This window comes from Ylistrum balloti, unplaced genomic scaffold (genome assembly GCF_031769215.1).
Source record: "Ylistrum balloti isolate Yb309-2 unplaced genomic scaffold, AGI_CSIRO_Ybal_v1 Utg370158, whole genome shotgun sequence".
Lineage (NCBI taxonomy): Eukaryota > Metazoa > Mollusca > Bivalvia > Pectinida > Pectinidae > Ylistrum > Ylistrum balloti.
In genome coordinates this window covers 327900-399988 of record NW_026782155.1, presented here as the reverse complement: position 1 = coordinate 399988, position 72089 = coordinate 327900, and the positions used below count along the sequence as shown (strand labels likewise).

The following is a 72089-nucleotide window of genomic DNA, read 5'->3' as shown; positions in this document are numbered from 1 at the left end:
CAGTATCTAAAACATAGATGATAAGAAAAAACTATGGAGAATATATTTATGTAACGTTATTTCTTGGCGTCCATTTTCATTTGCCTTATATTTCTAATTGTCTGCATTCTACGTCTCACAGCTAAAGTGTTGTTGTCATTTGCAAAGTACATGGATGTACTTAAAAAACAATTACCAGGAACGCTGCTAGTGTTTTACACGTGAGGGACCACCCACAGCTTTTTTTGCTTTTTGTCTTCCTCGCATGTGTCACGTCAACGACAATAAATGTGTTTATAGCTTTGGTATTTGCAGAAAATATGTATCAAAATTAGGTGACCTTTGTTAGTCCAGTCTTTTGCAGCCTTCCTTGTCTTCTTCTTCTTGTCCCTCCTGAACATGAAACATATCCCTGTATTCTGAAAGTTCTAGGTTTTGTAATTTATAAGAAGAACTGATTGGTTTCATATTAGGATACATATGGAATGTGAAGTTTTACAACATTGTGGATATATATATTTTTACTAATTGTGAACTAAGAACGTTGCAATACGACTTGTGTAAGACAGAATTATACGCAATAAATAATAAGGATGTCTTGAATATTTTCTTGATTCCGTTCTACGGTATTCAAAACCACCTTAACCTTTCAATAAGTATTTCTACCGAATTCAATGTATGAAATGATTTATGGAAATCGGCCTCACAAAACGAATATAGCTATATTCAGTATATTTGGAAAGTATTGTCGTAGATAGTAGCTGGGGGAGAACACAGATTACAAAAGACACCAACTCAACCATGGTTGAAATATCAAGCTAACGAAAATTTATTTTGAAACAGACATTCAACAACTGTGTTTGCGACCTAAAACCCCGTATAAGTGGGTCTACAGACCAACATCTGACACCTTACGCGGCGACAGGGTATTCGAAAGTAGCCTCTATTTATGACATTAACTTCGACAAACTTAATGATTGGTTTGTCTAAATAAAAGTGATTGTAACCACTGTATACCAGGGAATTTTTGCTCCCGTTTTCGCCCTTTTCGTCTATGAACAGTGAGGGTGAATTAAGAATGGGAGGCGAAAACTTGCTACAGATTTGAAATCCTTCTATATACATGTATTCCAAAAATGGCGAAATGACCAAAAGGCGAATTCGTGGTAAAAGGGCGAAAACAACCTAGGGCGAAAATATTTCCCGTTATATAGCATCAAAAAAAGAGAGTTGCGCTGTCGTTCCTCATATGGCTTATTGGCAGGCTGTAACGATCCACCTTGAGGTAAGCGGCAGAAGTTGAAAATACGCGGTAATGTTTTTAATCTCTGATTTGGTCGACGCTGTCGATACATAAGTTGTTATCTGATGTCGATGGAATCGTGAATGACTTTGTTACATTTGTACTAAATATCATATGTTTAAGGCAAAGGCACGGAACATGCATCAGTGTCGTGATGCTGGTATGTTGGATTAAGAACAAATCTTGTATCACCTGATCGGTGTGCGATGGCGATGCCGCAGTATGATCACCTCACCTCTTCAGAACATTGAGCGCATGCGTAATTGATAGAACGACAAGGTCAGGTAGACAATTAATGATGATCCCCACATGGCGCCGAAAAACTCATCCAAAGTGTCTAGCTGTGAGGTGTGACATAATTACCAGCTACATTGGATGGCAACTATTGTAAAATTAGTCTGATAATAAAACATTTCTATGTACCATCACCGTACTAAGCAGTAGTATCATTGTTCATTCCTGTGTGAACGCAATACTACCCTCTACCCTTTAAGATACTACAATAAAACTGAGAAAAATGTATTATTGTTTCTTATTTACGTGCCATAGGAGATGGGAAGTGTCGACTCATGTGGGTTTTATGTATGAGCAGCGCCCAAAGCGGCAAGAGGTAATTGTGGAAATAATTTAATCAAGGTGAAACCCTTGTGCTTTTGATGTATAGAACTTGTAAAACAAGACACACAGGGTCAAGGCTACGTCCGTTTGTGTTATGCATTCATTAACTCGACAATTGCAGGAACTAAATAATTTCCCGCAAGGAATCAAAATTACGAGGAATCCTTAAAAAAAAGTTCCCTGTTGCACTCTCGCCATGCGATGAACTTTTTTGTAAAGAAACTTGCAACACATAGTGTCGGAAACAATGTGAAACACACTGGTGGCAATACATTGAAATGCTTCTTAATGAAAACTTCGAGAATAAAAAAATAAATAAAAATCGAATGTATTTTTCTTTTTTTCTTTATAAAATCTAATATTAAAAGCACATTTTGCCCTTTGTGACAAGATCATAAAATACAACGAACGGTACACTGAAAGAGATATAGGCAAACACAGAACTCGGTTTTAACCTGCTCTAATTTGTAAGCACGTCAAAATCAAAACTTATAAATAACTTTTTTGTGATGTATGAAGTTATTTAAACTGTCCTATTCCTAATCAGTATAATTAACATTAATTATTAAAATTAATTTAAGATTTTTAACATTTGTCTTTTAACTTTTGGTCTGTTTAATGTTATTTCCTTTTGCATCGCTGTGTGTTTTACCGTTTGATGGCCCTAATGACTTTTTATGTGTTGACGGGCCGTTAAGAATGTAATAATAACGATAATCAGTATAAATGTATGTGTGCATTATAATTTTGTGTATGTGATGTGAGAGTTACCTCCCTGTAAGTTTAAAGCATGCCTTACCTCCCTTTTTGTGTTATTGTGATTTATCTATGATTGTTTTATTTTAGATTTATTCAAATTAAAAATATTGATTAAATAACTAATAATGTAGTTCACTTATAGTCATTCATAAGTTGGTAAAACTTACATATATGTGTTTGTCAATAAAATATGTTTAAACAACAAAAAATAAACAACTTATATGTGTGTTACCTACAAGTTCTTGTCAACAGCATTTGTTGAACTGAAATGAGAAAGAAGAAGCGAACACAGTACAACGTGTTTATGTTTTCTAACTTATGTAACGTTAACATGTCTATCGTGTTACATAATGGATGTCCATGTGATTACACGAGATATGCTAGGACACTTACTTAATCTAGATGGTGACTTCAGTATAGAAAACGTGGTCAAATATGTTAACGTATCGAATGTTTAATATTCAGCTTGTTCAAATAAACGCCATGTTCTTGTTTATATTCTGAAATGTGTCACTATCCATACGAACAAAAACGTGCCGTGCACAACAAAATTGATTGAAGTCTATTAATTAAATTCATGCTAGTGAGTTGATCATTAACAAGCCCTGTAAGACGAAAACATATATATCAAGTCATAGTTCCATTACAATGAAACGTTTCAAAATATGATAAAATATAGTGAACTTTTTAATGCATTCAAAGCAATGTTTATTCGCTGAAAATATTAAACAAAGCGTGGAACCCCAACAGTTCTATACAAAATGATTTTTCCCGGTAAGGTTTATTGAGAACAGTTTAGCATACATTCCTGTGGTCTCGTGTTATCCTACTTTTTGCGTCTCCCTCTTAGAGAGTTCTTTAAAGACAACAGCTGCAAGATTCTTTAACCTCTACTGGTTGTTATAGTACTGCGTCATGTACGTTAAGCGCCTCGGCGAATGAGACGCAATAAAATATGAAAGACATATTGTTTTTGTTAATTTGTTTCGAATGGTTGTTGGCCCTTCCCACTATAAGGTCCTAAGTGCCTTCGAAGTATTTTTATGTGTCATAGTATCTAACGAGAAGGTTAATCCGTCTACATTCAATACATACTATATATGAATATGTAGCATTAACTCTACATTAAGTACAGAATTTATTTTGCAATAGACATTCAACAACAGTGTTTGAGACCACAAAATTGTCTTCGTCAACATACATATCTCGAAACCTTATAAAGACAGGTCTGCAGACCCATTGTTGACATTTAATGTAGAAACAGGGGTATTCGAAAGTAGCCCTTAATAATGATATGAACTTCGATTTGCTTATGGTTCTAATATATATATGAAATTATATTTGAAATATACTCTTTAAATATCCATAAACTTCCGTATGTATAGACGTAAAATAAATCAGAAACATCCAGAAACCGTTTAGTTTTATATGGTATTTCAGATTTTCAAACCAAATACTACAAGCTACATATTTGATGAATTACATAAAAATGAAATATATATATGTGATCAATGAATTAATAGCAACAGTACGGACGAGCGAATTGTAAAATTTTCGAGGAAATCTGCTTTTTTATCACGACACAAATATTATATAAATTTACATCATATACATAGAACATAAAACAAATACAAAGTTATAAATCTACTCGAGAGCGGTGGTGTAAATTTAGGTGTCTCGATAATCCCTTCGGCCGATGGATGCCGAAGGCCCTTTATAACGGACAAAAAACCGTCCCAAGTTGTTGTATGTAAGATGGTGATTAGAATATCAAAAAAGATTTATATCAATCTCGGTATGTTTTGCACTTTAAGCACTGAGCGTATATGTGATCGCAACGAAAACAACTGTACGTCACACTCCGAGGAAAATAGTCTAACGGTACATCTCGACCACATACTAAATCAGGAATTATATATATATATATATATATTAAGTTTCGATATAATGGTTAGTTATTGCTTGTTTGTGTTTATAAATCTTGGAAATATACGCTTTCATACAACTTATTACAACCGTTAGTAAGTTTTAAAAATGTACACACGTTTTGTTTATTAGTCTCAATCAAATACATGCATATGGTATAGATGATATTAACAAGAATCCTGGGAAGTACATTAGAGAATACATTACTACACACGCCCCTCTATTCACCACCCACTGTGCTTGGTAAAATAAATTAAAATCCCCCGATATAAGATGTTAGAGTTACAAAGAAAAGTATACGGATTACCTTTATACCAAGCTTTTAGTGATGAAATTCTCAATTACCTCCAACTTTAGTTCACAGCGCCAATTGACGTCACGTTGTGGAAGATGTTCGCGGTGGCAGAGGAGGCCTTCGACTCGAAGAAAATAGATAAAGGTCGTTTGATATCACGAATTGAAGACGATATACAGTTTCATTTCACAGACATGGCTAAGAAGATTGTACAAAAGACACACAACAGATTAGCATTTTTTAAATACAAGTTTAGAGTTAGGCAGATTACAACCTAATATTGAACTATACGACATCATACAGCTGTTTCGTCCTTCTTGGACCCGTACTCAGCTGTTTCGTCCTTCTTGGACCCGTACACAGCTGTTTCGTCCTTCTTGGACCCATACACAGCTGTTTCGTCCTTCTTGGACCCATACACAGCTGTTTCGTCCTTCTTGGACCCGTACACAGATGTTTCGTTCTTCTTGGACCCATACAAAGCTGTTTCGTCCTTCTTGGACCCGTACACAGATGTTTCGTTCTTCTTGGACCCATACAAAGCTGTTTCGTCCTTCTTGGACCCATACACAGCTGTTTCGTCCTTCTTGGACCCGTCATTGATGTCAAGGGATCAAAAATTTGAAGTTCAGGAGGCGACTGAGGGAAATCCAGTGATCGAAAGATATGGCGGCAAAATATTGATTGGGAAGGTGTACTAGCCCCGTAATGCAATCAACTCTGCAATTTTCATATCTTCGATAATTCTGAAAGAACGATCTGTACATGTGTATATTCTGAAACCGTGCCACTATTAGAATGAATTAACACCTAGAATACATGTTACTTACCTTGTATTAAATCCATGCTTATACTTTGGAACAAGGATGCAAATTTTGAAGAGAGGAAACAAACAGAAATGTCCTTTCTGTCGATCATCCTCCATAGTAAATCTTTTAAATGCGTTCTAAATGTACTTTTGATTGTGTTCCCAACTTAACTAGACTGTGTTAGTAGTGTTAGAGTGTAGGTCTACGTAGCCCCGAAGTGGTTCGACGGCCCCTTTCCATACAGAATTATTTCTCATAAAGCTGAGAAATGAAACGATTTATACTTTCGTGGTTTGTGCCCTTGAGCAAGACACATTACCTGAATTGCTCTTAATGGCATGCGGCAAGCATCCTGTATTTTGTTCAGTAAGGTAATCGCCAGCTTTCACAAGGAGATCCTGTTGCAAAATAATCATGGCTTTTCACGTTCGATAAACCCACCAAACAGACCGATTGTGGAGCTGGTAAAGGGTAATTCCTACTTTTGCAATAGGAGTTTTATAGAAAACAACCATTGGTTTGTTTATTTGTGGTAGGGTAAGTAAGATTTTCTTCCCCAAAATAACTGAAAAATCAGCATATAAAAGTACATAGTACCGAAAGTGACATCAGGTGTAGCAGAAAAAACAGATTTGTCCACTAAGTAAGTAAATACAAGCTGCTAGTACTGATCGTTGGTGAGAATGTATATAGTGTTACGTATTGCATCAGATGACGGATTTGACAAATTTCTCAAAAACTTCTGATTGATTTACATTCTACGGAAACCTATAAAGACCTAACACTAACCTATTACTGTATATATCTACTTGAACGATTTGAAACAAGTGCTCACCACGAGCAGTCGACATGATATGACAAGAAATGTAATTCGAAAGCAAATTGTCAGTATTGCCTTGTAATTGAGTATTACTCAAAGACATGCGCAATCCACTCTACCGACCGAAACCGCTAAGTTAAGATTAAAGCTACGGAAATTCATGTTCTCAAAGAGAGAACCGAGGTAATATCAACATAATCTTAAGGAACATTGATGTGATCGTATGTGAGTTAAGTATGTGGTGGCACGCATTGAAACTGTTGATCATTGGTAATCTAGCTTATAGATATTTGATCGTCTCAATACCCTGTAATTAATATGGAAATATTTTTTACATTCCAAGCTTAAATTCAATAAAACTAGGGGCAAAATATGAACTAAAGAACGATTTACACAGCAAAAGTACAAAAAGAAGACGACCAGGTGTTTCAGAAAAGTAAGCTTCTTCTGTAACATCGACAACAAACGCCATGGAAATCTTGGTCAATCCAGATAAATAGTGTCTCGTTCTCAAATGAGAAAAGGGTATACGACAACGGCACATCGAGTGGCAAACACTAACGAGCAACAAACACGTCCAGCTTCATATTATACAAAGAAATTTAATATGTTTCAATAAGATCTTTATTTTGACCGTAAAACATTCCATAACTTCAAGCAATCTGCATCTCTCAAAACTCTGTGTTTTGAGTTTGTCAGTTGACGACATCTTCCGCGAAAATCGTGATTGTGGTAACAAGCCCGTGGATATCGAATTAACAGAGGTATGAAAATGCCCTAAGCAGTTGAAACATGGGTGTTGCTATCCAGAAACGTAAAATTCATGGTAGTTAAATTGAAATCATCACGTTATCAATATACCTGAAAGGGACAATGAAGTATTGTCAAGTTTCTGTGACCTGTTTTGATAAGCTGTTCAATAAATTTAGTCTGGTATGAAAACAACAAGTCATCCAACAGAGAGGCACATTTTGTTTCCATTGGTATGCTAAAAGTCTGCCTGAAGGTCTTACCACTGACAAAGATACCGTGTCTCTCTCCATATCATAGAACAGATTGTTATAGAAGCTCTACAAAAACACAAAATCAGCAACCATTTTCAACCGGACTGAACTGCAGAATCTATTCCTAGATGTATGATGTAATATCACTGACGAGTCCTCGAAGGACGAAACGACTGTATGATGTAGCATCACTGACGAGGCCTAGAAGGACGAAACGACTGTATGATGCGGTTTGATTCATTGGTTGCATGTAGCTAAGTCATAATTTGTATTTAAGGTATTATTCACTTGTTTTGTCTTTTGAACAATCTCCATAAATATTGGCAGCTTAATTAAGCCTGTTGGCCTCTGATAGATCAATATGGCATCAAAGCCTGATACCAGTATTCCTGTGAGGATGAGATTAAAACGAGCGAATGTCTCAATTTCCATTGTAGATTTAGACGAGTAAAAAAAACTATGATGAAGTAGTCTCGCCTGTCATAACTTCTCCAGAGACTAACTAAGCTAGTTTATTTGAGTGTTACCTTCTCGACATTTGCTATCAGATAACATTAACAGATTATGATAGGATTTCCCATCTCCATTCGTCGAGTGTTAAAACTACTCACAAGTCATTAGCTACCACACACATGAAGTGACACACAAGAGTCGCTTGTTCCTTATGATTCACCAACCAACTCTCCATTTACCGTAAGAGTGAAAGGCAATGGAATCTACAGGTGGATAAGAATAACACCCCGCCGACAACAATCCTGCCTTGTGTTCGTCTATTGTTAATTTGGAAGACGAAATGAGATATCCATTCGTCTGTCTAACAACACACCACTCATAAAGGTATTCGGTATCAGAATGTTCCTTAATATAAAACAACAGTATATTGCCATGTCAACACGGACGAAAATGAATAAATCAATGGCAACTAGGTTGAAGTGTGTTGTTCCAGGCCTAAAGACTATTTTCATGACAAATCATCGCTCAGTATTATCACTACATGGGCAATTCTGTAAGATTCTCTACATCGTCTATTTTATTTTTTTTTTTTTTTGGGGGGGGGGGGTATGGTGTTCGTTTTGCGTTTATAAGACAAAAGACTCCCGTACACAACGGTACAAATATATATTTTGATATAGTAAAGCCAAATAAGGCAACATACAGCTGTTTCGTCTTTCTAGGACTCGTCAGTGATGCAAAGAGTCTGAATTTGAAACCTAGGAAGTAACATAGAAAAACCAAAATTGTCCCAAAAGACTAGATAAGGAGGAAGTGCCATACTTTAATAAGATTCGATAATTTCATATACACTTTCTTTGAATTTGAATTTGATTTTTTTTTTCAAAAAAGTCAAGTACACATGTATACCCTCAACCGAATGAATTAAAACCTGGTATGCAGGTTACGGCAAACATCAAGGACAAATACTCTGTCAGAAGAGTCTACCACCTGCAATCTCACACGTTTTATAACATTGATTGTGTGTTTGTTTATATTTTTAGATCATCCAATGGAAACTAAAACAAGAATTTACAGCTCGAAGGTAAGAGGGAAACAAACCAAATCTCGATATATATGTTAAACTACAAAATTACGTCATTTCATTGTAGAGGGATGTCGATCCTGTTTCTAAAACCTCTGTTTGTAATAAAATATCCTTGTAATGTCTCTCGCAAGTGCTTCTAAGCAGCTATGTGCCACTAAATATATCATAATTTCTGACATCGTTCAAACAAACTCATAACACCTGCAATAGTTACTTTAATATAATTACTCTGGGTTGGAACTACAACCTTACTAGTATTCGTCAATGGCCTGGGTTTTTGAAGACACACAGTTGGTCCATTGTTCGATGGTCGTCTGTTTTAGTAACGTAAAACCGCTTAACTTAGTATAAAAAAAATCATAGATAAATGTATTACCAACCTTCCACCTGTTGTGGTATTAAATTGTAAATATATTGCCGGTAAGAATTTTCATTAACCCAAGACTATTTTGTGAATGCTGACAAGGATAAACCATTTCCATGACTAAGAATTTTGCGAAGTCTTATAAAACTGCAATAGAATAGATATAATTTGATAGCTAGGTGTATGCTAATTAATCTCGGTTAATTAAAAAATTAATACTCTCATCGATAACTATTTATATCGGATCGTTTTTACGCAAAAATATGCTTTGTTCTGATATATAGTTATGTAATGTAAATGATAAGCAAGGGTAATATTAGGCGCTGTTCCAATAGGGTCTTCAAGATCGGTGATTTATTGACTCGTCGGTTTCAGATATATACAATGTAAGTTTTTTCAAATACCATTTATAAAACATTCATCACAGTACGTTGTATTAAGATATTGCGGAGTGATCAACTAGAGTGTATAAATATTTGGTAAGTATAGACACCATGTCTATACTTAAGTATATGTATGTGTTTTGAATATAAAAGCTTACAAACTGTGCTTTCCCGTGGATTTGTACTTCTCTGTTTGTATTTTTGATACATTATAGAAATGTTTCAATTCTATCAGCATTTTGAAAGTTTACCACTGGTTGCAGGGAGGGAGGGAGGGAAGGAAGGCGGGCGGGCGGGCGGGCGGATGAGTGGTAAGAAATACAATGAATATATATGGTCTTCTGCCAGCACGAGAATGCTATAAGAGTTGTTTCCCTTTGTATATAAAGTTAATGTACATATATCAATAGAACAATTAACTTTGTGTATGTTTCATTGTTTTTGGCGTGTTCATTTGTAAACGAAAACAGGTTATTTTCATTTCGAATAGCGATATGTTATAATAAACTTTCGACAGCTAAGAACGTTCACAGGCACTCGAGGCCAGGATATTATTTTTTAAACATTGATTTTTGTTTTAGCACTCATGACTGACGTTATTTAAACGAAATATCAGCAGAATTCAAGTTTATGTGCCGGTTGACAAATCCGAGGTCCACGGTCATTAAAAATACACAAGGCAAGCAACTCCAGATTTTAAAAAATCGACCCCTCGCTTGGAAACTGGCTCAAAAAAAGTAGTTATGATAAGTTCCTTGTAAAACAATATGTATCCGTAGGTAGTGTGTATATTTACCTTTTATTTGGTGCATAACATTAAAGGCAACGAGAAATTCACAATACGTACATGAGATTAACATCTCAATAACCGGAGATTTTATCGTCCATGTAATTATCTTTGACGGAAGTAACATGCCATTTCAAGGGCGGTCACTCCGACTTTTTGGGAGAGGAGTTCCGGATAGCACTATACCAGTGAACAGGTAAGAAAGGTTCCGATGTCATTACGCGCGTAACTTCAAAATAGATATTTTTATTTCTACAAATACATTTGCGGGGATGGAAAAATAATGGCTGGGCAAAGAAAGTCCACATTTGCCAACTCGGATACAATATCATGGTAAGGGATTATACAGAATGCATCAACTTTCAATCAAGCTGGCGGTAATGAGAATTTTTTTTCAAAAAAAAATAGAAAAAAATCATGCAGATAATGAAAAAAGGGCGCAATTTATGAAAAATATCTTGGGGGAATATATTAACTTAGAAATTGGAAATTAAATGATTTTTTCCATAGTGATTTTCTTTGCCCAGCCATTATTTTTCCATCCCCGCAAATGTATTTCTGAATTTTTTTTTTGAATTCTGCTGATATTTCGTTTAAATAACGTCAGTTATGAGTGCTAAAACAAAAATCAATGTTTAAAAAATAATATCCTGGCCTCGAGTGCCTGTGAGAACGTTTGCATGTTTCGTGTTATAAAAAATCTGACATTTCCCTGATATTTACATTTTTGTGACGAGGTTTTGCTTATTTGTTGTTTAAATTGTAACCGAGGCAAATAGGTATATGTCTTTGACAGATATATTGATGGGATAAGTGTATATAATATAAGCTCAACTTATTTCAACAAAAATCAACATCAGATAATTCAATATGAATTGAGAAAAAGTGGATATTGTTAACAGATGTAACAGCAACAAACGGTTTAAATAATCGTCTGTCTACTGTCAGAATAACGCTTGTGGTGTAGTAATCTGTCACAATATTATCCACCATGTTTACTGTAGTTTTGACAGATGTGTACAACTGTACGTTGGCGGCTATTCGTGTGCGAGTTGTTACATATGTTTACGGTTTACACAGTAGGGCCTTAGAGATAGGGTCATTATTCCATCACATATGGTGTGAATAAAACAATCATCTTCTGTAACGTCGCCGACGTCTGAACACAGATGGTATAACGTCAGATGTTCTGATTTACAGTTATTGACCGCTGCTACGTAATCGCATGAGGTCATTCATGGGGTCATTCATGAGGCCATGAATCTGTGGTTTTCCCCCTGGATGACGTCGATGCGTTAATGATAATAAGATATTGAGTCTGAACTGATTTACACCATAACTAATCACACAAACATGCTAGTTCCTGGTTTTGTGTGAGGATGTTTTATTTTTTGTTTGTTTGTTTGTTTTTGTATATCTTTACATCGTTTATATGAAGATAGGCGTTGCTAGGAATTCTTACATTTTTGAAATTACTCAGAATGTGTGACATCACTTTCACAATGTATAACAATCAGGTGTCATTCTTGAAACGAAATAGGGATAGTAAGAGACAAAATTTCCAGGACTTAAAAAGACTGAATTTCCACCAAGAGGTTACTTTTTGGAAATATAGATTATTTCAAAGTATCATAAATGATTAAAAACTTATTGTGCGTGTCACTCATGGCAACAGAAAATACGGTTAGTAGCACAGGGGCCTGATAATTATTACAACCTTTGTGAACACATAACTAGAAGAGGGCATTATTATATGTTAATGGCTTAGGTTACTATCCTGTCAAAATGATACCTTTTATAATTCAATGGTCAGCTGCAGATTAATATCGAGAGAAAATAGCTTTAACTTATTTTATTTTCTTTATTATTTCATTTTGTCGTTTGGGAAATATTTGATAAGTTGCTATAGAAATTATGTTTCCTTCCAAAGGGTGTTACACTGATAAACAATATCAAGTTCCAGAATAGGATCAAATAGCATTTTATTTTCTTTCTTTCTTTCTTCGTGTGAGTGTTGTTGGCATTTTTTTATTTATCAATTGGTTTACTTGTTTATTTATCTATTCATTAAGTATGTAATATACAAAAATTGTATACAGGAATGTATGTATTCAGAATTTCAACATCAAATGTTAAATGAAAAAAAATATTACTCTACGCTAGCATTATGAAATGTGCAAGACAGTAACCTCTAGTCACATCACTATAGTACTAAATTCAGTTTCTATGACGTCAGTTGTCACTGGTCAACCAGAAAATTACACATTGTTTATCATTCCCCGTCGAATTCAATCGAAAATGTCTGGCGGTTGCGTTCCCGTTGCCTCTGTAACAGGATGACAGGCAGGTAATATGGACGTTTCAGGTACGTGCTCCGATATTTTCTGGTATTAATTGTATTCTTTGGATCCCTATTATGTGACATTTGGACAGAACATGCTTAATACCTCTCTAAACATCCTAGAGAAGGGAAATCTAGAGTTATTATGGGAAACAAACGCAAAGGTAAAAACTCATCCCCAGGTGTAACTCCACCCGAGAAAGTACACGTTCAACAGATGGCCATGTACCCCTACTCCTACCCCTATGTCGGCAGAAAGTACACGTTGGTCAACAGATTTCAAGTAATTCAAATGCTACGTATGTACCCGTAAATGTACCCGTATCGAGACTTGTAATGTCGCCCAGCACGTGCACTGTGTCTCAGAGTGAGCTGTATACACCAATAAGCCGTGACGGCCCACTACTATACGGACAACACACAAGTATGTCCCCTACACAACCTCCTCATCCTTTGCCGCCGCCTCCTCCGTATCCCCCGTCAATGATGCACCTATTCAATGACCTACAGGGAAGGCTGGCACAGCTAGACCAAATCCTACCGAAACTGGGCCTACTTGACCAGATAAACGAAAAAATGAACAGTTTTGACATTTGTATCAGGAAACTTCAAAATGAAATAACTGAAGTAAAACAAATTGCGGAGCAAAACAAAAGTATTAACATCAAGCAAGAGGACCACCATCATAATTTAGAAGCACGTGTCTCTAAATTAGAGAAAAAAATGAACATCTTATCAAAGAAAATTATGATCTCAATGAAAACTTTCTGAAGCTACAAACACATACGATGAAATATAACTTGTTATTCTGGGGAATTCCTGATAATGGCCATGCAGAAAACACCGAAAATACTCTTAAGGACTTCATACGTGATACGCTTGAGGTTGCTGATGCTGGGAATATCCCGTTTGACAATGTGCACCGTCTGAAACCTAGAAATTATGGGAAACCACGTGGTATCATTGCCAAGTTCGGTCATTATAGTGATCTGGAGCGAGTCTTGAAATCGGTACCTGTGAAACTGCGTGATAAACCGGACATTACCGTACAGAGACAATTCCCTCCGGAAATAGCGCGCCGGCGGGGGGCCCTGTATCCGATTATGAGAGAACAGAAACGTCACCACAACAAAGCTGTAATAAACTATGACACGTTATATGTCAATGGGGAACCCTATAGAGGCAATCCTCCCATATATCCGTCAAACGGGGCACCTCCTGATCAGAGGGATCGTATCTAGGACCACGCGACAAGAGGTACGTCAGTACCGGACCTGAAAGTTACCTTCTTCAATGTATGTGGCCTAAGATCCAAACTTCTTCTACCTGAATTTAATGACATCATAGCGTCACATGACGTCACTGTGTTAGTCGAAACAAAGACTGACGATTTTGACATTGTCGATTTACCACCAGGGTATGACTACGTAATCAAGAAAAGGTCAAACATAAGTCGGGAGGAATAATTATTATCTATAAAGACAAGTATAAGTCATTACTAATATTTCCCCAAACGTTATCTGAGTTTGTTCAGTGGGTAGAGATACGGGTATGTCGTAATTCTCCCGCCTTACTGCTAGGCTGTATTTATATCCCACCGGAAGCATCTAAATATGCCTCTGATGAAGCATTTTCAGAAATTCAAGATGAAATGATTAGTTTGATGAAGAATGATACAAAGATTATGCTTGTAGGTGATTTTAATGCCAGGACAAATTGTTATGATGATTATGTTGTACCAGATGATAATCTGGCGGAATTGATGAATTTAATAGATACTGATGAGTTATATAATGAACTATATGACTATAAGGTACTTTCTCACATAGGGGGTCCCATTGCAAAGGGCCAGTCAGGATATAGCAAGGCCAAATACATATGGCCTTAAGTTGTTAGAATTCTGTAAAAATAGTAATCTATATATCGCCAATGGCAGAGTTGGTAATGACAGATATATCGGAAAGAATACGTGTAAAAATGTAAATCTCGTTGACTATTTGATTGTATCTTCAAATGTTTTCTCCTTCTTGAGTCACTTTGATGTACTTGACTTTGACCCTTTAATTTCAGACGTACATAACAGAATAATATTTTCTATAAATATGTCTGAAAATGTTACAGAGAAACCACTTGTAATTACAGAGAAAACTGGAAAATGGGTGAACGATAAAAAGGGTGATTTTATAGCGGATCTTAGATCTGATAACGAAGGGAAGCTACAAGCGATAAACACGATTATTGATGCTATGTTAGATTCAGATATTGAAATCTCTAAACAAGATGTAAATGATGTGGTAAATGATATTGCTAATCTGTTTGTGAAAATTTCAAGGGACGCCCTTGGAACCCAAAAGGTCAAGACTAAAACTATTGTTAGTAGTAATAATATAAAAGACAAACTGTGGTTTACCCGTGATTGTGCTAGTAAGCGTAAAGAGTTTCACGAAGCAAAGAAAACTTACAGGAATTTGAAAAATAATGTGAACCGAAAAAATTACGTAAAAAGAGTAGAGAATATAGAAAGTCGTTAAACAATAATTATAAAAAATTTCAAAAGGGAATTGAAGATGAGATGTTCGGTAAAACTATTCTGGAACATTTTAAATAAGTTGATAATAGGAATAAAAGACAAAAAATTGATTTGTCGATCGATGAGTTATACGCATATTTTAAAAAGTTAAATAGTGATAACGACAAAGATGAAATTTATTATTCCAGACATTTTATACACGATATACTAAATAGTAGAATTACCTCTGAACTGTAAAAAAATTAAGTAATAACAAGGCAAGTAAAACATATTAACGAATATATAAAGAGTTCTATTGATATCATGTTACCTACTTATGTAAACCTTTTTAACATCATATTAGATACTGGAATAATACCAGAAAGCTGGAACACCGGAATAATTATCCCAATATATAAAAATAAGGGATACAAGAATGACTTAAATAATTACAGGGCGATAACGCTAGTATCTTGTCTTGGAAAAGTCTTTACATCAGTACTAAATACAAGGTTATACGAATTATCTGACCAGATCGGCCTCATTAGTAATGCCCAGGCAGGTTTTAGAAAAGGGCATTCAACAACTGATAACATATTTATCTTACATCTACTTATATCATTATACTTATCGGAATTGTATTTGCGTTTATTGACTTTAAGAAAAATAATTGTGAGGATATTGCTTAAAAAAAATTACTGGTAAAATACTTAAAGTGTTATATAATATATATTCAAACACGAAATCTTGTGTTAGAAATGGTAGTGATATGTCACAGATGTTTGCTTCTAATGTCGGATTGAAACAAGGAGAAAATTGTTCATCATTTTTGTTTGCCCTGTATCTTAATGACTATTTGTTGAAACTAAATGAATTATGTTGGGATAATATTGGTGTTTTTATAAAACTGTTTGTTATTTTATATGCTGATGATACGGTGTTAATATCTGAAACACCAGAGGGTCTGCAAGCTATGTTAAATCATTTCCAACAGTACTGCCAAAATTGGAAATTAGGAGTGAACACCGAGAAAACTAAAATTGTCATTTTTTCTAAAAGAAAGAATAAATCTATTTTTTAACAATAACGAACTTGATATACAGTTGATTCTTTTTAATTACAATGGTAGTTTTGCTGCGGCAAAAAAACACTTGTCTGAGCAAGCTCGAAAAGCCCTGTTTGTAGTACACCGAAATTGAAATTGAAATTATTTGATGCATTGGTATCCCCGATTTTATTATATTCAAGTGAAATATGGGGATATGAGAACTGTTATCTTATTGAAAAGATACATTTACAATTTTGTAAGAGAATTTTGGGGTTGAAGAAAAGACAACCAATTTTATGGTCTACGATCGATATTAAATTAAGAATGGTTAAATATTGGTACTCACTAATCCTGATGAGAATAAATTATCAAGTTGCATGTATAAATTGATGTATTCACTCAACGAAACAGGCCAAATAGAATTCAAATGGATAAATTGCATCAAAAATATTTTAAACAGTGTTGGATAATGTATGGATGTTTCAGAAAACTTGTTTACCACATATCAATTTTTTAAAATCTGAAGTTGCTCAGAGATTTGTCCAGGTTTGACGATTTTTATGTAGTATTTTCAAAAATTTTGGTATTGAAGACTATTTATTACGGTTGAATAAAAAAGATGCAAATTTATCTGTAAATTCAGAACAGCAAGTGTTAAATTACCGGTAGAATTAGGTAGATGGAGAGGGATACAACATCTTGATCGAGTATGTCCCATGTGTAATAATGGTATAGGAGATGAGTTTCATTTTTTATTTTTGTGTAATAATGATGAAGTAAAACAGCTAAGACTGAAGTATATCCCGGGATACTACTGTAAATATCCTAACCGATACAAAATGAAAGGGATGTTCACAGTCTTTAATAAAAAGTTATTGATGAATGTAAGCATGTTTATCCAACGATTGTCATACATTTTATAATGCGACTGCGTTAATTGTTAGCATTGATTGTCCTAGATATTAAAATGTTTGAGCTGCTTACAATGTATGTTTTCGGAAAATCAACAAATATATAACATGTTTATAACTATGGCTGCCTGTCATGTACTAAAAATGTTTCAATATGTATGACCTCTTGTCACACATTGTTGTTGTCTGAGAGAAATAAAAATCTTGAAATCTTGAAATCTTGTTCTCATTTCGAGCACCTGGCCTGACATAGAGTGTTGACGTAAATTTTCATACCAGGTGTTGTCGCTTGTCCAGAAGTCGCTTACTCTTTTTGAACGCTTGATCTTAGTTTCTTTCAGGGCGGATTTAGTCCCGATACAACTCCGGATCGGAAAAAATCGACCATCATGTAATTGCTTTACATATTGCAATGCATGGTATATACAATAAAATCACCAAAGATAGCGTTTCTTTAATTCTTATTTCTTTTCAAAACTGTAAAAACAATAGAAAAAAAACAATACTAGAAGATCAGTAAATGATATCGATATTCAAAAAATAAATGAAAACAAATAAAGAATAAATACAGGATGGTTTATCAACATTTTTCATTCTTATTACTTTACTATTCTTGAAATTGGACAAAACGGGAAACTTGTTATAGGAGTACGTTTTTATGGATGTTTTAACATTTAAACTTCAACAGGTGTTACAATTGTAAATATAAAGAAGTGATTTCCGGAAAAGAAAACATGAAAACATAATTGAGAGATGACAACAAATAGCTGATGTATGCTTTATCTAAAAGTATATATATATATATATATATATATCACACTTAAACAGAAGTAAAAACCGCCAGAGCTGCACGTTTAAAAAGTTAATGGCCTTACTTTAGTTATTAATGTATATCAAGTGATTGAAGAGTCACAAACAGGGAGACAACTGCATGGTTGTTTCTGACTGTTTCTAAGACACCAGCACGTCTGTCCTTCCCATCATGTCTGGTCCTCATCATTGGTTGGTATGTACAATAATGATCCGTGGTGACCCTGATTCAGCATATCACGTCCTGGTTTTTTGTGTTGGACATTTGTCTTATGTACCGAAATGAGTTTGCATCGAAGAAATTGGTTTCGGCAATTTATCTTCGGAAACAAACGTAAATAAACATTCCCGTTGTAATGTTACCGATTTGTAAATAACTGATGTATTCTCAACGGTTACTGACCACACATCGTCGTACTGGATGCTATATAGTTTATTAATGACAGTGACCTTGGCCTTGACAATGACCCTATATATAGCCTATATACATACAGTTGTAAAAAATTAGTCCTGTGTGCTATTCAACAAATTGTGAAATAACCTTCGGAAACGACGGACGGGCGGACGGACGGCATGCCAAATATGACGCATTGCGCAACTAATGTTTGAAAAAAAAAAAAAGAGAGAAAAAAAATGCAGCTCATATGACGTATCGTCCGTTGTCCCAAAACCATTCTTGTTATATCTCATTTTTAAATATTTGTGTGTCTTATTTAGAGACTGATTTGTGCGTTTTTTAATTTGGAACTGATCACAACAACATAGCTGAAAGTCGGCCATCTTTGACTTTGATTATGAACATTTGTTATCACTATTTCTTGCTATATTTCATGTTATTTTTTTTTTGTTTGTTTGTTTGTTTTCCCATCTTTGATTTTGACATGGAAATATTGTTATCGCTATATTACAATAGGACTGGATTGTTCTTCCTCGCCATGGTCTGCTTGTTGCGTCCTGTTGATATTGGATCAAAAAATTAAGATGACCAAAAGCTATCATTTTGCATTTGATAGTTATTAATCATTGTCACTATTTCTTAAGAAAAATATTTAAATTTCAAATGATGAATTTGAAAAACAAAGAAAAGAAGATAAAAGAAGGGAAATCCAACTGTTGCAGACCAAATAGACATCAAACGATGATGGGCACCAATATCGTTCTAGGATATCTTGTTTAAAATACCATTACTGAATACTGGCAACATTTAGTCACCACCAAACACTTGCTCTTCACTGAAATTTCTGTAGAAGTCTATGTGCAATCATTAAGTTCATATATAGTAAATATTCACGTTGAATGTGAAATTTATATAACAACCCCGTACTTCCTTTTATATAACATACTGTACCAAGATTAATTATCACCCGTCATAAAATCAAAAAAGTTGGATGTACAATGAAGTACTATTACAAAGATGCAATTTATAGAATTTCGTACCAGGTAGAAATGAAACAGTATCTTTTGAAAATGCTGCGTCCCTCTCCGCGACGGCAAGGAATACGATCTATATAACAGTTTACACTAAAACAGTTTAAGTTGTTTTCGCCGATGTCCGTTACAGTACAACAGACGAGGAGGATAACACTTGTCCTCTTGTGAATTTCCATCAGTGTGGGACCGAGTCTTATACATGTACCTGTATAATTATAGCGGTCATTCGGAGTCTGTAACATACATATACATAGTGTATCACTTCAACAATAAAATATGGTAGATGGTACCATTTTCCTCTGAGATAAAACTGTTAATCGTGTCAAAGAGGACGAAAAATGATAGATATCTTATTTTGAAAAAAAAATATGCCATTAATCTTAACACTGAATTCAATTAAGTAAGACTCCAGACTGTAGAGACTCGAGCTCATACTAAGGGCGCTATAAGGGACATATTAATATTCCTATGCCTAAATCTTGACCCTTGTAAGTCAAGTTGACTAAGGAACAGTAACACAGTAAATAAGTATGTTTTATTTCATATTTCTTCTCCACCTCGTCAGATGAGAACAAACGCAATAAAAGAAGCGATAACGTTCAGGTATAAATTAACATTAGATGGTCTAGACCACAAGAGATTGTAAATATGAGGACTAATTTGTGTTCCCCTTGGGTGTGCGCACATCCTCGTGGTTAGTCCGTTATAATATAAAGGATGAATTGTAACTACAGACTAAATACCACAAGACACCCAGGGAGACTAGATCAGTGTGTATTGTCATTGATCCTCCCATTCATTGATACATACTGAGACTCAGAGGTCTTGATTCTCCTCCTCTGTGCCCCATTCCACACTCTTTGACTCGATAAACAGTTAACATACACAATGAACGTGATCGGTTTCCCTTTGGGATGGAGGATATTATGCTGTTATGGTTGTGAATCTAATTCAGTGAATTCTACCCTCAGTCGACATCAATAAGCAACCGACATCATTTCACACATTTTGCAAGATTAATTTACAAAGTTATTGGTTCCTCACCTCTGGGAAATAGTACACCCTCAACCCAACCCTATCTCCATCCTCTTTTGGCTCACATTGTCTTACTCGGTAACTCGATATTCCATGCTTTATCTTAATACCCAGATGACACTGTAACATTTTACGGCAAATGGGCATTAAGCCCGTCAAATAATTAATTGAGTAAAACGGACCCCTGAATCTGAATATATCAGGGCAGCATTTGACAGTCAAATTACAACAATGGTAGGAGAGATTTTCCACCGATTAAAAATTGATTAATTGAGAATTAGTACTGAAGAGGAAGAAAAATTCTTGATGTCCTATTTTGAAAAAAAAAAACAAAACAAAACAAAACTTTATGAATTTGAACACTTCTTCAATCAAGTAATTAATAACAGATTAAATGTGGCATATTCAAACATACAAACCACTCATCTTGAAATTGAAATATTTCTGTAAATTGCGTTCATTTCACAAGTTTACGTAAATAAAATTTTCACATTATCGTTATAAGGTTACTACGACTTTACGTATATTATACCTACATTTATATCTATACAAACTTTCGTATATTCCTTCCTAACCCAACGCACAACTCCACTTGCAATGAATGAAAAAATAGAATTTGTCATTCTTCCGGAATTATTGTTCCGACATCGCTTCCGGTACTAGTAAATCCATATGATTGACATTTGACACAAATATATGACATATTTACCTGTATTTACTCCGATGCCATATACAGGTAACATATGTACTGTGTCGTTAACACGTGTATTTATGCGATTTACATAGATGTCATGATAATGAGCCGGACACAGATCATGAAAACGCACTTTTCATCAAACATAGCCACCGGACGAAATATTGTCTGTGTATTTGATAAGTCAATTAATTAATGATATTAGTATAAATGCATACAGGTGATATTACGATTTTTGTTCACACTTAATTTATTCCTTCTCCACGATACCCATTCATTTTAATGACAAAAAGCCACTCGTCAATTGAAAAAACAAAAACCCAAAACAAATACAAATGTAAATAAATGAATAAAATAAATGAATCGATCGAAAAAAACAAACAAAAAAAAAGAAACATAAACAAAACAAAAACGAAAACACAGACAAAAAAATAATAAGATAAATGAAAAAGCAAGCAAACAAACAAAACAAAGAAAATCAAAACAACATCTTATTCAATAATCAGCAATTTGACATATATAGATAATTTTATGGAATGGGAAAACAAGCTTAAAGTTTACATTAATTCCTTTCCCATGTACAAATATAAATCTTCGGGACTGGAACACCTAACATCAACATTGAATGAAAAAGAAATACACATAACAATAACATTTATAAACAAACTCACATGTGGAGAATAGAATTTTTAAAAAGGCAGTTTCTAACATAAGTAGTAACACCTTAACTTACTGGTCTGTAAAAAAGTATTACCTTTTATAGCCACTTTCTAATCTATGTAACATGGTGTACAGTTTGATAAATAGAACAATAGGTACAAGAATATTAGCTAAAACGTTTACTAAGACTGATATAATTTTGTACTGTCAAGAAAATCTGTTCATTTTTCTGTTTTGAGTAAGTGTCGTTTCCCCTATAAATCTCTTATTGCTACCCCTTGCGTAGAGCTCTGGAGATCAATCTCTGTATGCAGATTTCCCCCTCTCCGCAGATGTGCAAATCAACTTTATGACTGTGCCATCGAAAAGATGAAAATCTCTTCTAGAATTTTGAATAAAAGGGCTTTTACCATTATTTCTTGGAAGAAACGTAGGGTCCTTTTCGCAAATTTCGAAAGTATGTGTCGGTTTTTCTTGGTACCTATTGTTTTACGTTCAGTTTTAAGCACAATGAAAGGAAAGTGGCACTGATTCTAAAATTTTGTTGGATCACAGAGCAGAACAAAACTAAATATGACTCCGACTGTAGAGTAATTCACCTAAACGAAATCTATATATAAACTTGGCGATATAAATATATAATTGTGGTACGTTATATAAAACATCTTACGAATTTCAAGAATAACATTTTGGTCATCTACAGATATTTCTGATTTTACATCATCATTAAGCTGTTTACTCCCCAACAGCGACAACCAGCATCACGCATATGTAATAAAAACAGGACCATTGTGTAGTTGGTGCTGTACAGATTAAAAACTGAAAAACATAAAAAGTCAATTATCCCCAATATTAGGAACATAAACGCAAATTTTGTACAGTCTTCGCTTTAGTCTTAATCTAAGACTTTTTCGGCTTCCCTATGCTGTTTTGGGTTTTTTGTTTTTTTTAGGTCCCTTTGTTTGTTTGTTTGTTTGTTTTTGTTTGTTTGTTTGTTTGTTTGTTTTTTTTTTTTTTTTTTTTGTTATGCTTTTATCAAAAATGGGTTTCTGTAAAATCTTATACAATTTTATGTTTTTTCTACAATTTTTTTCCAATCCTTTGGCTATGTACAGAAGAGAAAATCTGTCTAATATAGTGCAACCAATGATAATTTTGGAAGCTTCACGGTTTTGTGCGTTCACGATTTCCTGAATATTTTTGTCATGTCACTGTATATACTGTACCAGAGTATATTTCCATCATCTTATAACGAATAAAATAATTGATACGAGTGTGTACACGGAATAAAGAGAATATGTCTACAGAAAATTCAGATTATTTTTCTCAAAACTGATAAGCGATTTTTTAAAAATTAACTTTAAAACATTTATGAATATTCCAAGAAAAGTTTGAAAAAGAACACTGACCAAAATAATTGTGAAGAGAAGCATCAAAGATTAAGGTATTTTATTCATTGGAGAGAGTCGGGATTACTAGCAATTATACTACATGTACAGCTGATTAAAAAATACTTAGTGATTTGCTGGGATTACATTCTTCATTCATGCTGTCATTTATTATTGTAATACATATGATATATTTATCTGTTGGGAGAAAGTGATGATAGATTATCATAAATTGTGACTTATCCTATGCCTTCAGTTGACATTAAAAACTATTTGAATTAATAATTGGAATTAAATGACTAAACATTTATCGGCTCAACCTTGAATTTTAGTAAGATTATGGAAAATGTAATATTTTGCCTGCATTGGATTATTGACTATAGTGTATTTTGAGTGTCATCCACAAATAGTTTTACAGAGAAATCTTGATTGGTTAAACTAACATTTAGAACTATAAATTCAGACTTTAGCAGCCAAAGAATAGAACCTTGAAGTACACCAACCATAACATTTCCATACATAGAAACTTTACCAATCCGTTTTAAAGATAATCATTATGCAAATTAAATAAATAATCACTGATTCCTAACTTACCAATTTAGAAATGAACCCTTTATGCCAGACCATATCGAAAACATTGCTGATGTCACTAAGTTTAATATCATTGCACATAATTGCACTGATGATAACTGCAATATTTACATGCTTAAAACTTGCAACGTAGTTTATAGACTTGGCATTTAGCGTGTAGAATGTAAAAAGTGTGTTTAAAAAGTTAGTTTAAATCATTTTCAACTGAAACGATCGTAGTGAAATCCTTCACAAATATATGTTTAATGATGTCCATTTGAACCGAGACTTTGATAGGCATTAGCGTGTAGTTCTATAGTTAATTTGACACGTAAAGTCACGTTAGCCCACTGACCGACGAATGGAATCAGGCTTACTTAAGTACAAGTTGTTGTTCATCATGTACCTTGTCATAAAATTATCAGATTAACGGTGCACCGGAACAAGGTAAACACGACTAATAGTTTACCTAACTCGCTTTGTCCATTTTCCGGAACACCTTGACGTCATGATATGATCTTGTTAACACGATTTTGTTTTTTGCGTTTTTCGAATAAATGGCCGTTAATATGGTATTAGCATTAATTAATCGTCCAAGGCGAAGTTAGGGAGGGTATAAATACAGGAAAAGTTTAGGACAAAGCCGTACTCTCGGGTTACCAGAACAAGTGGAACTTACTAAAGATCTACTGTTCACGGAGAAAGAAATCATCACTGAACAGCATAAAGGTAATGTTTTATTTGAATAATTCCAACTGATTCTAAAATATGATACCAACATTGTTTAAATGATTACTTTCCACTAGTATATGTACAAATGAAGTCTAGCATTGATATTAAGTAGAGGGGGGGGGTGTTAATAAAAACAAGATTTTCGCTTTTCTTCTTCGTATCAAGTGTTCTTGTAAACAGTTAATGCTGGAAATAAGATATTTTAAGCTAAGTGGAGAATGTTGAGAAATATTTTCTAATTCATACATTAATTTAGGGCGCACGTATATATATATATATATACTGTGTATTTCTCTATGTTTCTGTATTTCTGGTATACAATATATCTGTTTTGTATAATACTGTTATTTTTTCAGAGTATCACCATCTAAAGCAGACATGAAGACTTCGCTATTAATTTTGACCACGTTATTGGCCGCTGCCTGTGGAAATGATAGTTTCGGTAAGAACGGCGTTAGACAAAGCCAATGGAATAGTTGACAAAGGTCTCGTTGTTTATCTCAAAACTATTTCTGATTCATGGGAAGCGGGGGTAGTTTCGTAAAACCGAACCATGTATTACTCTCGTTTAACCTACAATATCTAATACTGATATTGCCCTTTTCATCTACTGTATGTTTCCGGTGTACGGATATAGTGATACTTCTTTCTTGCTATTCAATTTGACTGTTTTTTATACATAGATACATACTATTTATAAGTGATCATTGTCGTTCCAACAGTCCAGTTTAGCTTGTTTTCGTCTCGTGATTATTTTTCATATTGTGCAAAAAGGACAATCTTATAAAAATAATAATACTTATTTGAAACCGTTTTTCTAACACTTAATTCGCTGTTACAATTTTGGTTATTAATCACTCTGAATCAGTATAAATTATTAGAACTGAGCATACCAGGATAATTGAAGTCCTAGTATATGTGATATATCTCGTGATCACTGTCTACTTCATTTGGAATTTTTTCAGACAAAAATCATAAATGTTTCTATGAAGGTCAATCCCAAGTATTCAGGGATACTCAGTATTTAGACTGTATTGTGTATTGTTAAAAAATAATGGACACATTCAACTTTCAGACGACAATGGTTTCATTGGCGGTGGAATCGGTGGCTTCAGCGATGGCATCGATCATTTCGGCATGAACGATGACTTTGGTAATGGCTTCATTGGGGGCGGCATTGGTGGTATCGGTGCAGGATTCGGCCACGGGGGCGTAGGGGGCGGCATTGGCGGTACCGGTGCAGGATTCGGCCACGGGGGCGTAGGGGGCGGCTTTGGCGGGGGCAGAATGATCGGTGGCGGCGTTGCTGGATTTGGTGGGTTCCGAGACAATGGCTTTGATGATTTCGGAGGTATCGGGAGTGGCCATGGAGTTGGTGCAATCGGAGGCAGTTTCGATGATAATGGAGGCTTAATTGGATCAGGTGGTTTCGGAGGCTTTGGTGGTGGCCGCGGAGCTGGTTTAATTGGTGGAGGACAAGTCGGACCCTATTACGATGGTTACGACCGCGGCGATGGCATGATTGGAGGATGTAAGTCTTATGTCAAATATTCAGCTAATAACAGTATTCACCGTTTCTTTATAACGATTGTATATGAAACAGTCTCAAAACAATCTCTAATAACCCAGTTAGTTCAGAGTAACCAAGCTTGGTTTAATCAATTAAAATGATATCAAAAGAAGTGTTAGTGATAATCATATATTCGAAACAAAGGTAGGGACACATTTTCAAGTCATTTAACACCATGTTTTGAGGAATCTGTTACCGAAAAGAAACGTATGAGATATAAAATGAAAACGACATTTTAAATAATTCTTTTTTTTCAATTGTAGTCAATACCGGAAGTAGCGGAGTAATTGGCAGTGGAGTGCGCGGATTCGGAGTTGGAGGCATAAACAGGGGATTTGATGGTAACAGCAAAGGTTACAGCAAGGGTTACAGCAAGGGTTACAGCAAGGGCTACAGGCCTGTAATCAGACAGCGAGTTCTTCCCCGAGTTCAGCCACGTATCCAGTATCAACCACGAATTATGCCAACATTCAACAGAGGTAATTATTTTTATTTCATTTTTTTTATTTTGTTAATAATAATATTCAAATAATTTTGTTGAAATGACCAAAGAAGTGTAATTATATTTTTTGAAAATTGCATCAAATCCTTTTTCGTTGTTCTTAGTAACAACATTTTGAAATGAATTAATTATTTACAAAAAAATTGTTGATCAATAAATTATTGATTTTGGAGCAATAGATGAACGATTTGTACTCTTCTTTTAAAAAACAGGAATCGCTGGGATGCCAAGAATGCGATACTCAAAGGGATTTCCATACCAGTCCAGATCCCTTGGGTTCGGTGGTATCCGTCGTCCCATGAAGGGAATTGGAGGAATTGGGATGGGAAGTTTGGGGGTCCCAGCGTATCCCCAAAGGACCATGACAAGGGGCAGTCTTGGTTTCGGTGCCAATAGACCTAGTTACAAGGGCTACAGCAAGGGGTACTCCAAGGGATATTCCAAGGGTAAGATAAATATCTTAACAATATATCATTACAATACATCTCAATAATCACTGTTTATCAATATACTGTAAAGATATCCATATAATGATATCCATGTTAAGATATACATTATAAATCAAGGTCAAAGCACTATTCTACAATTTAACAGTTTAAAATTACCAAAAACAAAGGAAACGGACATTCGTATTTATGGGTTGTAAACGATCGCTGTATAGACTAGAGATGGTTGGTACACTTTGTAAATCTAGAAGTTCTCTGGTTGACCATCAATCTCTGTCTTTCTTCTTAACAGGGCGAAGCTATTAGTACGCCTTGCCGCAGGCGGAACAGACGACAGGAGCAGACGACACACGAGGTCACAATGACAATGGCAGGACCTAGTGTACATATTCATTATTGCTGGTCACTTCTAGGACTCAAACGGCCGGATTTAGGTGTTTCAGTAGCACTTCTTTGACTTCCAACTAATCGACACAAGTGGAAATTTGGAACCTAAGTTTTGTGTGCATTTTCAACCGAAACTGTGGCTGTATCTACACCTACAAGGCATACTTGCATGTTTGATGAAAACATACTTTGAAAACCTGTGGAACCATTGTCTGGATAAAGTACGAAAAAAAATATGAAATTTTAAACTATATTGATCTTTTCCTAATCATTTATCTATTTTTAATCGATATTAACATGTACTCAACCCATATGTATATAAACATACATTTAATCAATAAAAGTCTTTTGCATAATAACATACACTCTATTGTTTTCTCATGTTTTCACTAAAAATTGCCATGACTGTAACAATGCTTGTGGTTGGTCGAAAGCAACCGCAATGCTCCGTGTGGAAACGAGAGGAAAAACGTCTTTTATGTTCTTTTGTATCGAAGTGCATGGATGACAAAATTCACCTGTGGAAGACGATATGATACGAATATTTTTAAATACCCTTGACGGTACAATAAATTCTGAATTAAAATTGGAAACAAAATCTATCCTTAGAATCTACCTGAATGAATATGAAATAATATTCGAGTCACGACTACAAATTATAAATTTAAATTATGAAATGTAACTGCAGATTTTTTCTGTCGAATTCGTAATGAAAAATATTAAATAAAGGAAATCTATCTTTAAACATTGAACATAAACGCTTAAGAATGAGAAATAAGATCCAATATAATATGATATTACCAAATAGTTAAAAAAAAACCATCAAAACTTACCAAGCTGGATCAGGATGAACACACAAGTGATACAAAAACAGGACAAGAACCATAGATTATAAACAAAGATTTACTGCCTACTGCAGTAAGACAAGGGTTCCCATTTTTTTCAAGCATATTCCTGCAAAAGATCTATTTGAATTTCTTCATAGTGAATGACCATAACAAAAATCTATAATATAATCACTTATACCTACCGCACGCCGGCTATGTTTAATTACACTGTTGAAATATGTACCAAAGGCGCCAGGATGTTCCGGTTGCTCAAAAGTTAGTTAGAGTTGACAAGTGGATATTAAAAGTTCAAATTGCTGCCACCGAATAAAAAGAGGAGTGGTAAATGCAAAGTTAACACTCAAAATATATAAAACTGAGCTGTATCAACATACCTACAACTATACTACACATTACGTCTGCAAATTTCACTAACCAGTGGTTATCTCTAACAATCATTTTAACAAATGGGGACTAAGATGGTTAGCACATCAAATGCTTTCAATAAACATCTTTCAGTTCGATGATATTCACAATATAGGACCCTAGTATCACCGACGAGTTCTAGAAAGCCGTTGTGACAGTAGTATTAAGTTTAGTGGGTTTTTTTTTATTTTTTTTTCTTTCGTTGACAATTGATTTCATGTCTACCTATATCTTAATTTATCGATCTATACTAATCTTAACAAATCGTGGACTGAAAACCCGTGGATTAAGAATACTCACGAAATCACAGAAATTCAGATCTATGCAAAAAAATCTGATTCTTCTGTAACGGACAAAGTGATACTTTTGTTTCACCATAGAAGCGTGGCTTGTGTTGTCATTTATCTGATTTTTTAAATGAAATGGTTCTATGGACAGTTTACATCAATAATTCTAAAACAAAACAAATCGAAAACGAATCCACAACATCCACTAAAAGGGGAGTAACTCTAGCAAATGGTAGTCGACTAAGTAATAGAAAGACACAAAATAGTAAAATAGCAATTACATGAGAGTATTATTTTTTCTTAAATACATCAACACTTTCATACGAATGTAAGGTCGATTATCTAACAAAGGGGAATAACCATCTAGCAGTCTCCAGGCTGTATATATAATGATAAAATGGATGAACAAAATAAATTATGATCGCTCCATTGTCCACGTGGATATGTATTGCAGACGAAACTGCATAGTACGCAATATCGATGTCCAGAATACAGGTGATAGTGTTAAGAAAAAAAATGATTGATCGTCCTAGTGTGATTTTGACACGTAACATGTACCCTGGGGTTATCGGTGCTCGATTCGACCAACCTGGGCCAACCCATAGAACGTAACTCTCATCAACCTCTGCCGAACACGGTTTTTAATACTGGTATTATAGTTAATGACTTATTAAATGGCAAAATAAAATCACATTTTAAGGTAGAGAAGGCCCCAATACTTGAAATAGTGCTATTTTTCTGGTATTTCCTCGTCTCTAAAATTCTGATCCCCAAATCAAAATAAATATGAGAAGCTTTAGATGTTTTATTCGTTGATGTAAAGATACTCTTTAACGAACTATGATATTTTACAGATTGAAACATCGATAATATTTATACCAATGTTTGGTACCATCAACCTGTAAATGTGATGGAGAAAGGTAGGAAAATTGACGTAAACTGGCTTACTTCAGTGATTAACACAGGTACAAGTATATTAACAAAATGTTATATGTTTAATCTGTTCTTAATAGACAAAATTCTCATGATATTCTGGCAGTGAGTAGCATTTTCGCGATTCGCAGCTCACGGGACGCCTTGACTCTAGTTTTAAACATACCACCTTCAAAGAAAGATCAATGAATGAAAGTGGGGAAAAAAATGATAATTCACATTTTGGTTAATCAAATCAGATAATATATTTCAAGTGTATTTTTTAAATTCTAACTGTTCTTCTCACATACAAAGCTGTTTTATGAGTATGTGTATTTTTGTCAGTACACGCTGCTAGTAAGGAGTGTGATAATATACATCATATTACTCAACTGCCATTATTATGGTCAGATCCGTCAATTCTATCACCCTTCATAGTGTACCTCCTGTCAGACTATTGTCATGAGCTCCACACTAATACCATTGTGACATAATGCCTCATGGCTGCAGATATGGCTTTATTGCTTTAAAAATTATCTGTGGTTTGTCAGGTCTGCGTTTAGCTTGAAAAAACTACATATTTGTCTATACGAAACAGCATAATTTCAATAAAATTTGTAACCCCTTTTCCAAAATGAAACCCCTTGCGCATAGTATTTTGATTTATCTTGTCAGGTAAAAGGTAACTGTATGACGGAAAACTGACTTCTTAATTAAGTATGTTAAATGTGTGTAACTGTATGAAATTAATCAGAGGCGTTTTCTTCCGTTTTAAAAGAAATGTATTTTCAAGACAAAAATGTTAACAAACCAATTTTAATACAGTTCACTAGAAAATACTAGCCTCGAATTCCTCAAATTGTTTGAAATAGGGTGAACCTGCTTGAAAACGGAAAAATATTCAGATTCGTTTTACTTTTTTAGGAGGAGGGGATGGGAAGCACAATTTCAAATGTAAATTCTGTTAAACGCAGGTAATACATATGTATCTATACAATCTATCAATATTGGTGAAAATCATCTTTAAAATCAATGGATAAGATCCATGTTTAAGTGATCTCCTTCACGTGAAAAGTAAGACCCAATATATAATCAATTTATGATACATCTATAACCGCAATACAATTATCAGAAACTGGTTAAAAAAGTTACATACTAATTAAAATAACTCGAATGCTCTATATTTTTGTTTTGAACATAAAATTGCCATTTTTTCCTTCAACAGTATCATTGTAAGTGTACGTGTCATATTTTTTTTCTCATTTTGTATCTCATATCATGGTTTTTTATCGTTTCACATTTGCTATATATTCTATATATTGTACAAACTTGAAAGAATACTGATCGTCTATTATATATTGTTTGTATATGGAAAATCGGTTACATTTATTCTTAATTTAAATTGTACTATATAGTGAGATATTCATTTGAGTTGTTCTCGAATAATCTATCTGATTTAAAATCCGAAAGAAACATGAACAATACCGATTAAATAGAAGCACTATTGCAGTTTCTAAACTTCACCGGAAACATTTTTTCTTTCAGTCAAGAAGGAATCTTAATGACGCCAATTCTTTTCAAAATAAATTTATTCTTTAACTCAAGAATAGTTTGTATATATTTGAATAACAAGATGCATTTATGATTTTAAAAAAACATTTTCTCACTTCATTCATATGTACAAAAACCGTTCTTCGCATTTCCATTCATGTCATCTCACTATTCACCTTAAAAATAGCATAGCAAGCTGTTAATACACGAAAGATGAAATATCAGAAGAAATATGTTATTGATCACAGGTAAGCCTACCTATTGTCTAATAACGCACCTTTGTGTTATGCAAGCTTGTCAGGTGACTGTCACAGAGAGTCCGCAGGGGTTGTCTACAGAGAGGATGGTTTGTTCTGGCTCTATATAAGGGGCTCATATTGCACTGTTAGAGCATCATTCCCTGTCTGGACATCCAAGAGGAGGTATGTATTGGAGACTGAACATATTAAGAAAAAATCTTTCTTTCAGAATTGGGGATTTATCTCAGTTGTTGAGCTACTGCGATACACTGTCTTGAAAATGTTCAATGACTTCTTTGCATAGATTTTATTTTACGACCAATATTAGTTTTAAAAGATACTTTGCTTTTATTCAAGAATTTTGATATCAAGCAAGGGACCATTTCGTATTTCAATATCATTCATTTGCCATCGACACACTTTCTTTACAAATCATGGGACGAATGCAGTAGAAAAGTGTTTGTGGTGAAATGGATTATCGCATTGCAAAAATACAATGTCACATTCAGCTAGACGCACTTTTGTATTGTAATATAACCTTGTTAATAGTTCGTTTTAAATGTAGCAGTATGTATTCTGGCGCGATGTTTCTGGTTATATCATGTAAGGGTTCAAACTAACCTGCTGTGTTAACTGAGCACTGCATCTTTGTTTGAACTGCAGTTAGAATACATAACCTTGGCTCAGTAATATACAGTTATTACCAAGTACTCCTTAGTGATTTCCATTTTCTAAACACGTGTTTAGGAATGGTTAAGATTAAATTTAATACAAACCAATACGCTCTGTATTATCTAACTTGTAGGGTTAGAAACATATTAATGGATTATCTAGTAAATCATCTGTTCAGGAAACACACCTGTCATTTCGACGGGTTTGTTGAATCTATCGAATGTGCTCGACGATTTTGCGTGACGCTGATACTTCTATTGGCCTCTTTTTAGGGGTATATTCTTTTCTCGGTCACCTCTATTGGTGAGCATCATTGTTCTGACAATAGAGTTTACTAGTATGGAGCAAACATACTTCCAAACAGGCACTTTTGATAAGAGTCTCTTTGCAATGATATAGTTATGTTTAACGAAACTAGAATTTTGTACATTTGTGAATTCTCTTTTGTACATTTGTAAATTCTCTTTTGTACATTTGTGAATTCTCTTTTGCATTTTTGTGGATTTACAACATCCATTAAGTTGTTTAATATTAAGTAAGGCTAAGGCATTACCATATTGTCAATATCTCGGTTGACGAAAAATCATTTTCCTTATAAAATCAAAGAAAAACTAGCTGATATGTGATATGATAAGATGATAAAAACTCGAGTCTTGAAAATGATACTTATCTTGTATCTTTTTTTTACAGATAGATCAGCATGTTTGTCCTTGCCATCCTTGCCTCTCTCGCAACCGTATCTCTGGCCAACTATCATGGTAAGTGCTTTTTTACACAGTTTCAGATTACATTCCTGTTAAAACATTGTTTTATAAATATTGAAAAAAAAAATTAGAAATTTATCACGAAGATGATAGCAATGAATCTATTTCATTCTAATTTATCAATCACAATAATTATATATTGAAATTCGCTCGCTAATATTATAACTCTAATTTTAGGCGGTCATCCCATGGGCGGCTTCATCGGTCACAGAGTCCATTACGGATATCCCAAAGGTGGATTCATGATTGGTGGCGGATATGGTGGATACCGAAAGGGCGGATACCACAAGATGATTCACCGTCCCATCATCGGTGGTTACCCTAAGGGAGGCCACATGGTAGCTATACCAATGATGAAGGGAGGTTACCACAAGGGAGGTCACATTGGTGGATTCATCGGAGGAAAAGGTGGCATCCATGGTGGTTTCCATGGTGGATACCCCAAGGGTGGATTTATCGGAGGACATGGTGGTATGGTTAATGGATTTGCCCATCAGCAAAGTATTGGAGGCGGACACATTGGCGGTCACTTGGGCGGATCTGTTGGGGGTGGCTTCAGTGCGAACCTTGGAGACGATTTTGGCTCCGTGTCATTAAATGGAGGAGGAGCTTTTATTTCTGACGATGTCGCAGGTGTGTCTGGAAACGGATTCAACGCTATTGCTGGTGAAGATTTTACAGCCATCAACGGTGGATCTGGGGGAGCTATTGTAGGCGAGGATTTTGGCGTCACTTTTGGAGGTAATGGAGGTGCTATCGTTGGTGATGACACTGGTGTTGCTTTCTCAGGCAATGGAGGGGCAATTGTCAACGACGAATTTGGAGTTGCTTTTGGAGGCAACGGGGGTGTTATTTCCAACGATGATTTCTCAGCATCCTTTGGAGGACAGGGAAGTGGAATCAATATTGGTGGTGGAGTGTCTGGAGGCTTCGTAAATGGTGTTGGTCACGGATTTGGATCTTCAGTGGGCGTGTCACATGGTTTTGTAGGAGGACACGGAGGCATGAGTGAGTATAATATCGATAACAATTTAACATGAACATATAAACCGTGCCAATTCTGATTATTTTTCATTCAGGATTTGTCGAAATATACAAACATGGTGACTTGTCATCTGTCATTTATTCAGACTTGATTTGAACATTAGAGGATGCGTTTTAATGTTTACAAAGTCACTAATGGTAATGTTTCATTGCAGTGCACAAAGGATTTGGAGGTATGAAGAAGGGAGGATTTATGGGAAGTAAGTACATAGATTGATATGATAAATAATAAAATCTGTATTGAATATCTGTAGAAATCTTTCATCAAGTTAACTTAAAATGCCACCGACAAAACTGTTTACAACGAACAGTCAAATACTGCAGATGAGGTTGTCTCTCAAGCGAGTTTCATTACAATTTTACAATTTTTACCTTTATTTTGCAGTGCACAAAGGATTTGGAGGTTTCAAGAAAGGAGGTCTCGTTGGAGGTACTTGTGTATTTTCATTTCTTTTTTTCAATTTACAATATTTCTAACATGTCTCATGTGTCTCTTTCATCGCCATAAAACATATATGAAATTTATCTAGAAAGTATTCTCTCATATTCACTATGTTGGCTGCTTCGGTAACCTTGATAAAGTTTACGAGGAAGAAGCTATACGTCAACGAAATCATTTGATTGGTAAACTGTATTATCTATTTGCATGACACACATTGTTACAATTATATGTAATTGACAGCGAACTAAATAATATGATGAAAATGCTGTTTCTCCACACATTTCATAACCGCTGTAGTCACTATTTTTTAATTGAATTCTTGTTTATGTTTTACAGGCGGATATTGATGCAGTCCAATCCTCTTAAAGTAGTCCCGAGCAACGATTCAAAATGGGAGGGGACTGTCCAGCCACGAATGATCACGTGACCATAACGAATCTTGTCACATCAATACTGTCGTCGTTGCTGTTCTTGATAAGCATTCGTTTATTTGTTCAGGTCCAGTTTCACAAACGATTCTTTTTACTTCAGATGATCATTTATTTCTCTTTTTTAACTTAAAGGAAACCTTTGGAAAATTTCCTGAAGATTTGAAACGTTTGTGAAACTAGAACTAATTAACTTATTTAAAATAAAATGTTGTTGATGGTTTAAGACATCTTTTTATGTTCTTTTTTCGACAAAATATCAATTACTAAAACGAGCAAAGAAGACTGACCTCAGACTGACTTTCAGCTTTACACAATTATAGTACAACAAGCATGTACTCCAGATATTAGAATATAACTAGATTTGAAATTCACGACCTAATATGTAAATTACCAACGGTCAAAGATCATGGATCAATTTTGAAGTTCCAGTATTGAATGACGAACTTTTGATCCATTAAAGACGCAAGAAGCAGTACAGAAAGACACATAGGATTATTCAATATTCATTTATTCTTCGAATACTGATATTATTTTAACTCATTCAAGGAGAAATGATTTATTGATTTCCCAAAACAAACAAACAGTGTCATTTTCTTTTTATTTTGGTATGATTATCTTATTGGTTTATTGAGTTGTGGTTCCTGGCCCCACTTGTATAAAACATCTCAACTTGAGATTTCCTCAAGTCGAGATTTTCCTCAGCTAATATCTCCTTGAAAATATCTTGTATGAAAATTCCTCAAGGAATTTCAGAACATCCTAGCCGATGCCTTCCTCCTGTTCCTTGAGAAAATTTTATACAAGCCGTTTTTGAGGAGATATCAGCTGAGGAAAATCTCGACTTGAGGAAATCTCAAGTTGAGATGTTTTATACAAGTGGGGCCTGATCTTAGAAACCCTTTAAACTAAACACTGCGTTTATCCGACTTTTCTCAGTACTGGATGAAGTTATTGAACAGAAACATTGAATTATGACAAGATACAGGTCTCTTCTGTGATAAGTTGTGACAAACCAATTTTGTTGGAGAGGTATGGTCTTTGAATGGGTAAAGCATTGATAAATCATCAGTTTCTCCTCATTTTTGTCAGAATAGGATGGAACATTGAACAAAATTTTAAGTGGAATCATATCATTGGTTGATATTTGATTGGCGGGCGTATTTTTTTCTAGAATTATAAACCGAGAAAATTTCGAGACCTTCTCAGTTTACGTTCACTTTTCCAGAGCTAGAAAGAAACATTAAATTGCAACTGGACAAAAAATTCTAAGATAAAAAAAATTCGTTCGGGTATTTTGTTTCTATCGACTCATTTCATCAAGAGTTAAAGTCTATCGTGACACTCCTTTCAAAATGGCGGTCATCAATATCGCAGTCTTTTCTTTACGACCGTCAAAAGGAGATGCTCTACACACTATTTGAAGTTTTATCTCTTCACAATACCATTATCCATTTAGGGTACGTATTCGCGTGATATTCCTTAAAGAAGGATGATTGAATGAAGGAACGATGGACGATGCTCCATAATCTAAGTACTTTTAGTGTTTGGCCCCATACATCTAGAGTCGAAATGGCTTTATCAGACTCATGCCTCTAGGTATTAATGCAGAGTGGTCCCACGAAAGCAACGTTCTTGTACTCTTAGCATGTCATCAAATAGACACCTGGACACTTACACAGGAAGGTCGGGTCATATAGTGTCACCCTTGTCTGTCATTCCATCATATTTCCAATTCCTCTTATTGACTTTTTATCGGCGACAGATGTAGAACTGTAATTCGGTATGTATTTTAATAATATTGATATACATAGGTCAAGGTCAGAATTGGTCAGTGTATTTATCCAAAAATATGGTAAAAGAGATTTTACGATGTTTAATGTATATATTTCACAAAATGATAAGACTAATATTTGAGAGCCAAGAATAACTCCAGTGGGAAATAAAAATAAAAATATGCAGGCAGAACTTCAATTCTATATTTCTGTCATAGACTCTACAGGAAGGACATCAATTTTCATTCATGATTTATGTGAACGCCCTAAAATTAAATAACAGTTGAATGTTCCAAACTTATTAGTTGACGACGAGAGCATTCGTGTCCTCCGATAATTTCTCCGGGAAATGGACAAGACTCTTACAGATATATTTTCTAAATCAGAGAAATTATACAGGAAGGAAATTTGCACATTCTTCAGTGACGTTTTGGTAGGAAAAACTGGCCAATGCCAATTTACCACTTTCTGTTTTTTTTAATTATAGGAGGGTTGCCGTGGAGAGTACTGAAGCTTGGGGCATGAACACAGTAAGATATATGTTTGTGGAAATAAAAATATAAGTAAAACTTTTAACCTACAAACCTCAATATCACATACTGTAAAGTTAGCAATATTTGTGATTTCATTTGCTATATTTACAGTCATCAGAGATACCACGAAAATAAATACCTAGCAGACAGTTAAGATCAATAAAATGTAAGGAAATCTAGGTTATATACTTGTATACTTGGATACCAATGTATCGTGAAGGCAAAATTTATTCACCATAAAACAGCCCAAACTTGGACAACTGCAAAATTATAAGCCTTGTGGAAATAAACTAACATACATTAATTTATAAAACATGGCGTATTATACAGAAAAAGATTTGGAATAAAAAGAGAAGAAAATATTTCTGTTTTATAATATTTATTTGATGTTCCATTTCTCTTCACAAGCATTACACAACTTAGCACATGTAAGTGCAGCAGACAGTGGATAGTTACTGAATGACACGGTTTTCTCTGTATACGGTACGTCAATCTATCAACAAAAAACAAAAGAAAATATTTCAAAACACATAACTCTAACAAGTAAAAGTACAAAATTTTAAAGGTAGTTTATCAAAAATAACATAACACACACTTTTCATTAAAAATGTTCAACCTTAATCAATTAGTATTTTCACTTGTGATATAAGTTACTGTGATATTTAAAGTTATATTCAGTTTGTAATTTATGCAGTGAATTCATGTCTGATGATAAAGTGTGTGATTTTACAAGTAAAGATTAATTAATGATATGACTTGTTTTGTTGTATATTTAGATGTATAATCAATATTTTCTGTAGATTAAGTGTTGTCAGTATTTCATATCCTTATTAATATTTTTGGGCAACAGTTAATCTAATGAAACAAAACAAAATTCAAATTGATTTTGTCTTTGTGTCATTACAACATAATATTACCATTTCTTAATAAAATGACAAGCAATTTCTTCAGAAGTATTGATCTGATAGAAGGAAATGAATTGATCAGTATGAAAATTTATTATTTTGTTTAAATAAATCTGCCTTATGAAACAGGTTGTTTAATATACCCAGTCAGTTTTATTGCTGGCGAGATTTATGGTATCTACGTAAATCCATATAATTACAATGTCTGAATAATGAAATCATCACTCATTGGACAATTGGTTTCTACGTCATGTGAATGCAACTTTGATTTTGTATGTGCTCTCTATTATCCCTCACTCCAAAGCTTAAACACTGATGGAGAAGGATTATTATATGAACGACGCAAATTTAATTCTAGTCATTTTTTTGTAATCAATCTCTCCATTCCAAGGTACAAACAGTTTATCAGTCAGGATTATCATTTGTTTAATACCTACTGTGTAAAGGTTTACCATCACTTCTTTTTTATCTAGTTATTAGCATGATCAAAAAACCAAATTAAAGGCAAGAAAAAGAAAGAAATAAATGTCACTTTTAATTGGATAAAATATAAATACAACCTGCTGCCAATAACCTTTAAATACAATATTGGAGAGAACAAAAGTTACCTTTCCGTGTGCCATTGCTCCAATTACAAACACCACAGGTTCATCTGATGGGACGAGCTCTTTCAGGTCATCACAAATGTCGGCACTGAAAGATGTTCCAATCTTTGAACATCCAATGGGTAAATGATCAGTTACTGGGTTTTTTATTACCTGAAAGCACATGAGAGCAAAGAAATTCTTGGTATAAAAATCTTGTATTAAAAACCATAAACAGATCTACACTAAACATAACAAATGACAAGATATATAGAACAGCATAACCTTGGTATACTGCCACCTTCCATCCGATGACATTTTGGCAGAATAACAACTTAAACAGTACAACAAGTTTTGAATTCTTCAAAAATGTTTTGAAACTGATATTTGTTTATTGCATGTGGTACTTGTTTATGATAATACCAATGACCATAAAAGCTACAGGCATTGTTTATTACACAGGACTTTATATCTAATTTAGAGAACGACATCACACATTTCTGTAGCAAATAAATAACTATCCAGGCTTGTGGATTTTCATGACCTTTCTCAGCAGTCTTAGTATCCATGACATCAAGAGTTTAGTCAAGAAGCAGTTCTGTAGCAGAATTGCTCAGTGGAAGCTCTTGGTCTTCCTCGAGATTCTCATTTTCAGGCAATGAAAAATGAAAAATTTTGTAGCAGACAAGAGTATTTTCAAGGTCTCGAGCAGGTGCCAAAGCATGGAAAACAAATCTGTTCTGCTAAATATTACCATAATATCATATTTTGATCTATTCAATACATATCATATATATCATTATTCTTTATCAATTTGTATTCTGCAAATCTGATGCAAATTTACCGATTACTTTTATTTAAAGTTTAGCATCAAACACGTGCAAGGATTTTCCATCTTACAGAATCTGTAAAGGATGTATTTATATGCCAAGAGCAATGATAATCTGGTCAAATTCATGTACAAAAGAAAAGGACTAATTTGGAAGTTGCATCAAGTCCAACTTGAGTAGAAATTGAAATATTGTTGGATGAATTTCCAGAAAATGTGAAAGGTGACCTTTGACCCTTCAAACTTGACAACTGCCTACATTCATATGACATGGTGTAGAACTTGATGTTAAGATACTATGGGATATATATATATGACAAAACTCTTTTGAGAAGTTCTCAAAATACTAAGTATACATACTTTAGTGCTTACCTCATGTTAGCACTTTTGCGGTATCTTACTGAACTACGATTTCACTAATTGTAGTTTCGGTATATTATTTACATACAAATTATTATGGATGCACAAATAATTTGTTGCACTAAATTTGCCAAAAAGTGATAATGCCATACAATTTTATGAAATTAGGTACATTTACAGTATGACGTTGGCTCTGAATGGGACAGGATCAGGACAGAACAGAATGGACAGACATGGATAACACCACAGTCTCCTGCCACTCTTCCCCTCTCCCCCGAAGAAAATAACTAGGCATGCAAACTTCGATTATTTTATACATTACCTTGAGTAACTTCTGAGGTCCATCTGCTGCGTGAATGCTGAGTTTTCTCAGTAACTGTACTGTAGGATCAAGAAATGTTTACATTATACACTCTTTTTTTGTCTTTTGCAGGGAATTTAGTGTCAAATATTCATATAAGCATGAATATGCCTTAATATAAATGAATTTATGGTATAATAAATGATACTTGGTGCGAGACCATTAAAGTGTAATAATAGTGACAGGTCACAAATAAAATGGTGTTCTACATGATGGAACACTGCTGATAATGAATAATTCAGTTTTAATGTAATTCCAATAAAGTTATGATGGGCATGACCAGCTTTATTCAGCAAAATACATAAGAAATGTAAATATACACATTGAACTGTGGCATTTATAAATGACAGATTATTGCATGGAAACATACCATATAGTGCAAATAGACCACTTACAAATTATGTAACTTGATCTGTGACCTTCTTTTACATTTTCTGATATTTTCAATTTTTGCACATGCACAATAAAATATAAAACCTACAATGTTCACTCCAATATTAGGATTAAGTTTGTAAGAACCTCAATTCTGATCCCAATTTTCAAAGAACTCACAAAAATGTTATGTTTTAAATAGCATACTATTTATGCAGACCTTAAAGCGACATCCTACAAAACAATTGTCTGATCACAGAGAGATTGCAAAATGGCCCAAACTGACACATCTCCATAAACAAAAGCTCTACATATATTCCTATGTAATACAACTAGAATCATACCCATCAGTCCGCAGAATCTGTCAAATGTTCGCGGAATTCTCGTCTGTGGGTTGATTTCTATGAGAACATTTTTCTCTGTGTGGATGTAGACTTGCAGAAGACCAGCACGATTTAGTGGACTGTCCATCAACATCAGTAAACACTGAAACAAACCCACATATAAACAGGTATTGTTTTCATTCTTCCAATAAACTGACTGATTCGTCAGTCATTTTAGTTATACAGAAAAATGTGCCACATACACCTCTGGACTATATACATGGATCCCAAAGTTATCATCAGAAAAGTTTGGTTAAAGGCGTGTTAAATAAAAAAACCTCCAAAAAATCAGAGTCATAAAAAACCACTTAATCCTTTATTATTATTTTTATTCATCTTTGAAGAAATTGAAATGAAATTCTGTATCAACACAAATATTTTTTACTGTATCATATTCAAATGGCTAAAATTAACATAATAAATCATTTCAGCGAAAGTTCACTAGTTTAAATTAGTTTTCAATACTAACAATGTTCATTACACATTTTAAAGAGATAGTCAAATGAAAATGCTAGAATGAGCTGTAAATTGCTGTATGTGAAAAGTTGTTTACAGGTCTCCAACCTTTTAAGATCATCATCAGAACTGTTAATACGCTGCCTCACCTGGTGTGTAATATCTGGTCGACATTGGGAAATGTCTCGCCCACTCTTTTTAGCTATCTGTTTATGTTTGTCACAGTTTATCAACTCAAATTGCTTTCCAACCTGTTAAGGGAAAAGATGTATCATCAGTTAACATCAGAGACTATTTATGAGATTTTTTCTTCTATTTTTAAAGTTATATTTCAGTGTCGCCAACCTCTAGTCATCTAATATATCTGGTTATCACCCTTCAAAATCAAGAGTGACAGAGTGCATGAAAGAATCATTAAGTAGAAGGACCTTACAATCAGTTCTATTATATATACCGGTAGTTATCACATTTGTTGTATTAAGGTGATGTTCTATGTTATATTTGAACATTACATTGACCAAATTAGATCCAAAATAATATTTTTAATTTTCAAACACTAAATAAAATTCAGTAAATTTCAGGTGATTTCTACATAATGAATACATTTACAAGATTGTTGTCAATACTGTATATGCATACTGATAAAGGGAGCTTACAAGAAATACCATATATTGTGAAGAGACCTATACAGTGTGATTGTTTGTTCAATTTTCAGGTAATGACTCCAGAGTTTCTTCTTGATATACATATCCTTCCTTTCGATTCTTTCTGTTTTGAATAATGTACATGTTTTCATTTTTTGTACATATTGTTTACAGGCACCACTTTGGGTGAGATAAAATATACAACAGGTAATATTGTCTATTTGAATCTTCTCATTCGGTTTCACTACTATACACTCTACCACAACACACTACTGTCAGTGAGTCATCCTGATACTGAGACAGACTATTGTGACATACTGACATCGCATTACTCTGTTACCATGACACTCTACCACAACACACTACTGTCAGTGAGTTGCCTGTTTACCTTGGTACACTTTGGCACTAAAGGTGTATCTACATGTATATTGCATCGCCCTGCCAGATATGTATGTTTCATATTTACTGACATTAGCCTAATTAATGTTTTTTTCTAAATAATTAGCTTTTAATGTGTTTCATATTTGTTAGACATATATTAGTTTAATTATAATATTTCTGTATAACTAAATAGAATACTGTTGATATATAGGAAACTAATTGTAATATCACTGTATTTAAACCAAGGGCTCTTGATCTGCCAGATTTGGGGCCGAATTTCCAATGCAAAATAGTATCTTTTTTTTCCAATTTAGACCGAAAGTTTTCCCAATTCTAAGGAAAACGCCGCTATTTTTCCCAATTCTAAGGACCCCGGGCCCCAGTCCCAAAATGGGGTGTGAGAGCCCTGTAAACACATTTGTATGTCAATAGTATTCATTTATAGTGGAAGGATAACACAAAGAGGTGGAGGAGTCCAACGCCCCGTGGGTGGTGCTGGTTTGTAGATGTATCAGTAGAGGAATCCTTGGTAGATACCAAAGTATTCTAATAGAGCTCCATAGCCAATAGGTAATAATATGTTTCAGTTGGCTAGATTTAGGTCAACTGTCAGCTGACCGTTCGAAACATGTCAACCAATAAATCTGACAAAGTCACTGAATCCCTGGTGTTGATGTTCCATCTTTCATCTACTTGTATTCATTTATGTAAGTAGACCTGCATATACACTGTACTAGTACTTGACATGAATAACATGATGAGGGCAATTTCAATCGGTTAAATTCCATCTGGAATGATTTTGGTGTAAGTGCTAGATCATTTTAAAGCTGAGCAGAATTGGATTTTGAACAGTTAATGTCATGAGAAAAGAAAGATGTTTAGAGATTTGAGAGAAATGCAGAAGACAGAAAAAATCCAGATATGTAAAAATGTAAATAGAACACAGTTAAAAACTTTGTACTGTATCTAGAAGTTTGTCATATGGTATAAATAAACACAAAAGATTAGAGATAATAAAGGTGTGCTGTATTTATTCCATCCCTGTTACAGCTGTGTATTGACTGTACTTTGATACTCCCATGTCTTTGCAAGTATCAGCAAGAAAGTAAATTCCATCACTGAAATATGTCAATATCGTAAAGCTTTGAGTTTTGAGGACACAAATTCAATTTATTTCCGTACATTGATCATCTCTATACCAGGTACATACAACCGTGGTTAAGTCGTCATTGAGGATAATACTTTGAATGACCACGATCGTGACAAGACAAAAATAAAATCCAAAACCCTTCAGGGCACATTGGGAGTTCTTAATTATTGTTTGTGAAAAAATAAAGTTAGACGCATTTCACGACAAATACGTAATAATCGGTAATACTAATAACAGATGGGCCAAAGTGGATATGAATGAATACATTTAGGTCTCCAATTTAGAACACAAAACCAACAGAGATTAGAAACTTGGCAAAAACCCTAAATGCCCCATACACATAATTCCTATTTAAGAAGTGTCGGCAAAGTCAAATCCATTTCAGTCCATTTCGGTAAATACCCCCACCGCATGGTACTGTAGTCTCTAAAACCGTCTCCTGTTCTTACCGATACCCAAAGGCATATACGTCATAAACTAAATGTAAAGTGCATCAAAGTTACCTTCACTGACTCCAATGACGACTTTTCCAAAATAACGATAAGTCTTTTCTCGTTGGATGTCTTAGACACGCTTTTGATAACTTTTTGTTTCCCTTTCGCATGTGATTCCATAGAGGCAGCCATTTTGAATAATACCTAAATTTAGAGCCAGAAATAAATTTACCGCAAATCCGGATATTTTTGGTAAACATATGTGATAAAGTCTCGGTTTGATTTTTGGAACTTACCAGCAAAGTCCGTGCTGCCAGCATGTGTTTTGTTTGATTTAATTTCTAATTAGTTTGGTCCAGGAAAAAAAATTAAAGTAATAATATATATTTTTTAACTTGCCTTTTTTACTTACATATATCATTACAAAATAACAAATAACTTCCTCAACAGCTATAATTCTTAATTAATCTTTAAAACAGTTCTGTTCAACTAGAATACTTGAGTTTTTGAAAAAAAAAAAAAAAAAAATCCCATATGAATCTTTGTACCAATTTAATTGTTCCAATTATTTCAGTTTCAGTGTTTTTTTATGAGACAGGCTAATATATATCTAATGGGTTTAATTTCTGTTGTGGTAAAGTATTTTGCTTATTTTGCAGCATGACAATCACAAACAAAACCAAACATACTGAGTATTGCTAATACAATACATGTCTCCGACTGACCCTTCAGGCAAGATATAACACTTTATTTACACAGTGTGTAAAGTTTGATGAGAATTTCTCATGGAATGAAGCTGCTGAAGCACTGACAATAATTTTCTAAAAAAGATACTGTGACCTTGGCCTTGACCCAATAATATTAACACGCAAAGTGTTTATTCCGAAAATAGTAAGAGTGACCTTGAACAACACACCTGAAAATCCAATTTTCCCAAGATGTTGTAGTCATATGTAAGTGTGTGACAAACTTTGGCATGCATGTACATTTGTAGATTACCTCCCTTTACAGAAAGTAGAAAAATAATCCTAAATGAAGCATTTTCATATGATATCATATGATAATATGATAAACTGCCCTGACATTATGAAAAGTACAGCATGTAGTCACCCCATACTGACCTCCTAACTCTCCACAACTAATTTTGTGAATACATATATAATAATTATCATATAAAGTTCATTTTAGCAATCAATTGCCATGACACATTTATAAATTTAATTGTAAATTATAAAAATAAACTATAAAAAAAAATTTCAAAATAACAACATTTTACTCGTTTTGATCAATTTTATTGAGATTGCAAAAATTCTGTTACAAGGTAGTTGATCTTAGCCTATCTAAAACCTTAAAATTGTATTGCATCATCATCAATAACAAGAAGGAATCAATGAAAAATAACAGTATAAAGCTTGTCAGAGCCTGGATCATAAGATCCCATTGAAGACGGAAACCATTATGTTAAAATTGAATCAACACAGATTTAAAAAAAAAAAAAAAAAAAGTGTGACCTACTTAAGCTACAAATCAACCAATGACCAAGTATTTAAGTTCTAGTAACAAGTATAGTTAGGAGACAGTGGCTGCGCTCATTTTTTACTTTGATGTAGGACAAAGGTCAAAATGTAGGTTAAAGTACCCTACGTTTGGTATAATACACCTTGTTTCACTATTTCGGTAATATAAAACATGTCCCAAGTAAGGAAGTTTGAGTGACAGATAATGTAGGAGACAAAGTTTGGACAAGATAAGAACAGAAGGACAGAAAAGACTGAAGGACAGACATACAGACGGACACAGAGCAAACCTTCAGGTGCAATCCTTTTGATAATGATAATGTAAAAATAAAAATTATTTACAAATGTAACAATTAGAATATAGGAATGAACAAAATGATAAACATACACATATCAGTTTGATAGACAGTTTAACTGGGATCCTAAACATAGAATTAACAAGTAAATATAGGCTCTAGAGGTTTTTAATTGCTTTTGATGACGTTTGTTTCTTTGTGAAAATTACTTAAAATTTCCATTGGAGTTAGACAAGGCTCTCCTGTTAGAGTCATACTTTTTTGTGAAATTAAATCCAAATTCTCCAAAGATAAATAAATGTCCATGGCATGTTTGGTGTATGCCAATTAAATAAATTATAAATCTTCAGTTCAGTCCAGCCTGAAAATACATTAAAACATGCTTAGAGTTGGTATTGCATGCAACACTTGTCCCTTATCGTTATTCAATTTTCTATATAACATAGACCCAGATAGCAATGAACAGATGTCTCATTTTAAAAATTAAAAGTCTTCTCATCAAAAACCAGTGCACAGACAGGAAGGACACAAAAACCAGAAAATAACATAAAATGACTTTATGTGCATTCCCTTGTGCTTATATACTGTATGAAGTTTTAACCAAGTTTGTCATTCCCTCATCAACTAAGTGATTATCTGGAAAACAAAACCTGCCTTTCTGTCTTATGTTTAAGGGTAAATTTAACCATTCTAGTTACATTGTCAGTATACACATGAAAAGATATAACATTTGTCCTTGACCTTTTGAAACAGTGACCTTGAACATTGGTCTGTTGACTACTGGTGTTATTCTGACAAATTTTGCTTCCCACATCTTTGATGCAGAGCCAGTGGCCTTCACAACCTTCACAGTTGACCTTATGACCACTAACTCAACCCCACCCTATATATTTTCTAATAGTGTTAGTTTGCATCAAGTTTCAATACAATCAGTCAGTCACAAGTTATCATCTGGAAGTCAAAACAGGACAATAAAGTCTACTTTTAGTAACAGTGACCTAAAAAGCTGACCTTCTGACCCCAATTTCAATCTTTCTCTATATTACTTCATAAGCAAACATTTTTTAAGTTTCAACCAATGTCATCAATCCTTTCTGAAGTTATCATCTGGAAAAATAAAATTTAAAAAAAAAACCCAAAACAACTATTTTTAGCAACAGTGACTTTTGCAGTTGATCTTTGGTCCCAAAAATCACTCCCATTCTGTATTACTTCATAAGCTAACATAATGGACGGACGGAGACAAACACTATAGTGCTTTCTGGTTTCTCAGGTTTCACCAGCAGGGGACTAATAATGAACAATAAATCTATGGAATATTACATGCACCACTATCCACAGTTTTGATGTTCAGAATCTTTCCAAAATTTGATCAGTAAGAAAAAGAAAAAAACAAACAAACAAACAACATACATCATCTCATAAAGAAATGAAAATAAAATCAAATTAAATGAAATAAATTGTATATATTAAGTGCATAACAGCCAAGCCTGTCTATAAAAGCTACTCAAGAGAGCTGAGAAATGTGGTCTTTATACACAGGTGGCCTTTATATAGAGGTTCAATTACCGGGATCTACCAGAAAGCCACCCAGAGGGAGCTAAATGTAAAATCATGAACATTTTAACAAAAATATGGACTTAACAAGTGCCTATAAGCCTAAGGCATTTCAACATGCAAAGTATACCACAGGATCAGATGGTCAATGTTACATATTGGATGTTCTACATATGAAATATAGCTATTATACTATTAATACAGCTGAAATTATATATATGAATTTCATATCTATAAATCCTGCTATTTTTAGTATTTTATGAAAGCTATAGTTTACATACAGAACGTCTGATTCCCATAGATGTAGTGGATTAAATAGGGAACCAAAAAGCAGCCTTTACAGACAGGTGGCCTTTGTATAAAGATGATATTTAAGACCGGTTTGACTGCACACATTCATTACATAAAGTGTGTACAAAATCTATCAATTCATTGCGTTGCTAATTCACTTACTATAGATTAAAACTGACCAACAATTGTAATGCTTCGTTAAGATATTTGAAAGTAAAATTCATCATTATCTGAATTTTTCTAAGTAAAGTACACATTGTAGGTAATAAAATTGAAAATAGAACCCAGTTACAGGCTATATATTATTGATTCACTCCGCAAATCCTACAAACCAAAGATCAGAATCTATAATAAGCTGGTTTTGTTTGGTTTAATCAACGATTCAAGTAAAACCATGCTTTAAGATATCTACTAACAGAACTATTAAAGAATATACATGTTTATCAGAGTTAAAGGCATCATTTAACACATCCACCATTTTGTGACACAGTTATCCATATGTATCCAGTCCTGTACCAAATCAATGTAATATCTTGAAAACCTCTCAACAGTATTTATTTTAATTTAAAGGGTCAAAGGTCACATTTGATCATTTCTGAAATTTCATTAAAAATTGACACCTTTATTCATGTCTTACAGACATTTTTTTTTTTTTTGTTTTGAAAATCACAAAATGAAAATGATTAACAGTGATTTTAACTTCCAACTGGGCAGAAAACATCTTCTATAAAAAGTTATCCGAAGAACCAGACTTTGTCCATGGCCTGACGTCGCATACTTCTCTGGTACATTTTGGGGTCACTGAGAGTAATAGAATCAACAGATGCACGTCTCTGTTTTGATCTGTTCACATTCTTTTCCAAGGAGCCCAGAATTTTATTGGCATATGGACAAACTGCATGGACATCACCTGCCACAGTGTCTTGTATAAACTGCAACATGTGCTTTATTTCCTCTAATCTGAAGAGTGTCTGCAAGGTAGATAATAAATATTAATTACATCATTCATTTTTACTCCAAAGTTTGGTTACTGTAAAATCATTGACTTCTGTGGGGGATTTATTTTCATTTAACTCAAACTCTAAATCCAGAAATATTTAAGTGTCCTCAAACGTATTACTATAGTGTTATTCTCACTGCAGAAAATGAACCTTGACTAAAATCAATCATTCTGTTCCTGATAACCTTGTTAAAACCAGATCAATAGATGTGTGTATACCATGGGTTCATAGGCCAAATAGTAGTTATCCAGTTTATCGTCCTCCTCTAGCACTGCTTTCACTTTCTCCTCAATGACTGTTGCTAGGGGCTTCCGCGCCAATACAACACGAGCATGGCAGACATTCAACAGCTTCTCATGGAATCCCATCACCATCTTTCCAAATATCTCCTCTTTGATTGGACCCTGAGAACAATGATGATAACACATTTTTGATAATATTTCGGTGATCATTACAGCCTCCCATACAGAAATAAAATAATCCTTTAATAACTCGTCGATCTTAAAATAAAAAAAGAATCTCAAATGTAACACTAATGTTAAATATAATGTTTCATATAAAAATTTCATGTTTTTTACCTAAATACCCAGAACTAGTCCTTTAGTCCATGAAATAGCCAAAACATGAAAGGTATTTACAAAATATTCTGTTTGAATGAGCTGAAAACCTTATTTTATATGTTAAAGTTTTGATGATGTTTCCATAGTTTCAAGTCAGTCTGAATATGTATGGAATGAACTTTTGCCAATTCTCAAATTTAGAGTTTTCATATAGAAAGAGATTATGTCAAATTTCTATTCCGGTTGCTAATAAACTAAATACAATACTTTCTAAGAAAATAATTGGAATGCAACTTACGATAGTATACCAGATATATAACACTAATGTGATTAATAAAACTGAATAATTTCCAAAATAAATGACACTTCAGACCAGTTCCATTAATTCATGTTGGGAGGGCTAAATTTTACCTCCAACTCTGCTCTTTGCTCCGCTAGCTTTTTCTTTCCCTTTTTAGGTTTGTCTCCCAACTTCTTCTTGTTAAAGTCAATGTACTCCATCATGAGTTGGACAAGATCTTGTAAGGCGTCAATCACAAATATCAAATATTCAATCTCTGCTGCTCGACTGTGTAGCATTCGCCAGGTTTCCGCAAGATGTCCCCGATTCTGTTCCCAAAAAAGAGAAGAAGGTAAAAAACACAGTATATAGCTACCTAAAGCACATCCTACATTTAACAATACCACTCCCTACCGCTAACAATACCACACCCTACAGCTAACAATACCACACCCTACAGCTAACAATACCACACCCTACAGCTAACAATACCACACCCTACAACTAACAATACCACACCCTACAGCTAACAATACCACACCCTACAGCTAACAATACCACACCCTACAGCTAACAATACCACACCCTACAGCTAACAATACCACACCCTACAGCTAACAATACCACTCCCTACCGCTAACAATACCACACCCTACAGCTAACAATACCACTCCCTATCGCTAACAATACCACACCCTACAGCTAACAATACCACTGCCTACAGCTAACAATACCACACCCTACAGCTAACAATACCACACCCTACAGCTAACAATACCACTGCCTACAGCTAACAATACCACACCCTACAGCTAACAATACCACACCCTACAGCTAACAATACCACTGCCTACAGCTAACACCACACCCTACTGCTAACAATACCACACCCTACAGCTAACAATACCACACCCTACAGCTAACAATACCACACCCTACAGCTAACAATACCACACCCTACAGCTAACAATACCACACCCTACAGCTAACAATACCACACCCTACAGCTAACAATACCACACCCTACAGCTAACAATACCACTCCCTACAGCTAACAATACCACACCCTACAGCTAACAATACCACACCCTACAGCTAACAATACCACACCCTACAGCTAAAAATACCACACCCTACAGCTAACAATACCACACCCTACACCTAACAATACCACACCCTACACCTAACAATAACACACTCTACAACTAACAATACCACACCCTACAGCTAACAATACCACACCCTACAGTTAACAATACCACACCCGACAACTAAAAATACCACACCCTACCACACCCTACAACTAACAATACCACACCCTACAGTTAACAATACCACACCCTACAGTTAACAATACCACACCCTACAGCTAACAATACCACACCCTACAGCTAACAATACCACACCCTACAGCTAACAATACCACACCCTACAGCTAACAATACCACACCCTACAGCTAACAATACCACACCCTACAGCTAACAATACCACTCCCTACAGCTAACACTACCACACCCTACAGCTAACAATACAACTGCCTACAGCTAACACCACACCCTACAGCTAACAATACCACACCCTACAGTTAACAATCCACACCCTACAGGTAACAATACCACACCATACAGTTAACAATACCACACCCTACAGTTAACAATACCACACCCTACAGCTAACAATACCACACCCTACAGCTAACAATACCACACTCTACAGTTAACAATACCACACCCTACAGCTAACAATAAAACACCCGACAACTAACAATACCACACCCTACAACTAACAATACCACACCCTACAGCTAACTATACCACACCCTACAGCTAACAATACCACACCCTACACCTAATAATACCCACCCTACAGCAAAAAATACCAAACCCTACAGTTAACAATACCACACCCTACAGCTAACAATACCACACCCTACAGTTAACAATATCACACCCTACAGCTAACAATACCACGCCCTACAGTTAACAATACCACGCCCTACAGCTAACAATACCACGCCCTACAGCTAAAAATACCACACCCTACAGCTAACAATACCACACCCTACACCTAACAATAACACACCCTACAACTAACAATACCACACCCTACAGTTAACAATACCACACCCTACAGCTAACAATACCACACCCTACAGCTAACAATACCACACCCTACAGCTAACTATACCACACCCTACAGCTAACAATACCACACCCTACAGCTAACTATACCACACCCTACAGCTAACAATACCACACCCTACAGCTAACAATACCCACCCTACAGCAAAAAATACCACACCCTACAGCTAACAATACCACTCCCTACAGCTAACACCACACCCTACTGCTTACAATACCACACCCGACAACTAACAATACCACACCCTACCACACCCTACAGTTAACAATACCACACCCTACAGCTAACAATACCACACCCTACAGTTAACAATCCACACCCTACAGGTAACAATACCACACCATACAGTTAACAATACCACACCCTACAGTTAACAATACCACACCCTACAGCTAACAATACCACACCCTACAGCTAACAATACTACACTCTACAGTTAACAATACCACACAGCTAACAATACCACACCCTACAGCTAATTATAACACACCCTACCCCATTTGGGCCCCTTCTGCCAAAGGAGACCAAGGTCCAGTGTAAATGTTTATGCAAGATTTACTCTTTATCACCTAAGGGAGCACTGGGGGCCAAGAACCAATATTTATATAATCTACGATGCTTCTGGCCAACTTTAACCAAAATCTGTCCAGTCATTCATGACTAGTAGCAATTTTTAGGTAAAAAATGACAAACTCCAGATAACAGACACTAGACGCTGGACGAGAGTTTGACAACAGATACCAGGTCATAGCATAAGCTAAACAGTCCTTAAACCAGGTGATCTGAATGTAACATGTCAACAGAATCTTCATTTAAACTCAAATTCCTTAAAAAATACAAAAAGAATAAGACAAAAAGTAAGTATCTGGTGCTTCATCACCAACACCAGCCATGTAAATCTTGGTCAATCCATGTACAGAGAAAGATGTATTGGAAATTAATCTTCACATCCCCAAAACAATAACAAATATTGACTCACCTCATTAAGTAAGCTTCTAATCAGCAGACCTCTGTGGACATTGAGCCAGTCACATCGTCGCTGACCATCAAGGAGCAAGGTCTCCAGTGACCGTTGAGCTGCCCGCACATTAGCTCCACTCATAGGGTCACCCCCATTCCTGGTACCACCGTTTTGGTAGTGGAAGGCAGCCTAAAAACAGTCATACATACATACGATAATTATCCTACAATATGAATAGGATTAACACATTACCTTTTTGTAAGTAAAGTCAAGTGGTTGGCTTATGATAGACCAATGAAATAGCATCCGTTGGTAAGCACACTGAACAGTTTCCTGGGCTTATTACCAAGCATGGACCTACCACCTGATAAATATATAATGGATGTTTATTTTGATTTCATTATCTATTTAGAATAACAAATAATTCTTAAATCTCAAAGTATTCCCATATATGGCCTTAATACCTGAATACCTGATATTTTATAGTTTTTCTAAATTAACCCTGTTACAGATCTTGGTGGGATTATTTATTACCTGACCAGACAAAGGCTACCATTGGCGGAATAGTCGGTACATCATCACTGATAGATGTACATCTAAGATATATTGACTTGTAGGTAAGACACAGGATATATACGCCTTCAGATGGTGACATCATATTCACAGACTATCCCATATCTCAACGCCAGTTTTCTTGTTAGAAATACTGTTTAGTGTCCCTAATGAAAAAAATTCAGTTTTCCTTGCCATAGTAATGGGAAATACATACTCTGTCTTTTTCCATGAAAATGCTCTGGTAAAAGTCCAAAGGTCTATTTACATAGAAAAGCTCACCCCTGGAAAAGAAAAGTGGTTTACCTATAAATCTTACAATGGATAAGACAGAATTATCAAACAATTGATTATTTTCATTCAATTACAAAGTCCAAAATGCCTAATATATATATATATATATATATATATATATAATCAATTTTCATCATGACAACCAAAAATCAGTTTTAAGCATGCAACAATTTCACCATTTTTAAAGTTATGCACAAAATTTCATGTTAATTTGCTATTTTGGTAAAGAGAATTTGTCATTTATCAAAGCCTTCCAATTTTAAACTCAACATTCAAAACATGCTTTTTGTTTTGATAATTTGACTTTACTGATTCGATGACTTTTCTGATCACCTTTCTAAGAAATTAGGCTAAAAGTAACAGAAAGACTCATTTCTATTGTGATAGGTGCATATTTTTCATAAAAAAGGCATTCATACACACATGGGACCAGCCTCACTCAGGGTTACACAAAGCTAGATTAATCTACTACATTTCCTGAGTGTTTTCTTAATTTTTCCACAAGAAACGATTAATATGTCAAGTGAAAGACAGTTGATACAAGCTCATTTCTTTTCTGAAAATATCACAAGGTTGCATCATCATTTCATATAGCTTATCTATGTCACAATCCAATAACTTCAATTTCACCATCAATAATTGTACTTGAAACACTGAGGATTCTCTGTCTACATTACACAGGAGTGATAGTTTTCATTTATCTTTTCTGTTGCAAATATAACAAAGCTCTTTGTCAATGAAATCTTGAAATTTTCATGAGGAATTTCAACATTTATTTTTTTGTCATGCCCATGAAAGTCACGATTTTAAGATTTTCACCATGATGTTTCTTGGGTTAATGACACTGTCAAAGGTCATTTAAAGGATGTTTCACCAGTGTGAAACACTTACTCTGGGGAATACCCCGAGAGGTAATGCTGTAGTAAGTACTTGTGAACACTTACTCTGGGGAATCGTCCGAGAGGTAATGCTGTAGTAAGTACTTGTGAACACTTACTCTGGGGAATACCCTGAGAGGTAATGCTGTAGTAAGTACTTGTGAACACTTACTCTGGGGAATCTGTAGTAAGTACTTGTGAACACTTACTCTGGGGAATCCCCTGAGATGTAATGCTGTAGTAAGTACTTGTGAACACTTACTCTGGGGAATCCCCTGAGAGGTTATGCTGTAGTAAGTACTTGTGAACACTTACTCTGGGGAATCCCCTGAGAGGTAATGCTGTAGTAAGTACTTGTGAACACTTACTCTGGGGAATCCCCTGAGAGGTAATGCTGTAGTAAGTACTTGTGAACACTTACTCTGGGGAATCCCCTGAGAGGTTATGCTGTAGTAAGTACTTGTGAACACTTACTCTGGGGAATCGTCTGAGAGGTAATGCTGTAGTAAGTACTTGTGAACACTTACTCTGGGGAATCCCCTGAGAGGTAATGCTGTAGCATGTTATTGTGAATACTTACTCTGGTGAATCGTCTGAGAGATAATGCTGTAGTAAGTACTTATGAACACTTACTCTGGGGAATCGTCTGAGAGGTAAGGCTGTAGTAAGTACTTATGAACACTTACTCTGGGGAATCTCCTTAGAGGTAAAGCTGTATTAAGGACTTATGAACACTTACTCTGGGGAATCGTCTGAGAGGTAATGCTGTAGTAAGTACTTGTGAACACTTACTCTGGGGAATCGTCTGAGAGGTAATGCTGTAGTAAGTACTTGTGAATACTTACTCTGGGGAATCCCCTGAGAGGTAATGCTGTAGTAAGTATTTGTAAACACTTACTCTGGGGAATCGTCTGAGAGGTAATGCTGTAGTAAGTACTTGTGAATACTTACTCTGGGGAATCGTCTGAGAGGTAATGCTGAAGTAAGGACTTGTGAACACTTACTCTGGGGAATCCCCTGAGAGGTAATGCTGTAGTAAGTACTTGTGAATACTTACTCTGGGGAATCGTCTGAGAGGTAATGTAGAAGAAAGAATTTTCGAACAGGTACATATCTCCATTTGTCCATCAATACAAAAGCCTGAAAATGAGATACACTTACATCTTTAAATCTTCACCAAGGAAACACATCAAAGGTTCAGTAAAGTCACATTAACTTCATTGGGATCAATTTTTGTGGTTTTTCAAAACATTACTTTTTCCCAGACACTTAATTGCTTGGATAGATATAGCTTAATAAGTCCATTTATACTTATTATAAGTTCATTGAGAAATGAAGTCATTAATAAAGCATAGCCATGAAATGATGAAAATAAATTTAACATAAAAATCAAAGATTCAGAGTTATCTCATATTTGGTTTTGTATCTATTTATATGATAATTATCGATTCAGTGGCTTCACGCAAAGATGTCATTGAATTAGGACCCATTGGGATGGACAAATAATCCATTATATTTCTCCCGATGAAATGTTGGGGAATAATCTTCACTTCTTGGAGTTTAGAAAATGTTTAAAATGGGGAAAAAACTCTCTCCTCTCTTAACAATTTTACATTTTGAAATGTAAATGAAAAAAACTTTAAACTATTTTCATGAAAAATATACATTTCATTGTTCTTGTTCATTCAATCAATATCACTGAGAAAAAATATTCAAATTTGGACCAACGAAATTTAACAAAGTATCCTTAACATGTTTGGTCAAATATGATAATGAAAAATCCTATACCTGGCCTTCCCCTTCCAACAAAGACTTCAATCCTACAATATATCTTACTTGGGATACATTATGTGCTATCTATAGTGTAACCCACTAGAGGGTTATCACAAAAACCCTGACTGAAAATAGGGAGGTGAAATTATTACTACAAGACAATGACATCAGTAATGATATATTGGTACATCTACTGAAATTGCAATAGACAGGTGAAGGCTTATTACCAGATATGGGCTTATTACCAGGTATGGGCTTATTACCTGGTATAGGCTCATTACCAGGTATGGGCTTATTATCTGGTATGGGCTTATTACCTGGTATGGGCTCATTACCAGGTATGGGCTTATTATCTGGTATGGGCTTATTGCCTGAATAGATACATAGAACACCATTTTGGACAATAAAAGCAACAGGAGTAGAAAACTGTGAAAATAATATCTCGGGCTTTGGAAGTAAATATTTTTAAAATCTTTACCTTCAAAACAACTGCCCCTTTGCTAAAGCAGACATATTGACATTCCTCCTCAAAATCTTCTTTGTTGTCCTGAAGATCTTCCCAGGACCAGCGGACCTGTCCATCACCAAGGTAGATCCCAGACACAGGGATCTTCCCCTCCTTAATCAGCTGTAGAACATGTTTGTACACTGAAACAATACAGGTATTTGTACTTCGAGTATTTAACACATCATTCCTAATTCAAACTCTGGTGGGGGAGGAACGGGAGCATACACCACTACTATCTTCCACTGGGAAGATGAATTTTTATACAGAGTGACAACATTGAATTCGTTAATTTTCTAATTTGAACTGCAACCGATGTGGGAGGGCTTATTACCAGGCACAGGCTTTATGTATGTAACAGAAGTACCATGTAACAGAAGTACCATACCTATGGAGACAAACATATTGACTGCATTCCTTTCATGTCCTCGTGGTCCCTGGATATAGATGTGCTCGTGCAGTTCAATCTCATTCAGGTACGGCTGCATCTTCCCATAGAGAATACTGGAACCAGACAGTGCCATACAGATTGCCACCTGGTGGAGTAATAAATCCATCACAACTTTTTTTTCATTCAGAAAAAATTTAAGAACATGATGGGTAGTTCAGGAGTCTCCACAGACATTCATTTTGCAAATGTTATTTTCTCCTTTTTTCTGCATTGCTAAAGTCTACTTAGTTATATAAACGAGTACCAATATACTAAGGAGAAATACTGTGAAGGATTGAGGTCTCTCTAAAGTCATTTAATGGAAACCAGGTATATCTTCAGCATTTCATTGCCAAATACTATGATTATAATCAATATTTGAAAAAAAAAATTGCATAAAACATTTGTAATCATCAGAGTTATTGATAAGAAAGTATACAGATGTAGTTATAAATGATTTTTTTCAAACGATATGTGGACGGAAACATATGAACATTTATTCGGGTCCACTGATTAGGCAAGGTTCTGAATACGTAAGGTCATACACGATTGCACACCCAATCAACAATTTATATGAAACACTAAGGTATGAATAAAATTTTACGAAAACGGTTTCAGAATTTAATGCAGTTCTAAGGCGTTAGCTTTTTCAGGCAAAAAGAAAAAAAAAAACAAAAAAATGCTGGCATTTTAATTGTAAGATTTTGATATTACACATATTTCTAAAATATTAAAGTTTCTGAATTCTTGAATTATATGCAAATATACATGTTTTGAAGGATTTGTGATCATGCATTTTTCGAGTCTGTAAGAAATTTTTCCATCTACATGAAGTTTTCATGGTACACAAGCTGGATGTATACTCACACGGTAGGGTCCTTTGGTGTGTGTAAATTGAGTCTGTTGGAATGCTTTGATGGCTTCACTGAGAGGTACATACACTCCAGTATCCAATACAATAAGAGCTGTAGGACATCCTGTTATAATTCAATATTATTTTTATTGGGCAGTTTTAATCAGCACAACCTACTCAATTTAAAAAAAAATATTTTCATAAAACCATGACAGTTATGTCTTTACATCTTACTGGCTTGGTTTGATAAATAATAATGCATTTTTATATCAGTCAATCAGACCATAACATTTTGAAATCTTTAGAATTAGAAAAGAAAGATGTGATTGTATGTTTTACTTACAAATACAAAATTGAGGACAACATCAATAAAAAATTGCTTGTTTGTTTGCTAGGCTTTGTATAACCCCCATGAAGAGCTAGTGACCTTGAGTCTCCTTGTAGTATCTAATGACAACCTCAGGTAATGTGTCTGACTCAAGGACACAACAAAAACAATATAAACCAGTGTGTTTCTCAGCTTCCTGAGAAATACAAACTGCCATATATAGAGACTGTTGAACCATGCACCTTGGTTTTCACCTGATGGTATGTAGGCAAACACTTTATGGACTGAACTATGATGGTCCATTTAAAAAAGATATAAATCTAAATCAAATATTTTGAGTAAGGCTTGTGTTCAGGGTTGGTAGAGTTTCAGCAAACAATATTTAATGTCAGTTTTTGTGTCACAAATCTGAAATAAATATTGGCCTGGTTTACTCAACTGATAATAAGAAAAGCATGTTTCATTCAATTAACACTTTTCATTAAAACAGGACTTCTAATCAAAATAGGACTTTTCATTAGAATAGGATATTTCACTAAAATAGGAATTTTCTTTAGAAAAGGATTTTTCATTAAAATATAACTTTTCTTAGAAAGGAGTATTATTCTACAACTAGCTTTAACAGACGAAAAGACTTTGTTGATAGCCTAATCAAATCTGACAGCCCTAAATCATCCCTCCATGCCACTGACTTAAATATAATCCTGAACCTCTTGGTTACTTAAAGGAAGTGTGTCAGAAGATTTAGATACCTTTGGCCAAAGTGACCTTGGAAGAGGGTGAAAGTTAATCTTTTGAACAAACTTTATAATTCTTCATCCCAGCATGCTAATGGGCAAATATACTGAAGAGAATCTGGGTTGTTCAGAAAAATTTAGTTGAGAATAATATTTGATCTTGTGACATTTGGTCTTGATTCTTCAACTAGGTAGAAACTATATAAAAAATACAATTATTGATTCGTTAACTTGCAAATAAAGTGAAAGTGTTTCTGTGGCCTGATCAGGAAGGTTAATGAGAACAAGGAACACCTCACCATGACAGTCAACACCAGGAATATGGAACACAAAAGTGTCCCAGTCCTCTGGTTTCATGTTCTCAGCTGACCACATTCTCTCAGTAATGGCATTTGTTCTCTCAAAAAACAGGTCCATCCTTCAACACAGAATTCAGCAATATAAAGCCTGGGTTTTCAAGTCTTTTTAATAAAGCTACTGAAAAACTGTTATTCTAGCTATCAATCTGATACTTTGTGGAACATGTTGGAATTTTTCTCTCTAGGCAATATGACTAGTGTTTCGTTATTACTAAGACTGTTAAAAAGCTACCTCTAATTCCATTTATTCAGTGATCACTACTTCCCTACTATCTAGTCGCATCAATTGAGTCATTGAAAATCTATCACTGTTATTTAACCACAACTAACCTTATTGTCCCGTTATTTTACTGCAATGATTTTTGTTGCAAATCTATTCAAAGGACAAGATGATCCAAAATCTTGAATGAGTAATTAAGAACTTCATAAAACAAGTACATAAACATTTTTATTTTGAAAGCCTTGGTTAACAAAACTTTCACTTTGAGTTGAGTTTTTAGAAAATGACAATATGGAATGAAAACAAACTTCATAAATTTTTTATCACTAACTCAAAAAAATTATATTCTGACAAGTTTAAAAGTCAAATAGTGAAGGACAATATCAAGCAAGGCAGCCACTTCATTGCATCATTTTTAATTCATAATGCAATGCCTTTGTCCATATCTTTGCTATCATTTGTATTGCTGACTGGTGCAGCCAATGAGAAACACTCAACAGTATATCAAACTAGTGACTTACACAAAAATATTCCATTGATGACTTCATATGATGATGTCATAATATGATATATGTGTCAGACAAAAACACAGATTGAATAGATCAAGGAACATGATCATAAAGAAATCCTACATACTTGAAAGCTGACCTCCGCAGCACGGACAGGAAGTGAGGGTAAGGGTTCGGGGGGAAGTGGTCATTAGTTGATATGTCCACAAGGAAGTCATACCAGACCATGTCGAGGTGAGTATCCACCACATACTGAAACAGAAACAGTTGAAATTTTCCTTCCAAAGTCAGAGACCAAGCATCCATCCGGATATACAGGAAAGATCAATATAGACTTAGCCCTTGATTGGCAATTGTTCTAAAACAAATACTGCGGTAAAGTTTACATTTATATTTACCAGTCATATTCCCATTCAATGCAGGTCCCTTTTCATTAATAACAAATTACTAGCCAATCAGGTTGTTTGTAACAAACAACAAACTATCACTTACATGCTAATCAGGTTCTTCGTAACAGGTGATTTCTAAGACTTATCAGCCAATCAGGTTCCTTGTAACATGTGGAAAACTGATACATTTACTCACCAATCAGGCTTCTTGTAGCAGGTGACAAAGTGATACTTTAATTCAAAATCAGGTTCTCCATAACAGGTGATATACTATACCCATCAGCCAATCAGGTTCCTTGTAACAGGTGGCAAACTGTTACATTTACTTGCCAATCAGGTTCTTCATAACAGTTGAAAAACAAACACTTTTTCTTGTACTAGTAAGACAAATCTATTGACCAAACCAGTTGCAAGTTGACTTAAAATTAAAGTCAAAAGAAAAAACTCACACTTTAAACAATAAACAACAAATATTGGTTTTCCTTTTTTGAATCAGTGTGTTACCTTTAAGAGAACAGAATCCCTGGCTATGAGTTTTGATACAGATAAGTTTTCTTCCATGTTGGCAGCAACATCAATCACTGCAAAAGACAGCATATAACATTTTTTAACTAGCTATGTCATGTGATCATTGTCATTTATGGCTCTGTATATTCCATTTCTTTCACTCTCATTTATGATGAACCAATGCCTTATAAATATAAATATTTACAGGTTGTATTCTCCATCTGGCCTCACCAACAAAAGTGATGGTTACACTTCCCTAAATGTCAAGTCTGACAACCTTTCTAGCCAAAACTGAATCAGCTTTTTTGCTATTCCATCAGCTGTCAGGCTGTTCTGTCAGAGCATACAACATCCAATGAAAGGTCGCTTATCACTTTTTTAAAAAGTAGCTTAAAAAGTAGGTATTTTAACACGCATCATTTTTATAGTTTCTTGATTATACTCTCTGTTTAAGTATAATGTTAAAACAATATAAAGTATTGTTGACAAAATCACCGTTGCATGACTAGCTATATTATTTTTGTTAACAACAATGCAAAACAAAGTACAATGTATAATACAATGCTGATTGAACTGTTTTGACCTATGACAATCATTCCTCTGTTGCAATGTAAATCATAATGATAAACAAGACGTGACTCATTATAAATTAGGAGAGAGACTATAAGACATTGATGCCCACACTCATATGCATATAGGTATCATTGATAGATTTGTAAATGTTATCAAATGTAACCTTTGACCCTTAGACCTTTTCCTATGACTACTTTAAATCTATAAGGTGTAGATTTGCTGAGTTTAATTATTGTCCCATCAACAGCCATGGCCATTTATAGATGGGGTCTCCTTGTAGTAACTGGTGGCTACCTAACTGAATAACATACAGGAGACCCATTGCATGCCATATAGAGCAATTATGGAGAAATAGTCTTTTCCAAGGACACAAGGACAACATTACAGACCATTCATTCTTTAGCTACCTTAAGAAACACAAACCGTTAATGGTAGGGAGTACCAAACCATGCACCTGTGTATGAGGCAATGCAGGTCAGTGTTATAGAAACAGAGCTATCCCTGGCCCTTTAAGGCATAAACATTAACAGAATCTGTGAAAAGATTCTTGAGGATAGGACATTGATTTGGAACTGGATGCATCATGACGGGATGGACTAACATAGGAACATAAAATACTACAGGTCTCTCAATTAAATGCTTGGACATAGAAAACAGATTTAGAATAAATTTGCCAAATTTGCATCACACATAATTACTAGTACCTATATGTCACATAAGACACAATACCCAACATATATACAGAATAACAGAAAATCAAAACCAGACCATATATATAGTGGTAGATCTCTGACGTCTATAACCTTCTCACACTCGCCTACATAGACAGAGTGTTTTTCAGTACTTTAGTTCACTCACCATACAGCTCATGGTTTTGTATCCTCTCACTCTCTTGACCATGAACGATGTCACTTAGGTCAATATTTTTCCCCTAGGACAAAACAAATATTTCATTTAACTTTCAAACACCATAAAATAAATACCAATTCAGTTGTTTATATTCAACAATAAGCTGTTGTGATACTTAAACTATAAATAATAGTTGGACAAAAATATAAGGTATTCAGACAAAAAATTATTTATTTCAAATGGCTACATTGAACTAATTGTTTAAGAGCTATAGACTACACACATTTAAACAGATTTTCTTTATAAGACTTTCTCCAAGATACCTGGAGGCACCCTTAATACGTATACACACCAAAGCATCTGGTCTGTCTCGAAATCTCATTGCCACTCTACCATCGTCCGATGATTCCAAGCGAATATTCTCCAAGTAGGTCTGAAAAATATATCAATTAATGTACAGAGTCATACTTCAGGTCAGACTCGGGTAAAGTTTTGAAAACAGAAAGACAAATGGTCTGCAAAAAAATTAATCCTGGTACCTTCAGCAAATATAAACAGCTAGTACAATATGCTATTGCAATAGTATATATTTATAATTGGTGGATGAATTTGTAGATGTTATCAAAGCTGACCTTTGACTCTTCACCTTGGCCGATGACCTCCTCATTCAGACAAGGTGTAGAACTTTATATTATGATATGGGGTAAGTATGAACTAAATATGTTGATGTGACACTGATTCAGAATAGGACACAACAAAACACAATTAACATGGGTAACACTATGTGCGAGCCGACAAAATGTCAAAGGCATAACAATATATCACATAACACACCTGTAAAACAGGTAGCTCAGGCAAGATGTCCCCGACCACTTGTATTAGTAATGCTTGGCAGTACCAGTTTAAACTGCTCAGAGTCTGCAGCGCCTGAAACAGAACAGCAAATTCTCATAAAACAATATCCGAGTTATCTTTCCTTGCAAATATTTATCAAATAACTTCAATCTTTTCCTTGCTAATATCAAAATAAGGATTAATTCAGTATTTTTGGGGTAACCACAAGTTATTTCAAAATGATAAAAAAGCTTAAAGTTTTATCCAAGTGAAAAATTTTATAAGTTAATTTGATCTGAAATTTCAATCTTTTCAAATGTTTGAATATTCTATTATGATTATGACATCAAAAAAGAATTATAGATACAAATTCAATACAGGGTAAAACAAACAAAATCAAAATTGCTGGAAATGAGATGACAAAATAAAATGCACCAGCAACATTTATTTAATGGTAAGAAACTCAACTTTTCAAGACAAGGTCAGCAAATATTCTACCCAAATATAGCTGAAGAATGAAATTGAGAACACTCCTGTCTCTAAATACATTTTTTTTTTCTAATTGATCAATCAGATGCCGATGATGGCTGATAATCTAATAGCTTACTGTTTCAGTATGAGAAGCAAACAGACTGCTTTTTTCTGGTATCAAATCCTCCACCTGGGCAGCCATTGCTCGGCCTGCTGTGATATACTCACTGCTACGCACATTCCTGAAAGATAGCAATGTACATGTAACAGAGCTAGAATGGGAAATGAGAGAATATTTGATCATTTGATATAAAAGCACTATGTAAAAATGTAACCATCTGAAAAATGTATAAAAAGTGATACAAGAGTTCCTTGGAACTGTATGTGTCGCCTGCATAAAGTGTCACAGTCACCCAGAAATTGAACTGGAAGTGCAACGTTCAACCATAAAGTTGTAATACCAAATTTCATTTCTATAACTCGAAGCATAAAGGGAAAACTGTGAAAAGCAATATTCCTGAGAAATTTTCCAAGTTCAAAGGGGCATAACTCAGCCAAGAATGGTTACAGATTGCCAAGAAGCCAACTCGGTGCATAACTTTTGATCAAAAACTCATGTACAAAATTGCATTCTGATAACTTGAAGCATAACCAAGAAAATTTTCCATATTCTCGAAGAATTTTCGAAGAAGCATAACTCTGCAAAGAAGGGTCACAGACAACCTAGAATGAAAATTCATCTGTACCCTTCCAACAAGAAGCCATATACCAAATTTCATTTCTATAACTCAAAGCATAAGCAAAGAAAGTCCAGAAAACAATATTCCCAGAGAATTTTCTAAGTTCAAAGGGGCATAACTCTGCCAAGCAGGGTTAGAGACCACAAGGAATCAAACTTAATCAAGAAGCCATATACTAAATTTCATTTGGATAACTCAAGGCATTACCAAAAAAAGTCTGGAAAACTTTTGTACGGAAATGCATACGCGGACTCTGCCGCCAATGCATGACGACGGACAAAGTGATCCCTAAGTGTTCGCCAGCTCTGCAGACAACACAATAAATGTGAGATATCATTGCATATATTTATATCAAAATTCCTGACTTTTAATGAACTAATGTTTTACAGCTTAAAATTAAACACTATAAAACAGACTTAGTATGACATCCCTGTACTTACAGACTACTATCAAACAGACTCAGTATGACATCCCTGTACTTACAGACTATCAAACAGACTCAGTATGACATCCCTGTACTTACAGACTACTATCAAACAGACTCAGTATGACATCCCTGTACTTACAGACTATCAAACAGACTCAGTATGACATCCCTGTACTTACAGACTATCAAACAGACTCAGTATGACATCCCTGTACTTACAGACTACTATCAAACAGACTCAGTATGACATCCCTGTACTTACAGACTACTATCAAACAGACTCAGTATGACATCCCTGTACTTACAGACTACTATCAAACAGACTCAGTATGACATCCCTGTACTTACAGACTACTATCAAACAGACTATCAAACAGACTCAGTATGACATCCCTGTACTTACAGACTACTATCAAACAGACTCAGTATGACATCCCTGTACTTACAGACTATCAAACAGACTCAGTATGACATCCCTGCACTTACAGACTATCAAACAGACTCAGTATGACATCCCTGTACTTACAGACTATCAAACAGACTCAGTATGACATCCCTGTACTTACAGACTATCAAACAGACTCAGTATGACATCCCTGTACTTACAGACTATCAAACAGACTCAGTATGACATCCCTGTACTTTCAGACTATCAAACAGACTCAGTATGACATCCCTGTACTTACAGACTATCAAACAGAATCATCGTGTAATGAGAGTACTTCCAACTCAGTATGACATTACAGACTACTACTATCAAACAGACTCAGTATGACATCCCTGTACTTACAGACAATCAAACAGACTACTATCAAACAGACTCAGTATGACATCCCTGTACTTACAGACTACTATCAAACAGACTCAGTATGACATCCCTGTACTTACAGACTATCAAACAGACTCAGTATGACATCCCTGTACTTCAGTATGACATCCCTGTACTTACAGACTATCAAACAGACTCAGTATGACATCCCTGTACTTACAGACTATATCAAACAGACTCAGTATGACATCCCTGTACAGACTTACAGACTAGTATCAACATCCATCCCTGTACTTACAAACAGACTCAGTATGACATCCCTGTACTTACAGACTACTATCAAACAGACTCAGTATGACATCCCTGTACTTACAGACTACAATCAAACAGACTCAGTATGACATCCCAGTACTAACAGACTACTATCAAACAGACTCAGTATGACATCCCTGTACTTACAGACTACTATCAAACAGACTCAGTATGACATCCCTGTACTTACAGACTACTATCAAACAGACTCAGTATGACATCCCTGTACTTACAGACTACTATCAAACAGACTCAGTATGACATCCCTGTACTTACAGACTATCAAACAGACTCAGTATGACATCCCTGTACTTACAGACTATCAAACAGACTCACTTACAGACTAACAGATCCCTGTACTTACAGACTACTCAGACTCAGTATGACATCCCTGTACTTACAGACTACTATCAAACAGACTCAGTATGACATCCCTGTACTTACAGACTACTATCAAACAGACTCATCCCTGTATTACAGACTACATCCAGACTCAGTATGACATCCCTGTACTTACAGACTAGACTATCTATCAAACAGACTCAGTATGACATCCCTGTACTTACAGACTACTACATCCCTGTACTTACAAACAGACTCAGTATGACATCCCTGTACTTACAGACTACTATCAAACAGACTCAGTATGACATCCCTGTACTTACAGACTACTATCAAACAGACTCAGTATGACATCCCTGTACTTACAGACATCCCTGTACTTACAGACAGACTCAGTATGACATCCCTGTACTTACAGACTACTATCAAACAGACTCAGTATGACATCTCTGTACTTACTGACTACTATCAAACAGACTCAGTATGACATCCCTGTACTTACAGACTCCAGACTCAGTATGACATCCCTGTACTTACAGACTACTATCATCCCTGTAACAGACTCAGTATGACATCCCTGTACTTACAGACTAGTATGACATCCCTGTACTTACAAACAGACTCAGTATGACATCCCTGTACTTACAGACTACTATCAAACAGACTCAGTATGACATCCCTGTACTTACAGACTACTATCAAACAGACTCAGTATGACATCCCTGTACTTACAGACTACTCAGTATGACATCCCTGTACTTACAGACTATCAAACAGACTCAGTATGACATCCCTGTACTTACAGACTACTATCAAACAGACTCAGTATGACATCCCTGTACTTACAGACTACTATCAAACAGACTCAGTATGACATCCCTGTACTTACAGACTACTATCAAACAGACTCAGTATGACATCCCTGTACTTACAGACTACTATCAAACAGACTCAGTATGACATCCCTGTACTTACAGACTACTATCAAACAGACTCAGTATGACATCCCTGTACTTACAGACTATCACTTAACACTATCAAACAGACTCAGTATGACATCCCTGTACTTACAGACTACTATCAAACAGACTCAGTATGACATCCCTGTACTTACAGACTACTATCAAACATCCCTGTACTTACAGTATGACATCATCCTGTACTATCACAGACTACATCCCTGTATCAAACAGACTCAGTATGACATCCCTGTACTTACAGACTATCAAACAGACCATCCCTGTACTGACATCAAACAGACTGTACATCCCTGTACAGACTACTATCAAACAGACTCAGTATGACATCCCTGTACTTACTGACTACTATCAAACAGACTCAGTATGACATCCCTGTACTTACAGACTATCAAACAGACTCAGTATGACATCCCTGTACTTACAGACTATCAAACAGACTCAGAATGACATCCCTGTACTTACAGACTACTATCAAACAGACTCAGTATGACATCCCTGTACTTACAGACTACTATCAAACAGACTCATCCCTGTACTGTAGTATCAGACATCCCTGTACTTACAGACTACTATCAAACAGACTCAGTATGACATCCCTGTACTTACAGACTACTATCAAACAGACTCAGTATGACATCCCTGTACAGACTTACAGACTACTATCCCTGTAAACAGACTCAGTATGACATCCCTGTACTTACAGACTACTATCAAACAGACTCAGTATGACATCCCTGTACTTACAGACTATCAAACAGACTCAGTATGACATCCCTGTACTTACAGACTACTATCAAACAGACTCAGTATGACATCCCTGTACTTACAGACTATCAAACAGACTCAGTATGACATCCCTGTACTTACAGACTACTATCAAACAGACTCAGTATGACATCCCTGTACTTACAGACTATCAAACAGACTCAGTATGACATCCCTGTACTTACAGACTACTATCAAACAGACTCAGTATGACATCCCTGTACTTACAGACTACTATCAAACAGACTCAGTATGACATCCCTGTACTTACAGACTACTATCAAACAGACTCAGTATGACATCCCTGTACTTACAGACTACTATCAAACAGACTCAGTATGACATCCCTGTACTTACAGACTACTATCAAACAGACTCAGTATGGCATCTCTGTATGCGATCAGATGTTCACGTATTACTCCAACTTCTTTTGTCTGAAAATAAACAAAATGACCTGGTTAACTTTACATAAGTATAATGTCCTAATTTAAAAGGGGCTCATTTTTTATGTTTTTTCAATATAATACTCCTTCATGGACATAATTTTTGGTGGAAAATAAATGTTTCGTTCAAAAAGAAAAAAAAATCAGTAATTGTTACAGCTTATCTTCCAACAATATTTAGTCATATGTACTGATAACAGACTAAACAATCTTTTTAAACAAACAAAGTTTAGTTGGCATCAAGTAATATAACTTTATGTTACTGTTTCCACAATATGTTAGTCCTATCTATTGGTATACTCATCCCTTAGGATAACTTCCCCATAGTTTTTATATGTTCAATATACACACTCCCAAACACTTCCCCGAGAGCCAATACAATAATCAAAAAGAAATCAGTCATGACTAAATAGAATATTGTTTTCTCAGAATATCTTATATTTAAATGTTTGATTATCAAATTTGCACTATTGTATGAAATCTACTTACATTAGCAAAGCCTTTGATAATGTATCGAACACTTTTATTCTTTTCCATCAGTTCATACACCCGTCCAGCAGTTCCATGCAAGAATCGATAAATCTCCTTTTCTAATTTCTTGTCATTTTCATTCCTACAGATAAGATATGAAGATACTGTCATATGATGTTTAAGATATGATTCCCTTCATGCACCAGATACAACACAGCACACATAGCCACACTGGTGTAAGTTATTACGCGGATGAGGAGGCTGACCTGCTACTATATGGAGCCCCTGTCTGATTGTTTTTGGGGTTATATACCCAGTAAACAAATTATTGTAAATCACTTATATTTTGTTTGGAATTAATTTTTGCATTAATATGCAAGGAGATTTAATCATGAATTCAAATCACACCTGTTTTATATATCATGTGAGCATGGTTACCTGTTTTTCAGCAGCAGCAGCAGAATTGAGGTGTAACATGCCTCTACAGTGGTTGCCATCTTCACACTTTCTGTGGCTGCTCTCATCTCCAACATGGATCTGACCAGATGGATAAAACAGGTAACTTACAGAGAATTTGAATTTCTTTAAAACCAAAGGCACAGTTTACAATTAACAGTGTAGTCTTCTTTAACTGAAATTGGATTTTATTAGGTAATTAAAACATTTAAGAGGTTTCACTTTTAAATTTACATTGCATTTCTGTAATAAGGAAAGAGATAAATACACAACTTACATACACGTGACTGAAATTAACATGAAGCAAAGCCATATTAAGTCATATTAATGAGTTTGGAGGTCACAAGAGGTCAATTAAATTGGCAGGATAACCATATAACAGGTTTATAAATTGTTCATATATTTGAAATGCCACTTTACCTATATGTTACTTACAGTGTTAAATTTCTAACACTTTACACTATAAAACGTTACACTACCTAAGTGGTGTGATAATATGAGAAGCGTAAGGGCTGTCCTGGGTTTCCCGAGCACCACTAAACCCATCAATCTTCACCCTTTGAGGTTTAATTGGGTCGAATCTGTCAAACACATGTTCTCTGGCAGAATTGGTCTCCAAGTCCTCAAGAATATAATCTTCATCATCATTTTGATTTGACTGTTTGCCCTTGGTAACTAACAAAAATACAATCCTTCCATGATCATAAAACACATGCTAGTGTATATTTCAGCATATTATTTTGATAATCACAAGCTGAGGTACTATAAGAACTGCTTAGACACAGATGTAAATTACATCTACTCTAATTAACAAATCTTATTAAACCTGATTACCTTTATGTACATATAAGGTTAAGAAGTAACACAAGAAACATTAACAAATAATGGAATAGACTGGAGGTTGATTTAGTCTAATGTTGCTTTAAGTCCTATTAACAGCCAAGGACATTTAAGGATGTGCCAGGTTTGAATGGAAAGAAAGCATGACAAACTATTTTGAGCAAAATATTGTTAAATTGTAAATTGCAGAGAAATAACATAAAATAATGTCCTAAATGCACTGATTTGGAAACTGATGTAATAATAAATTGAAAATCTGAGCAGCAACTCCTGAAACCAGATTTCCAAACATTACAGACTTTCTAAAACAGCTGGTTGCCAGCCAGCTGATTGATCGACAAGTTTTCCATCTCTGTGACTCCTCCCATGTCGGGGTATTGTTTCATCAACAAACATCATTTTTTCTGGTGATGTGCCACCCAGCTCAAGAAGAAAGTAGAATATTTTACATGGAAACCTGGCTTCAGTAATTGCTCTTCTTTTCTTTAAAAGTTTACAATTTTTCAAGTGGTCTCTATCGCTAGATTTCCTCTTGAAATCTAACAGATGAACCACAACACACATATGAACTAAGACGGACATTGGTTCTAAGAAAATTTCTCCAACAGGGAATCATTTTCATCAAGTTTGATGTAATATTAGTTCAGAAATATAACCCCTGAAAACAAGATAGGGAGAAACTTGATAATCGAATACAGCATGATGGAAACTTTAATTCTTTGCCATAATGTCTTAAATGTTCCTAACAATATGCTTACACAACAGATTTTCTCTGTCTTTTTGGTCCTTCTGGTGGGCTGCCAGCCATGGCATATACAGTGCCATGTAAGCTTCTCCATGACCTCGATTCAGGAACACACCTTCATGTAGTGTTGCCATGGGAAACTCACAGAAACTTGTCACACTAAAAGTTCAAACAAAAGGGATGTAATTTTTATTTACCTTTTTTGATAAAGAAATATAAATATTGATCAAAATAGTTTATATTACTGTTTGTCCCTCCCCAGCCTCCCATCCCATGTTATTTAAATCTACAGATTTTATAACACTGTTTTTTAAAATTCTGTTTCATATTATTAAAATGTATTGATTTTATAACACTGTTTTTTAAGTCCCCTCCATATCATTCAAATCTATAGATTTTATAGCGTTGTTTTTTGAAATAAGAAATACACCTCATTTGTGACATCTACATTGACTTGGTCAATAATGATATATACATCACTTGACCTCAAAGTCAAACATTACAGTTGTTCATTACAAGAGATTTTTAATTGCAATGGAAAGAAGGACTGACAAAATAGACATCATGTGTTAAACCATTGTCTCTGTAAAGCATTATGATGTTCCCCAATTGCTTCATACAATTTCCTTTCTACTCATTTTTTCATCTTTTCTCATCCACTGATAGGCCAAATGGCCATAATAGTGAACATGAAACTTATTAAATAAATGTATAAAATTACGATGTTAGTTATAGTCTGTATCATAAAAATC

The 72089-nt window shown here is 34.8% G+C and overlaps 4 protein-coding genes across 4 annotated transcripts; 2 read left to right on the top strand and 2 right to left on the bottom strand.

Moving 5' to 3' along the window:
- Window positions 1–25094: 25094 nt before the first annotated feature.
- Window positions 25095–27540, top strand: LOC132550935 (ATP-dependent RNA helicase A-like). The gene is made up of 5 exons (XM_060215036.1): window positions 25095–25158; window positions 25792–26247; window positions 26550–26765; window positions 27001–27234; window positions 27527–27540. The coding sequence occupies exons 1-5, from the start codon at window positions 25095–25097 to the stop codon at window positions 27538–27540; spliced, it is 984 nt and encodes a 327-aa protein (XP_060071019.1).
- Window positions 27541–33235: 5695 nt separating this feature from the next.
- Window positions 33236–35132, top strand: LOC132550933 (uncharacterized). Its single transcript, XM_060215035.1, has 5 exons — window positions 33236–33293; window positions 33477–34307; window positions 34499–34543; window positions 34729–34773; window positions 35122–35132. Exons 1-5 carry the CDS (start codon window positions 33236–33238, stop codon window positions 35130–35132), a joined length of 990 nt encoding a protein of 329 aa, XP_060071018.1.
- A 2751-nt stretch (window positions 35133–37883) lies between these two features.
- On the bottom strand, window positions 37884–44572 carry LOC132550922 (ribosomal RNA small subunit methyltransferase NEP1-like). Its single transcript, XM_060215024.1, has 6 exons — window positions 44450–44572; window positions 41921–42022; window positions 41277–41418; window positions 40522–40580; window positions 39035–39184; window positions 37884–38014 (listed from the first exon to the last, which is right to left on the bottom strand). The coding sequence occupies exons 1-6, from the start codon at window positions 44570–44572 to the stop codon at window positions 37901–37903; spliced, it is 690 nt and encodes a 229-aa protein (XP_060071007.1). The 3' UTR covers window positions 37884–37900.
- A 4203-nt stretch (window positions 44573–48775) lies between these two features.
- On the bottom strand, window positions 48776–71471 carry LOC132550950 (uncharacterized). The gene is made up of 21 exons (XM_060215051.1): window positions 71351–71471; window positions 70232–70427; window positions 69735–69833; window positions 69315–69438; window positions 68740–68816; window positions 64184–64289; window positions 63577–63669; window positions 63095–63175; window positions 62752–62824; window positions 61318–61394; window positions 60552–60676; window positions 59636–59754; window positions 58286–58395; window positions 57377–57524; window positions 56962–57131; window positions 55768–55850; window positions 53756–53822; window positions 53005–53175; window positions 50014–50211; window positions 49261–49446; window positions 48776–49012 (listed from the first exon to the last, which is right to left on the bottom strand). Exons 1-21 carry the CDS (start codon window positions 71469–71471, stop codon window positions 48776–48778), a joined length of 2661 nt encoding a protein of 886 aa, XP_060071034.1.
- Window positions 71472–72089: the final 618 nt, after the last annotated feature.

What these genes read in the sequence shown, in the direction of transcription:
- LOC132550922 (XM_060215024.1), bottom strand. Translation starts at nt 44,572, where the DNA reads ATGGCTGCCTCTATGGAATCACATGCGAAAGGGAAACAAAAAGTTATC. An exon ending in CGTCATTGGAGTCAGTGAAG is followed by an intron (nt 42,023 to 44,449) that starts GTAACTTTGATG and finishes TTCCCTTAACAG; the next exon opens with GTTGGAAAGCAATTTGAGTT. An exon ending in GACCAGATATTACACACCAG is followed by an intron (nt 41,419 to 41,920) that starts GTGAGGCAGCGT and finishes GGTTTGTTTCAG; the next exon opens with TGTTTACTGATGTTGATGGA.
- LOC132550935 (XM_060215036.1), top strand. Translation starts at nt 25,095, where the DNA reads ATGAAGACTTCGCTATTAATTTTGACCACGTTATTGGCCGCTGCCTGT. An exon ending in CTGTGGAAATGATAGTTTCG is followed by an intron (nt 25,159 to 25,791) that starts GTAAGAACGGCG and finishes TTCAACTTTCAG; the next exon opens with ACGACAATGGTTTCATTGGC. An exon ending in CGATGGCATGATTGGAGGAT is followed by an intron (nt 26,248 to 26,549) that starts GTAAGTCTTATG and finishes TTTCAATTGTAG; the next exon opens with TCAATACCGGAAGTAGCGGA.
- LOC132550950 (XM_060215051.1), bottom strand. Translation starts at nt 71,471, where the DNA reads ATGGCAACACTACATGAAGGTGTGTTCCTGAATCGAGGTCATGGAGAA. An exon ending in CAATATGTTTGTCTCCATAG is followed by an intron (nt 57,132 to 57,376) that starts GTATGGTACTTC and finishes GTATTGTTTCAG; the next exon opens with TGTACAAACATGTTCTACAG. An exon ending in ATTTGGCCTATGAACCCATG is followed by an intron (nt 49,013 to 49,260) that starts GTATACACACAT and finishes TCTACCTTGCAG; the next exon opens with ACACTCTTCAGATTAGAGGA.
- LOC132550933 (XM_060215035.1), top strand. Translation starts at nt 33,236, where the DNA reads ATGTTTGTCCTTGCCATCCTTGCCTCTCTCGCAACCGTATCTCTGGCC. An exon ending in ATCTCTGGCCAACTATCATG is followed by an intron (nt 33,294 to 33,476) that starts GTAAGTGCTTTT and finishes CTCTAATTTTAG; the next exon opens with GCGGTCATCCCATGGGCGGC. An exon ending in AGGAGGACACGGAGGCATGA is followed by an intron (nt 34,308 to 34,498) that starts GTGAGTATAATA and finishes GTTTCATTGCAG; the next exon opens with TGCACAAAGGATTTGGAGGT.